The sequence below is a fragment of the Haliotis cracherodii genome, unplaced genomic scaffold (genome assembly GCF_022045235.1).
Source record: "Haliotis cracherodii isolate W230 unplaced genomic scaffold, xgHalCrac1.p SCAF_3, whole genome shotgun sequence".
Classification (NCBI taxonomy): domain Eukaryota; kingdom Metazoa; phylum Mollusca; class Gastropoda; order Lepetellida; family Haliotidae; genus Haliotis; species Haliotis cracherodii.
Window position 1 is genome coordinate 9,292,108 of NW_027266286.1, and position 72,089 is coordinate 9,364,196.

General features: G+C 42.2%; 1 protein-coding gene across 1 annotated transcript; it reads left to right on the forward strand.

Annotated features, from left to right (window-relative positions):
• The first annotated feature begins 4,689 nt into the window (after positions 1–4,689).
• LOC139473746 (ornithine transcarbamylase, mitochondrial-like) lies at positions 4,690–31,374 on the forward strand. Its single transcript, XM_071256479.1, has 9 exons — positions 4,690–4,811; positions 9,409–9,529; positions 12,585–12,666; positions 13,161–13,402; positions 24,151–24,273; positions 25,505–25,558; positions 26,340–26,489; positions 27,291–27,428; positions 29,697–31,374. Exons 1-9 carry the CDS (start codon positions 4,690–4,692, stop codon positions 29,766–29,768), a joined length of 1,104 nt encoding a protein of 367 aa, XP_071112580.1. The 3' UTR covers positions 29,769–31,374.
• Positions 31,375–72,089: the final 40,715 nt, after the last annotated feature.

A 72,089-nucleotide genomic window follows, 5' to 3' on the forward strand; every position in this document is an offset into this window, starting at 1 on the left:
TCATGAGAAACAATTTTATTATAGAATATAACAAGGTGATGGATAATAGATCTACCAGAGTATTTGATATGTTCATTAACTATGCCATCGGGACCAGGCGATTTTCCACTTTTTAGACGTTTTATAGTTGCCAATAACTCATCAGATGTGAAAGGACAAATCAACGTGGAACTAACGTCACTGTTCCCTTGGTCATTATACGAATCATTTTCAATCTGTTCCATGCGAATATTCACATAATCAGTAAAATCTGAGTCAAAATTGATATCATGATTTGGCATTGATAAATCCTTGAAATATTTGGAAAACAGATTACAAATTCCTTCCTGTGTATTACAGGATTCTTCATTATACACAAGCGTCTGGGTTTGTTCCTTCTTTCTTTTATATTTCTTGGTTACTCTAAAGTACTCTGTTACATCGACCTCAGCTGCTTCATATATTTCCTGAAACTTTTCGTCTTTCAGTTTTTGTTTGGAACGGCGATGCTGCTTCCTAAAGATACGTTTTGCTCTTTTATACTCAATATAATTTGCATCCTCTTTATCATGAGATTTACCATTATAGATCCATTCACTACGGCGTTGTCGCATTGTACGATGCAACATATTTAAATTATCCTTTTTCCAGTATGGTTTTAAATGAGATTGGAATTTTGAAGATGGTATACTTAGTTTAGCTGCAGCCTGTAACGCTTGTAGGATATAGTCGTGATAACATTCAATGTATTCATGAGGAGATGCGTACTGAGTTTCGTCAAACTGAGCACATCTAAAATAGTTTTCAGTTTCATATCGGTATAACATAAAGTCTACGTCATTAGCTTTACGCCAGTTAAGATGTTCACCGCCATAGTGGCGTGGCTGGGAATCAGTACTCAGACACAGGAATATCGGACTATGGTCTGATACTGAGTATTGAACACCAGTATCTAGAGTATAACCAACAACGTTACTAACATGTTGGAGATTCATGAACACATAATCTATCATACTTCTTATAGTTTTACATTTACTTGTGAAGGTAAAAAAGGCATTATCGTCAAGGGGTACGACAGAGATTAGATTCCGTTCAGTGAGCACTCTTTGCAGATATTTCGCTCTGCGTTTCAACATAATTCCATGCCGCAGGTCTGCATTAAAATCGCCCACAAGAATTGTCTCCCCTTGATGAGAACATCTATCATAGATCTCCAGTACATTATTAAGTTCTTCTATGTATACACTATCTAATACGTTAGATGAGGGAAGGCGAGCACCAATTATATACATAGGGCATTTACTAATGAGGAGTTTAGCCCCAATGATATGCTCGCTTGAAGGTATACTAATTGCTGACGACCTCCGACATGTACTCTTACGAATAAATATGGCTATACCCCCTGCGCCTCTTTGAGATAAGTGGTCATGCTGACATTTAACATAGACGTTAAAGTCATCATCCAAGTCATAGAGTAGATATTCACGTGTGTCGTCCAGCCAGTGTTCGGTAATAACCAAAATGTCACAGCTCATTAGTTTTGAGCGAATTTCATCTAAGCAATTCAGTGCCCCACGCACATTCCACGTAATCATGCGAAGGATTGCCATTAGAACAAGTATATATGTCGCAAGTCTAAAATTGTTCATCAACATTATTAATGTTCAGCCTTATCGTCATTGTACCACACATTATTCGGTAGCCACTCACGACAGTTAACGTTTTCGGGCCAGAAGCAGTCATCATCCAAGATGATATCTGCACATTGCTGTGGGACAGTTATTCGAATGGTGAAGGTAGGATTGCGTCGCCCTTCCCAGTGTTTCATGAGTCTCACATTTGTGATAGTTACATCTCGATTCTTAGCATAGTCACATATAGCATCTTTTACAACGTCAAATGGTTCGTCAGCTCTGACATAGCTTAGGACCAGTCTTTTGTTTCTATTTCTATAGACACCGGCAAAAGACTGTTCCCACTGATTGTTGAATGTAACATTTCTTGACTCCTTTACATTGTTTACAGGTTTAGTTTGCTTTTGTCTGACGACGCCATCATGCTTGACAATGAGCGGCTCGGGGGAAGTGTCTTCAGAGCTTGGGTCTTTACTGCCTGCATTGTCATGAGTCTGAGGTCTGAATGGTAGGCTTGGGAATTGACGAGAGTCTATACTCGTGTAATCGGTCCTTTGAATGGGTGGGGAAAGAGGTCTGTTGGAATTTGGGCTTCCCTTCGTAACAGTCTCCGAATATAAAAGTTTGTTTCTCGTGTTCATGCAATCTATTTTTCCATCGACAACGCGCACATTCTTGTCAATAGATATAATTGTTTCTTTAACATTTCCTCTCAGTTCAAGTAACTCAGTCTCTTTCTGTTTGAGTTGATTACGTAATTGAATTGAATTGACACATATGCAGTCGTCTTGCCATGCCTGCATCTCTGGGAAACACCTCACTGATAAAGTATAAGATGCCATTTAACACCCTTTTTGTTTGACGTTTAACGCCGCACTCAGCAATATTCCAGCTTTATGACGGCGGTTTGTAAATAATCGAGTCTGGACCAGAAAATCCAGTGATTGACATTACAAGCATCGGTCCACGCAATTTGGAAACGATGCCATGTATCAACCGAGTCAGGGAGACCGCAGGATCACGTTAGTCGCTGAACAATGTGTTTGCCTTGGTTTTTTGATAATTGCTTACAGCACATCCTGAAATACTTTTGTTGTGGGTTAAAAAATAGTGACAGAGCACCCAAGTCCAATACACTCCGAGTCATTGGTACCAGTGTAATTGGATGCATGCTCTTAGTTTGTTTTGTTTGTTGTTTAACGCCGCACTTAGCAATATTCCAGCTATATATATGACGACAGGCTGTAAATAATCGAGTCTGGACCAGACAGTCCAGTGATTGACATCGTGAGCCAAATCAGCGAGTCTGACCACCCGATCCCGTTAGTCTTACGACAAGCATAGTCGCTTTTCACGGCAAACATGGGTTGCTGAAGGCCTATCCTAACCCGGATCTTCACAGGTCTCAAAGTTCTGGGAGACAGACTGGGAAACAGACCACCGTGATTACCCTGACTTTCGGGCCACTGTGACATTCAGCTGGAGTATCACATGAGTGCGGCGCCAAACAACATTCACTCACTGACATATTCTCTATACACCACAGAAAAGCGGCAAATATCTTAAATGTGTGGGTTTCTTTGATAATAAATAACACGTAAAGATTCTTTTTTATTATTTCGGGACTGACATTGCATAAGGAACTACATTAATTTTGGTATGAAATATCCAATGTTTCCTGGCATGAAAAATACCAGTGTTAATGATACATTTCAAATATAATGTGCACCAACCATTAATTAGATTTGGATATCAGTCAAATATTTTTTTAATTTGAAGTTTACACGATATATGGCTTTTCCATTGGACGAGAGGGCGGTCACATGACCGCGAAATTGACGTAAGTGTATGAACGACACAATCACTCTCCTACCCAGTGTTATGCTGAGTCACCACTGCGACGGAGTGTGCGACACAATTTGACGTTCATACGTTTTTTCACGAGACCGTGTTCTTGAAATGACGTAAACACTGACGGACTACATCCACATTCCTGGGGAAACCCCTGGGAATTCCCTAGCACGCAAACATGCATAAACGTTCTTTCTGATTATTTAGAACCTTTATTCTTGGTCTCAGCCTGTCAGTATACATTGAGAAATGTCAGAGAGCGTGACTGCATGATTGTTCACGAATACCCTTGCTACGGCCCATCCTAATTAATGAACAAACGAAGAAATGCACATCTAAACTATCGTAGTATCGACTCGATCCTTGGGTAGGCTGACATTGACCGTCTCCAGCAATCTATGAATTTACCTTTGTGTCTGTTTGACGCATCTTTATTCACCTTTCAATGATCGGCCAGTTGATCAATGATGACTAATACAAAGTCATGTAACCGCCACAGGGTCATTAACAACTTCGGAAATCTCTCCCGTCACGTGTATCGTGTCGGCCATTTTGACGTCTTGTACTTGATGTAAATGTATTACTACGCGCTGTCATTGTGACTGATTTACTGAGGTAGTTCTTTACAGACCTTTCTCATCTAATAAGGATACAATTTTAACACATGTGCTGCGTAAGATGTTTCTGAAGAGCAAGTTGTGCATCCATACGCCCATGTCACCTCTCTTTTTGAGGAACTATTTTACTCCGCGATATAGCTGGTTGTTGTATGGCTGTCAGTGTAAACATGAAGTCACACGTACTAAATAGAATTGTGTTTAGATCTTGGCCTACATCTTTTGAGGTAAGAAATTGTGATAAAAAAATTATAAGAATTGACTTTCACTTTGTGTTAGTTCATTGGAGTATGAACCTTCATAGAGTGAGGGTCAAACATTGCAAGCTCCGACGTTCATACAGTTTGGCCCTCTCTCATACTCCAATGAACTCACACAAAGTGAAGGTCAATTCTTAATTATGATTATGTGTTTAATATTCTTGGAATGTCACCATCGTTTGTTTGTTGCATTCTTCTTACCAGCTGTCTCTTCACTTCACGAAACAAGCAAATGTCAATAAAATAATTAATTCTATAATTTCAAGACGATTGTCGTTTTTTGTGTGTGAGACGGACGAAATCCATGTGTGAACTACACACCCAGAGTTGTCTCCCTTCAGCCATTGGATGAGTTGTTCCATCAGGATGGCAAGTGTGTATTGTCGACTCGCGGCTCGACTCCCATGTAGGTCTCTCTTACCTGCAAGCTCGACTCAGATCAACCCCAGTTCCAGGAAGTATAGTTCAGAGTGAGTTGTCAGTGTCAATATTGTCATAGATCTAGGGACAGTGCACGCATACTTCTAAATTCTAATCCCTTGGCAGTGTGACTTGACTTTACCGCTACAGTAGGCGAGCATTGCTTGGATTCCCAGCTGATGCGACCGGCTAACCACGCACCCACCTCACTTTATATACCCTGTCATTGCATTAACATGGCATGACCCACATCCGTTTGAATCAGAATATACCATGTGCGGTTTGTTTTTTCTTCAAAGTTATCTTATTTTGACATTCTCGATCAGTAAATGCTGTGGTCATCGTCTTGACTATTGTCCGTCGCCCGGCCGCCGCCCATTTATTAATGGTCTAAGCAATATTGTGTGATACATACTTATGAAACAGTGATATTGGGCAGTTACAATTCAACAAAACAGAGCAATTCTTTCTGGCCTTCAAGTCTCATAACATGTATATATATTCTTCAGAAATCTTTTTTCACTTTGAAATTTTTCGAGACGAAATTTACTGCAACAAGGCATATTGCAACTGTGATATAATATCCCATTTCAGTCATTTAGAAAATCACTTGAGCTATCCATGTTAAATTGCAGAAAAAAATCTTTTTAACCCCTTGAACCCTACCAGGACTTTGCATTGGACGTGACTTGTTCGCCCTAGACTCCAGCAACTTAAATCTTACTGAATGCTTACAAACTTAATGGCCCAGTCACACTACAACGTACCGCAGTAACATATGGCGTAACGTAGAGAATGTTTGCCAAAACGTGGGTAACGCTGAAACACTGGTATATGTTGTAGTTTGCCGAGGCTTAAAAACCTTTTTGTGCATGCACAAATTTTTTCGGCATATGGTAACGTATGAATTATGATTGAACATAATTGAAACTTTGTTGTTACTCAATTCACTTTTGAACACTACAAATTTTACCGAAATATTAGTTCCTGAAACAGCCAGGATTTTCTACCCCTTTGCAGGCAATTATATGAAATGAAAAAAAAAATGAAAAAAAAGAGCAAAATTACAGTTTCATTTCCCACCTTTTACATATCTAGATTGCTCTCCCTTTTCCTGGTAATTGATGAATGGGTGTGTACACTACTAGTTATACTACCGCGGGGCCTGTTTTAGGTATCTTTCCCCTACGCTGAGCGCGCTAGTCATACATTACTCATATGCTGGGCATACAGTGGCCATATGTTGAACATGCCAGGCACCGGCTGGCAATAAGCTTTCATACGCTGTCATAAGTTACCGTATTCAACGTAATAAGCGCCCCGCTCTAATAAGCACCCGCGGCGATATTTGCTTATTATATTGGGTAGTGAACAATCTCAATTAGCACCCCTTCCAATTGATCAATGTAAGACTTATTTATTCGTGTATAAAACACACCCGTGTGTTATATGCATCCTTAATTATGGGCAATTAAACACTGGAAAAATATATCTGTCGTATATAAACATTTCAGGTTGTCAGCATAAACCACGAAATTTACGATCTTTCAACTCTATTCACCAAAATATAATTTTAATAAGAGCCCCTATTTCTAATTTTGAGAGCGCCCTGGGCACTTATTACGTCGAATACGGTATGTATAAGTCAGTGATACGCTACTAAGACGTTAAGACATGTGTTACATATACGGTAAACTCTCGTTATGTATATGCTAGGGATACGCCAAAATCATGGTTTTTGGATGAAAGCTCGACGTATGACAGCATGCTAACTGTCTTTTACACACTAGGTGCAAGTTGCTCTAAAACGTTGTAGTGTGATAGGGTCATAACCATGACTTCAAGCCTATTCAACAACTGAACAATGTTAAACTTTTGAATTATAGATCAACAATAACCCAGTAATGAAAGTTCTAATTTGTGTCACTGGGGGGGATTTCAGTAAATCTTTCCCCCCCAATCAACCTGCCCAACCCCCCCCCAACTGTTTTCAGATTCTGTCATCACTATGGCAACAAGAGGTCGGGGTGTTCTCCAACTGCAAGGGGCCTCCCTATGTGATGACGGAGTGAGCTGTCACCCTGTACACAGACAGGCATGAAATGGATTTGCTGATGCAGTTGATTGTCTCATTAGCTTCCACTGATAGTGGCTGGTCCTATTTCAGGAGGGACGTCCCACATAACACTGTTACAGCCAACACTATTAACAGTGGAGCAGTGTCATAATTAGTTTTGGAAATTGCTTTAAATCGAGTGAATGATAATAGGTTTCACAAGGCAATCAATATTCAATTAACGATTGATAATGTATTAAAGGGCAAGTTCACACGGAAATGAACCTTTTTTTCTTGTACTTTTTCCACATTAAAAGTGTTAACATAGAAGTGTCATAGACAAAAATATAAAAACATCATATTTAATTAACATATTTTTTGCACTAAAACGATTTATATTTTTCACATTTACCAAGTGTTCTATTTCCATAACAAAAACACCATGGCTTATGTCCCTTGCAATATGACGTCATTGGTGCCAATTGATAAACATTATGACGTCATCATGCTTTGTTAGAGCCGCTTCACGTGGTGTAGGTACAGTTTTGTGATTCTAGCATCTCAGATGCCAGCCAGAATTGTGTTATGCTGAGTCACCACTGCGCCGCAGTGTGTCGTAGACCATGTTGTTTTACCGCAAACTGGTCCTTGATATCTTTTGCGTTGAGAATAGACAGGGACCTAGTTGAATTGGCACCAATTACGTCATAATCTAAGGGGGATAACTCAGGCCTATTTCGCTCGTAAAACGAAGGCCTCATAACGGCATATCACTTTCACACTATTGTGAGCTTCCTACTTTCACTGTGAAAAAAAATGAGTGTATATTTTCAAATACAGATACTAACTAATTCTAAAATTGCGTTTTGTTTAGAAAAAGAAAGAAAGTGATTTTTGCGTGTACACTTCCCCTTTAAATTAGAAAGCGGTCAAATGTAACAAATGTAATATTTGGGATAACACTTTCTTAGTAAAGTACAGATTCTCGTACTTTTTGGGGTGAGTCCCATCTGGCCTTCAAACCCATATTGCCAGTGTGAGGCACCTAATCTCCAACACACAAAGTCAGCGATCTAACCTACTCAGCCACAAAAATGAAAGTCCGACAACTGGTAGTCTAGATCACATACTTTGAGTACCCCTCTGACAAGTGTAAATTGGCACGGCTCCCATGGCCGAAAGCTATGAATACACAATACAATTTTTTGTGGAAGCCTCGGTGTTTGAGTGATTATAGTGTATCTGAGATTAGCTAAAGTAAGGGCTTCAGGGAAATTAAATGGTCTATATGGTGTTGGACAGAATCTCTTCATGTCTGTATGGCCTGGAACAGAATCTCCTCATGTCAATATTGCCTGGGAGAGAATCTCCTCATGTCTGTATGGCCTGAGACAGAATCTCCTCATGTCTATATTGCCTGGGAGAGAATCTCCTCATGTCTGTATGGCCTATGACAGAATCTCCTCATGTCTATATGGCCTATGACAGAATCTCCTCATGTCTGTATGGCCTATGACAGAATCTCCTCATGTCTGTATGGCCTATGACAGAATCTCCTCATGTCTATATTGCCTGGGAGAGAATCTCCTCATGTCTATATGGCCTGGGACGGCATCTCCTCATGTCTAAATGGCCTGGGACAGAATCTCCTCATGTCTATATGGCCTGGGACAGAATCTCCTCATGTCTGTATGGCCTGAGACAGAATCTCCTCATGTCTATATGGCCTGGGACAGAATCTCCTCATGTCTGTATGGCCTGGGACAGAATCTCCTCATGTCTAAATGGCCTGGGACAGAATCTCCTCATGTCTGTATGGCCTGGGACAGAATCTCCTCATGTCTGTATGGCCTGAGACAGAATCTCCTCATGTCTATATGGCCTGGGACAGAATCTCCTCATGTCTGTATGGCCTGAGACAGAATCTCCTCATGTCTATATGGCCTGGGACAGAATCTCCTGATGTCTGTATGGCCTGGGACAGAATCTCCTGATGTCTATATGGCCTGGGACAGAATCTCCTCATGTCAATATGGCTTTGGACAGAATCTCCTCATGTCTATATGGTCTGGGACAGAATCTCCTCATGTCTGTATGGCCTGGGACAGAATCTCCTCATGTCTATATGGCCTGGAACAGAATCTCCTGATGTCTGTATGGCCTTGGACAGAATCTCCTCATGTCCGTATGGCCTGGGAAAGAATCTCCTCATGTCTATATGGCCAGGGACAGAATCTCCTCATGTCTATATGGCCTGGGACAGAATCTCCTCATGTCTATATGGCCTGGGACAGAATCTCCTCATGTCTATATGGCCTGGGACAGAATCTCCTCATGTCTGTATGGCCTGGGACAGAACCTCCTCATGTCTATATGCTCCAGAATAGAATGGCCTCATGTTGTTGCTTTGTTTGTTTCCGGTGAGATGGTATTATTTGGGTTACTCATTACATGTTCAAAGCTGAGTGGATGTTTCTCCAGCAACCATCTCTAGCTTCTTGGCTGGGAGTGCTAGTATACCATTATACCCCTGTCGCATCTCACTGTCTGATCATCATCTGATGTCACACCGGATGATCTGTTTGTTTCAGAGGACCCAAGTCTTTAGTTGGCCGCGACTTCCTGACACTCAAGGACTTCCAGGCCGAGGAGATCAGACAGTTGCTATGGACGGCCAAAGATCTGAAGAAGCGAATGAAAGAGGACAAAGAGGTACATAGACTGTCAGCAGTCCATGTTTCAAGTGTAATTTAAAAAATGATAATGAACATTTGTGAATTTCCTTTTTCCTTTTCCCAGGTGTGCCTTTTTGGAAAAATATTTCAAATTTATGCTTTGTTGCATTTGAGACAATATTTTCCTCTTATCATATGTAATATATACACAGTTCCAATATCAACCTCTGTCTTACCGTATTCAATGTAATAAGCCCCCAGGGCGCTCTCAAAATTATTTAAAGGGGGTTCTTATCAGAATATTATTTATACATACAAAAAACACTATGTGCCAGGTCAGCACAAAGTGGTAGTGGTTGTTGTCTAGGTGCCCCGGAGCACCCAGCCTAACCCTAGCTAGGCTAAGGGTAAGACCTTTCTTTTCTCTCTTTTCTCCTCTCTCAATCTCTCTGGAACAAGGCTTATATAGCCAAGGTCACCTGACATTTATTAAGTAATAAATATAAATGTAAACAGTAAATCATCAGTGACATACTTGCACATCCTGTTCAGGATGGCAGACGGTCGATGTACACAAAAATGGGGATTAACAAATAGGATTAGCATCTAATAAATAACAGCAATTAAGTGTTTCAAGGCATATAGATGTCATGGCTCCAGGGTAATGAGCCTTTGCAATCAAATGTTCTTCAGACAATGGATGTCGTAAATCAGTTGCTATGACATTAAGTTCCTGGTGCCGACATTGCACACTTAGAATTCCTTTTTGTTTGATACCTTGTGTAATGAATAGAGATAAGTTTTGTTTAATATTTGTTTTCCAAGTAATTGATGATTACTAGTTGTGTGGAATACATGCACGAATATGACAGTGTCACTTGAGGACTCGGAAGTAAAGTGTTGTCTGAAACTGTGTTTGAAATGAGCATGACCCATGGCAGGTACATCTCGTGTCGGGAGCATGACCCATGGCAGGTACATCTCGTGTTGGGAGCATGACCCATGGCAGGTACATCTCGTGTCGGGAGCATGACCCATGGCAGGTACATCTCGTGTCGGGAGCATGACCGATGGCAGGTACATCTCGTGTCGGGAGCATGACCCATGGCAGGTACATCTCGTGTTGGGAGCATGACCCATGGCAGGTTCATCTCGTGTTGGGAGCATGACCCATGGCAGGTACATCTCGTGTCGGGAGCATGACCCATGGCAGGTACATCTCGTGTCGGGAGCATGAACGATGGCAGGTTCATCTCGTGTCGGGAGCATGACCCATGGCAGGTACATCTCGTGTTGGGAGCATGACCCATGGCAGGTACATCTCGTGTCGGGAGCATGACCGATGGCAGGTTCATCTCGTGTCGGGAGCATGACCCATGGCAGGTACATCTCGTGTTGGGAGCATGACCAATGGCAGGTACATCTCGTGTTGGAAGCATGACCCATGGCAGGTACATCTCGTGTCGGGAGCATGAACCATGGCAGGTACATCTCGTGTCGGGAGCATGAACCATGGCAGGTACATCTCATGTCAGGAGCATGACCCATGGCAGGTACATCTCGTGTTTGGAGCATGACCCATGGCAGGTACATCTCATGTTGGGAGCATGACCCATGGCAGGTACATCTCGTGTCAAGAGCATGACCCATGGCAGGTACATCTCGTGTCGGGAGCATGACCCATGGCAGGTACATCTCGTATCGGGAGATGGGTAACCCGGGTTGGGTGGGTTGGGTGGGTACTGAGTAGGACCCAGGTACCTACAGGACTACCCAGACCCATGGTTAGTCACGTGATAAATTGTTTAATGACAAAAAGTATCTAGAACTCTATGGTCACACTTTCTGACTATGCACCCATTCCTTCTGACTTTTCACATGGTTGAATATAGATATAACTTAAGTCAACTTCAGTGTATGCATGACCAGATTGTTTGATACATGTATCTAAATACGTTGTGCCAGTACTATGGTAAGTAAAATGCCCAATCAGACATTTTGTACCTATCTCTTGAAACAAATAGCGGGTACCTGGGTACAGTCGGCTAATAGGGAGGTGGGTACCCGGGTAGTAAATTCGGACTCGTCCCAGGCCTTGTCCACGTGACCTGCAGTAAATCTATGTGTTGATTTAATTGTCACAATTAGCTGCAGATTTGTAAAAGAGAGCCAGCAGCTTATATCTTAAACATTGGTCTGAAACAACTGTTTTTTTAAGTCGTCTCTGGTCATGGCACCTTGTTACAATATTTATTATGAACTGACAATGAACATGTGAACATAATGAACAATATAATCCTTGGAATTGAGGACTTGGAGAGGGTATTATCATTCTCAATGAAAAGGAAGGAGGCAAATTTTTCCGGCTCATGGTAAAATGGCATTCACTGAATTTCAAGGTATAGTCCAAGCTTATGGGTCCAGGGTGCGATTGTACAATGTGACCTCAGCGCTTAACTGCCATACCATAACATAGACTTACGACAATCATAGTGCTGAGATGATCGTAGCTCTCATACCATAACATAGACTTACGACAATCGTAGTGCTAAGATGATCGTAACTCTCATACCATAACATAGACTTATGACAATCGTAGTGCTAAGATGATCGTAACTCTCATACAATAACAGTAATTTCATAACAGCTGTCGATGGAAACTGTTATGTTTGACTGACTAATACTTAGGAAATAAACCTACATTCTTTTGAAGTTTGATTTTGTCTTATGATAGAATCGGCAAGAATATAAAACAAACATTTAAAGAAATTGGTTTGTGTAGTTTTTTGGTTGTTCTGTTTTCTATTCAATAGTATGTGTACCAGCATTCGTGTACAATTTGGTAGACTGTGTGTGACACAACAAATGTTTGGCACCATCTGCAATGAGGGGTTCCTGGGCTGTAGGCATGGATAACAGAACTGTAGCAGAAGGTCTGTAGCAGAAGATATGTAGCAGAGCCTATTGTTTTGTCCCAGCGAGTCCTCCACTACTCTTTCATCCATGTGTGTGTATTGATGACTTAGAAACTAGGACGTCTGATTAAACTGCTGTCAGTGAACGTCAGTGCCAGTGGAGTGTTCCTGTTGCAGGTGATCCGGCCACTTCTGGGCAAGTCTGTGTCCATGATCTTCCAGAAGAGGAGCACACGGACACGCCTCTCTACAGAAATGGGTAAACCCCCTTTGGGATGTAATTATTGTCATGTTCATGATTCGCATACAATGAGAAATTACTCCTGACAATACATACTCAATATTCCTACTCTTTTATCGATTCATGGTTTAATTCTGTAGATATTTCAAACAATAATATTTCCAAGTTTAGCTATAACCAGACCTGATAAATACTCGTGCTTGTGTCCCATCATGAAACAAGGCGCTAAATCTGACAGTGTGGTATTGTTAGAACAAGTCTACACTGATACATCATGTAAGATAAACATAAACTGTTTGACAGCACAATCTTATGTTTGCCACAAGGAAAATGAACATGCAAACATGTTGCAGTGTAAGGATTTGGATACCTATCATATTGGCACAAAAGTATCGCAATATTTATCGACAGTTGAGGTAGGCAAACTATGGCTACTATATTCTACAGAAGGAATTACAGCACCTTAGAGCTCCAGATCAGTGTGCCTTAATGATGGCGCCATCTTGTTGTAGGTATGGCCATGTTGGGAGGGCATGCAGCATTCCTTGGGCCTGACGACATCCATCTTGGCGTGAATGAGTCAATCAAGGACTCGGCTCGGGTGATGAGTGGAATGTCGGATCTGATTCTGGCCCGTGTATATGGACAGGAGGATTTGGACAACTTGGCAATGGAGGCCTCAGTTCCTGTCGTCAGTGGCCTATCTGATATGTTCCACCCCCTACAGACACTGGCAGACTTCCTCACTTTACATGTAAGTGTGTGTTCCATCCCTTACAGACACTGGCAGACGTCCTCACTTTACATGTAAGTGTGTGTTCCATCCCCTACAGACACTGGCAGACTTCCTCACTTTACATGTAAGTGTGTGTTCCATCCCTTACAGACACTGGCAGACGTCCTCACTTTACATGTAAGTGTGTGTTCCATCCCCTACAGACACTGTCAGACGTCCTCACTTTACATGTAAGTGTGTGTTCCATCCCCCTACAGACACTGTCAGACGTCCTCACTTTACATGTAAGTGTGTGTTTCATCCCCCTACAGACACTGTCAGACGTCCTCACTTTACATGTATGTGTGTGTTCCATCCCCTACAGACACTGTCAGACGTCCTCACTTTACATGTAAGTGTGTGTTCCATCCCCTACAGACACTGTCAGACGTCTTCACTTGACATGTAAGTGTGTGTTCCATCCCCTACAGACACTGTCAGACTTCCTCACTTTACATGTATGTGTGTGTTCCATCCCCTACAGACACTGGCAGACTTCCTCACTTTACATGTATGTGTGTGTTCCATCCCTTACAGACACTGTCAGACTTCTTCACTTTACATGTATGTGTGTGTTCCATCCCTTACAGACACTGTCAGACTTCTTCACTTTACATGTATGTGTGTGTTCCATCCCCTACAGACACTGTCAGACTTCTTCACTTTACATGTATGTGTGTGTTCCATCCCTTACAGACACTGGCAGACTTCCTCACTTTACATGTATGTGTGTGTTCCATCCCCTACAGACACTGGCAGACGTCCTCACTTTACATGTAATTGTGTGTTCCATCCCCTACAGACACTGGCAGACGTCCTCACTTTACATGTAAGTGTGTGTTCCATCCCCTACAGACACTGGCAGACTTCCTCACTTTACATGTAAGTGTGTGTTCCATCCCTTACAGACACTGGCAGACGTCCTCACTTTACATGTAAGTGTGTGTTCCATCCCCTACAGACACTGTCAGACGTCCTCACTTTACATGTAAGTGTGTGTTCCATCCCTTACAGACACTGGCAGACGTCCTCACTTTACATGTAAGTGTGTGTTCCATCCCTTACAGACACTGGCAGACGTCCTCACTTTACATGTAAGTGTGTGTTCCATCCCCTACAGACACTGGCAGACGTCTTCACTTTACATGTAAGTGTGTGTTTCACCCCTTACAGACACTGGCAGACGTCCTCACTTTACATGTATAAGTGTGTGTTCCATCCCTTACAGACACTGGCAGACGTCCTCACTTTACATGTAAGTGTGTGTTCCATCCCCTACAGTCACTGGCAGACGTCCTCACTTTACATGTAAGTGTGTGTTCCATCCCCTACAGACACTGGCAGACTTCCTCACTTTACATGTAAGTGTGTGTTCCATCCCCTACAGACACTGGCAGACGTCCTCACTTTACATGTAAGTGTGTGTTCCATCCCCTACAGACACTGTCAGACTTCCTCACTTTACATGTAAGTGTGTGTTCCATCCCCTACAGACACTGGCAGACTTCCTCACTTTACATGTAAGTATGTGTTCCATCCCCTACAGACACTGGCAAACGTCCTCACATTACATGTAATTGTGTGTTCCATCCCCTACAGTCACTGTCAGACGTCCTCACTTTACATGTAAGTGTGTGTTCCATCCCCTACAGACACTGGCAGACGTCCTCACTTTACATGTAAGTGTGTGTTCCACCCCCCTACAGACACTGTCAGACGTCCTCACTTTACATGTAAGTGTGTGTTCCACCCCCCTACAGTCACTGTCAGACGTCCTCACTTTACATGTAAGTGTGTGTTCCACCCCCCTACAGTCACTGTCAGACGTCCTCACTTTACATGTAAGTGTGTGTTCCACCCCCCTACAGTCACTGTCAGACGTCCTCACTTTACATGTAAGTGTGTGTTCCACCACCCTACAGACACTGTCAGACGTCCTCACTTTACATGTAAGTGTGTGTTCCACCCCCCTACAGACACTGGCAGACGTCCTCACTTTACATGTAAGTGTGTGTTCCACCCCCCTACAGACACTGTCAGACTTCCTCACTTTACATGTAAGTGTGTGTTCCATCCCCTACAGTCACTGGCAGACTTCCTCACTTTACATGTAAGTGTGTGTTCCATCCCCTACAGACACTGTCAGACGTCCTCACTTTACATGTAAGTGTGTGTTCCATCCCCTACAGACACTGTCAGACGTCCTCACTTGACATGTAAGTGTGTGTTCCATCCCCTACAGACACTGGCAGACTTCCTCACTTTACATGTAAGTGTGTGTTCCATCCCCTACAGACACTGGCAGACCTCTTCACTTTACATGTAAGTGTGTGTTCCATCCCCTACAGACACTGTCAGACTTCCTCACTTTACATGTAAGTGTGTGTTCCATCCCCTACAGACACTGTCAGACGTCCTCACTTTACATGTAAGTGTGTGTTCCATCCCCTGCAGTCACTGGCAGACGTCCTCGCTTTACATGTAAGTGTGTGTTCCACCCCCTACAGACACTGGCAGACTTCCTCACTTTACATGTAAGTGTGTGTTCCATTCCCCTACAGACACTGGCAGACGTCCTCACTTTACATGTAAGTGTGTGTTCCATCCCCTGCAGACACTGGCAGACGTCCTCACTTTACATGTAAGTGTGTGTTCCATCCCCTACAGACACTGGCAGACGTCCTCACTTTACATGTAAGTGTGTGTTCCATCCCCTACAGACACTGGCAGACTTCCTCACTTTACATGTAAGTGTGTGTTCCACCCCCTACAGACACTGGCAGACGTCCTCACTTTACATGTAAGTGTGTGTTCCATCCCCTACAGACACTGGCAGACGTCCTCACTTTACATGTAAGTGTGTGTTCCATCCCCTGCAGACACTGGCAGACGTCCTCACTTTACATGTAAGTGTGTGTTCCATCCCCTACAGACACTGGCAGACGTCCTCACTTTACATGTAAGTGTGTGTTCCATCCCCTACAGACACTGGCAGACTTCCTCACTTTACATGTAAGTGTGTGTTCCACCCCCTACAGACACTGGCAGACGTCCTCACTTTACATGTAAGTGTGTGTTCCATCCCCTACAGACACTGGCAGACGTCCTCACTTTACATGTAAGTGTGTGTTCCATCCCCTACAGACACTGGCAGACTTCCTCACTTTACATGTAAGTGTGTGTTCCATCCCCTACAGACACTGTCAGACTTCCTCACTTTACATGTAAGTGTGTGTTCCACCCCCTACAGACACTGGCAGACGTCCTCACTTTACATGTAAGTGTGTGTTCCATCCCCTACAGACACTGGCAGACGTCCTCACTTTACATGTAAGTGTGTGTTCCATCCCTTACAGACACTGGCAGACTTCCTCACTTTACATGTAAGTGTGTGTTCCATCCCCTACAGACACTGTCAGACTTCCTCACTTTACATGTAAGTGTTTGTTCCATCCCTTACAGACACTGGCAGACTTCCTCACTTTACATGTAAGTGTGTGTTCCATCCCCTACAGACACTGGCAGACGTCCTCACTTTACATATAGGTGTGTGTTCCATCCCTTACAGACACTGGCAGACGTCCTCACTTTACATGTAAGTGTGTGTTCCATCCCTTACAGACACTGGCAGACGTCCTCACTTTACATGTAAGTGTGTGTTCCATCCCCTACAGACACTGGCAGACTTCCTCACTTTACATGTAAGTGTGTGTTCCACCCTCCTACAGACACTGGCAGACTTCCTCACTTTACATGTAAGTGTGTGTTCCACCCTCCTACAGACACTGGCAGACGTCCTCACTTTACATGTAAGTGTGTGTTCCATCCCTTACAGACACTGGCAGACGTCCTCACTTTACATGTAAGTGTGTGTTCCATCCCTTACAGACACTGGCAGACGTCCTCACTTTACATGTAAGTGTGTGTTCCATCCCCTACAGACACTGGCAGACGTCCTCACTTTACATGTAAGTGTGTGTTCCATCCCCTACAGACACTGGCAGACGTCCTCACTTTACATGTAAGTGTGTGTTCCATCCCCTACAGACACTGGCAGACGTCCTCACTTTACATGTAAGTGTGTGTTCCATCCCCTACAGACACTGTCAGACGTCCTCACTTTACATGTAAGTGTGTGTTCCATCCCCTACAGACACTGTCAGACGTCCTCACTTTACATGTAAGTGTGTGTTCCATCCCCTACAGACACTGGCAGACGTCCTCACTTTACATGTAAGTGTGTGTTCCATCCCTTACAGACACTGGCAGACTTCCTCACTTTACATGTAAGTGTGTGTTCCATCCCCTACAGACACTGGCAGACGTCCTCACTTTACATATAGGTGTGTGTTCCATCCCTTACAGACACTGGCAGACGTCCTCACTTTACATGTAAGTGTGTGTTCCATCCCTTACAGACACTGGCAGACGTCCTCACTTTACATGTAAGTGTGTGTTTCACCCCTTACAGACACTGGCAGACTTCCTCACTTTACATGTAAGTGTGTGTTCCATCCCCTACAGACACTGGCAGACTTCCTCACTTTACATGTAAGTGTGTGTTCCACCCTCCTACAGACACTGGCAGACGTCCTCACTTTACATGTAAGTGTGTGTTCCATCCCTTACAGACACTGGCAGACGTCCTCACTTTACATGTAAGTGTGTGTTCCATCCCTTACAGACACTGTCAGACGTCCTCACTTTACATGTAAGTGTGTGTTCCATCCCCTACAGACACTGGCAGACGTCCTCACTTTACATGTAAGTGTGTGTTCCATCCCCTACAGACACTGTCAGACGTCCTCACTTTACATGTAAGTGTGTGTTCCATCCCCTACAGACACTGTCAGACGTCCTCACTTTACATGTATGTGTGTGTTCCATCCCCTACAGACACTGGCAGACTTCCTCACTTTACATGTAAGTGTGTGTTCCATCCCCTACAGACACTGGCAGACTTCCTCACTTTACATGTAAGTGTGTGTTCCACCCCCCTACAGACACTGTCAGACGTCCTCACTTTACATGTATGTGTGTGTTCCACCCTCCTACAGACACTGGCAGACGTCCTCACTTTACATGTAAGTGTGTGTTCCATCCCTTACAGACACTGGCAGACGTCCTCACTTTACATGTAAGTGTGTGTTCTATCCCTTACAGACACTGGCAGACGTCCTCACTTTACATGTAAGTGTGTGTTCCATCCCCTACAGACACTGGCAGACTTCCTCACTTTACATGTAAGTGTGTGTTCCACCCTCCTACAGACACTGGCAGACTTCCTCACTTTACATGTAAGTGTGTGTTCCACCCTCCTACAGACACTGGCAGACGTCCTCACTTTACATGTAAGTGTGTGTTCCATCCCTTACAGACACTGGCAGACGTCCTCACTTTACATGTAAGTGTGTGTTCCATCCCTTACAGACACTGGCAGACGTCCTCACTTTACATGTAAGTGTGTGTTCCATCCCCTACAGACACTGGCAGACTTCCTCACTTTACATGTAAGTGTGTGTTCCACCCTCCTACAGACACTGGCAGACTTCCTCACTTTACATGTAAGTGTGTGTTCCACCCTCCTACAGACACTGGCAGACGTCCTCACTTTACATGTAAGTGTGTGTTCCATCCCTTACAGACACTGGCAGACGTCCTCACTTTACATGTAAGTGTGTGTTCCATCCCTTACAGACACTGGCAGACGTCCTCACTTTACATGTAAGTGTGTGTTCCATCCCCTACAGACACTGGCAGACGTCCTCACTTTACATGTAAGTGTGTGTTCCATCCCCTACAGACACTGGCAGACGTCCTCACTTTACATGTAAGTGTGTGTTCCATCCCCTACAGACACTGGCAGACGTCCTCACTTTACATGTAAGTGTGTGTTCCATCCCCTACAGACACTGTCAGACGTCCTCACTTTACATGTAAGTGTGTGTTCCATCCCCTACAGACACTGTCAGACGTCCTCACTTTACATGTAAGTGTGTGTTCCATCCCCTACAGACACTGTCAGACGTCCTCACTTTACATGTAAGTGTGTGTTCCATCCCTTACAGACACTGGCAGACTTCCTCACTTTACATGTAAGTGTGTGTTCCATCCCCTACAGACACTGGCAGACGTCCTCACTTTACATATAGGTGTGTGTTCCATCCCTTACAGACACTGGCAGACGTCCTCACTTTACATGTAAGTGTGTGTTCCATCCCTTACAGACACTGGCAGACGTCCTCACTTTACATGTAAGTGTGTGTTTCACCCCTTACAGACACTGGCAGACTTCCTCACTTTACATGTAAGTGTGTGTTCCATCCCCTACAGACACTGGCAGACTTCCTCACTTTACATGTAAGTGTGTGTTCCACCCTCCTACAGACACTGGCAGACGTCCTCACTTTACATGTAAGTGTGTGTTCCATCCCTTACAGACACTGGCAGACGTCCTCACTTTACATGTAAGTGTGTGTTCCATCCCTTACAGACACTGTCAGACGTCCTCACTTTACATGTAAGTGTGTGTTCCATCCCCTACAGACACTGGCAGACGTCCTCACTTTACATGTAAGTGTGTGTTCCATCCCCTACAGACACTGTCAGACGTCCTCACTTTACATGTAAGTGTGTGTTCCATCCCCTACAGACACTGTCAGACGTCCTCACTTTACATGTATGTGTGTGTTCCATCCCCTACAGACACTGGCAGACTTCCTCACTTTACATGTAAGTGTGTGTTCCATCCCCTACAGACACTGGCAGACTTCCTCACTTTACATGTAAGTGTGTGTTCCACCCCCCTACAGACACTGTCAGACGTCCTCACTTTACATGTATGTGTGTGTTCCACCCTCCTACAGACACTGGCAGACGTCCTCACTTTACATGTAAGTGTGTGTTCCATCCCTTACAGACACTGGCAGACGTCCTCACTTTACATGTAAGTGTGTGTTCTATCCCTTACAGACACTGGCAGACGTCCTCACTTTACATGTAAGTGTGTGTTCCATCCCCTACAGACACTGGCAGACTTCCTCACTTTACATGTAAGTGTGTGTTCCATCCCCTACAGACACTGGCAGACGTCCTCACTTTACATGTAAGTGTGTGTTCCATCCCTTACAGACACTGGCAGACTTCCTCACTTTACATGTAAGTGTGTGTTCCATCCCCTACAGACACTGGCAGACGTCCTCACTTTACATATAGGTGTGTGTTCCATCCCTTACAGACACTGGCAGACGTCCTCACTTTACATGTAAGTGTGTGTTCCATCCCTTACAGACACTGGCAGACGTCCTCACTTTACATGTAAGTGTGTGTTTCACCCCTTACAGACACTGGCAGACTTCCTCACTTTACATGTAAGTGTGTGTTCCATCCCCTACAGACACTGGCAGACTTCCTCACTTTACATGTAAGTGTGTGTTCCACCCTCCTACAGACACTGGCAGACGTCCTCACTTTACATGTAAGTGTGTGTTCCATCCCTTACAGACACTGGCAGACGTCCTCACTTTACATGTAAGTGTGTGTTCCATCCCTTACAGACACTGTCAGACGTCCTCACTTTACATGTAAGTGTGTGTTCCATCCCCTACAGACACTGGCAGACGTCCTCACTTTACATGTAAGTGTGTGTTCCATCCCCTACAGACACTGTCAGACGTCCTCACTTTACATGTAAGTGTGTGTTCCATCCCCTACAGACACTGTCAGACGTCCTCACTTTACATGTATGTGTGTGTTCCATCCCCTACAGACACTGGCAGACTTCCTCACTTTACATGTAAGTGTGTGTTCCATCCCCTACAGACACTGGCAGACTTCCTCACTTTACATGTAAGTGTGTGTTCCACCCCCCTACAGACACTGTCAGACGTCCTCACTTTACATGTATGTGTGTGTTCCACCCTCCTACAGACACTGGCAGACGTCCTCACTTTACATGTAAGTGTGTGTTCCATCCCTTACAGACACTGGCAGACGTCCTCACTTTACATGTAAGTGTGTGTTCTATCCCTTACAGACACTGGCAGACGTCCTCACTTTACATGTAAGTGTGTGTTCCATCCCCTACAGACACTGGCAGACTTCCTCACTTTACATGTAAGTGTGTGTTCCACCCTCCTACAGACACTGGCAGACTTCCTCACTTTACATGTAAGTGTGTGTTCCACCCTCCTACAGACACTGGCAGACGTCCTCACTTTACATGTAAGTGTGTGTTCCATCCCTTACAGACACTGGCAGACGTCCTCACTTTACATGTAAGTGTGTGTTCCATCCCTTACAGACACTGGCAGACGTCCTCACTTTACATGTAAGTGTGTGTTCCATCCCCTACAGACACTGGCAGACTTCCTCACTTTACATGTAAGTGTGTGTTCCACCCTCCTACAGACACTGGCAGACTTCCTCACTTTACATGTAAGTGTGTGTTCCACCCTCCTACAGACACTGGCAGACGTCCTCACTTTACATGTAAGTGTGTGTTCCATCCCTTACAGACACTGGCAGACGTCCTCACTTTACATGTAAGTGTGTGTTCCATCCCTTACAGACACTGGCAGACGTCCTCACTTTACATGTAAGTGTGTGTTCCATCCCCTACAGACACTGGCAGACGTCCTCACTTTACATGTAAGTGTGTGTTCCATCCCCTACAGACACTGGCAGACGTCCTCACTTTACATGTAAGTGTGTGTTCCATCCCCTACAGACACTGGCAGACGTCCTCACTTTACATGTAAGTGTGTGTTCCATCCCCTACAGACACTGTCAGACGTCCTCACTTTACATGTAAGTGTGTGTTCCATCCCCTACAGACACTGTCAGACGTCCTCACTTTACATGTAAGTGTGTGTTCCATCCCCTACAGACACTGTCAGACGTCCTCACTTTACATGTAAGTGTGTGTTCCATCCCTTACAGACACTGGCAGACTTCCTCACTTTACATGTAAGTGTGTGTTCCATCCCCTACAGACACTGGCAGACGTCCTCACTTTACATATAGGTGTGTGTTCCATCCCTTACAGACACTGGCAGACGTCCTCACTTTACATGTAAGTGTGTGTTCCATCCCTTACAGACACTGGCAGACGTCCTCACTTTACATGTAAGTGTGTGTTTCACCCCTTACAGACACTGGCAGACTTCCTCACTTTACATGTAAGTGTGTGTTCCATCCCCTACAGACACTGGCAGACTTCCTCACTTTACATGTAAGTGTGTGTTCCACCCTCCTACAGACACTGGCAGACGTCCTCACTTTACATGTAAGTGTGTGTTCCATCCCTTACAGACACTGGCAGACGTCCTCACTTTACATGTAAGTGTGTGTTCCATCCCTTACAGACACTGTCAGACGTCCTCACTTTACATGTAAGTGTGTGTTCCATCCCCTACAGACACTGGCAGACGTCCTCACTTTACATGTAAGTGTGTGTTCCATCCCCTACAGACACTGTCAGACGTCCTCACTTTACATGTAAGTGTGTGTTCCATCCCCTACAGACACTGTCAGACGTCCTCACTTTACATGTATGTGTGTGTTCCATCCCCTACAGACACTGGCAGACTTCCTCACTTTACATGTAAGTGTGTGTTCCATCCCCTACAGACACTGGCAGACTTCCTCACTTTACATGTAAGTGTGTGTTCCACCCCCCTACAGACACTGTCAGACGTCCTCACTTTACATGTATGTGTGTGTTCCACCCTCCTACAGACACTGGCAGACGTCCTCACTTTACATGTAAGTGTGTGTTCCATCCCTTACAGACACTGGCAGACGTCCTCACTTTACATGTAAGTGTGTGTTCTATCCCTTACAGACACTGGCAGACGTCCTCACTTTACATGTAAGTGTGTGTTCCATCCCCTACAGACACTGGCAGACTTCCTCACTTTACATGTAAGTGTGTGTTCCACCCTCCTACAGACACTGGCAGACTTCCTCACTTTACATGTAAGTGTGTGTTCCACCCTCCTACAGACACTGGCAGACGTCCTCACTTTACATGTAAGTGTGTGTTCCATCCCTTACAGACACTGGCAGACGTCCTCACTTTACATGTAAGTGTGTGTTCCATCCCTTACAGACACTGGCAGACGTCCTCACTTTACATGTAAGTGTGTGTTCTATCCCCTACAGACACTGTCAGACGTCCTCACTTTACATGTAAGTGTGTGTTCCATCCCCCTACAGACACTGTCAGACGTCCTCACTTTACATGTAAGTGTGTGTTCCATCCCCTACAGACACTGTCAGACGTCCTCACTTTACATGTAAGTGTGTGTTCCATCCCCTACAGACACTGGCAGACTTCCTCACTTTACATGTAAGTGTGTGTTCCATCCCCTACAGACACTGGCAGACTTCCTCACTTTACATGTAAGTGTGTGTTCCATCCCCTACAGACACTGGCAGACGTCCTCACTTTACATGTAAGTGTGTGTTCCATCCCCTACAGACACTGGCAGATGTCCTCACTTTACATGTAAGTGTGTGTTCCACCCCCTACAGACACTGGCAGACGTCCTCACTTTACATGTAAGTGTGTGTCCACCCCCTACAGACACTGGCAGACGTCCTCACTTTACATGTAAGTGTGTGTTCCATCCCCTACAGACGCTAGCAGACGTCCTCACTTTACATATGTGTTACCATCTGCCAGTCAGCCTGATATTACCTGACTGTGCTTTCTCCACCCACAGGAACACTTCGGTTATTTGCGAGGAATGAAGATTGCGTGGGTGGGTGACGGCAACAACATCACCCACTCCCTCATGATCGGGTGCAGCAAGCTTGGCATCGACCTCAGTATAGCTACACCAAAGGTAGTATAACAGCTTCATATTTTCCAGTTGTTTGCCATTTAATGGCTCTTGTTATGACACTTACACAATGTTGGCTAACCTGTTGTATCAATCATTCTGTCGCATCTTTATGTCAGAATGCATAAAAGACTCCATAAATCATGAATTATACTACCATAATAATAATGATAATAATAAGTGCATTTATAATGCACCAGATTCCATTCACCAAGTGGATGCTCATAGCGCTACACTATTATTACCCCTGTCAATGGATCAGTGAGCACTCGATTTTAATTCTCATCTCCTTGGGGAGTATACAACCCAAGCTGCCTGTGAGGCGCTAGAAGGTTAACAGACACAGTACCATCTCATCCTACCGGGTACCCACTCACTGCTGGGTGAACAGAGGCACATTTCGAACAAAGTCACTTGCCTAAGGAGACACCACATGAGTTACATGTACTTCAGTGTGAGGCAGGACCGAAGCCCTAGAAACTCTCAGGAGTCAAGCTGTGGAACGTGGTCACCCATCCAACAACTCTCTGAGACCGAGGGTCGGTCGGGTAGCCTAGTGGTTAAAGCGTTCGCTCGTCACACCGAAGACCCGGGTTCAATTTCCGACATGGGTACAATGTGTGAAGCCCATTTCTGGTGACCCCCACCGCGATATTGCTGGAATATTGCTAAAAGCGGCGTAAAACCATACTCACTCACTCTGAGACCGACGTTGCTTAACTTCACCTGATTTGTGATCTGTGCGCTGTGCACAGGACCATGTGCCACCACCCACTGATCTCCAGGAATCTCAGAAATGCCATAAGGAACTTGAGATATGGAGTATTAAATTATGGATAACAACTTCTGTTTTATACATTGACAGTGTTTCCTGGGTACGTCACGCCTCTTCGCCAGTGTCATTATTATCTCCAACTTCTAAATGCACTCTCCTGAGGACCTTGACCTCATAAACATTCTTGTAACATATATCGTAACATCTGAACCCTTTACTTGCTATGTTGGACTTAAGGCACTTACTGAATAATCAAACTTTATTTCTACTGGTTTTTTTTGAGTCCACTGGCAAGAACATTTTGATATGATTTTCAGAAAGTTTAAGTTCATTGAGTATTATTCACCAGGCCCACCAGACAAAAGAAAATTCTAGTGGATTTTTTAAATGGGCTACATGGAAAAGCAGTCATTCAGTGAATTAGATCAACCATATGTTCCTGTTCTTTGTTTGTTCCAGGGCTATGAACCAGACCCCAAAATAACGGAGTATGTCATCAAGTTGTGTGGTAAGGTATGTAACAGACATGTGATAGAAGGTAGAGAGTGATTGCATTGGGGGTATTGGATGGCTGAGCTTACAAGTCTGCAGCTTCCTGGTCAGTAAATATATCCCTCGGTACACACAATCTCATTAAAATCAGATCTTAGTACTCGCTATCGCTAAACAAAGATCTGAGGACACTCCATTACGGGTCACATCAGAACGACCTTCCATTCAACCAATCAGAGCGTCGCTTACCAGATCATGAAAGTGTCAGTCTGAATGTGTTTTCTAATCATGCAACGGGGTATTCCGAATGACAGTTATGGGTTTTATAAATATATCCATACAATCTAGGCCATATATAAGCCATTCCAGAATGTTCTTATCAGTTTTAACATTTTTAATTGAGAATACGTCAAAATATGTTTCAAAAGTAGTCGCCAGTTTGAAACCAGTGTCGTAAAGCTCGAGAAAGCCGCCTTCTGATTGGCTAATGTTGATTTCTTGTCAGTCATTTCATTTGTCGGTCAAAATTAACGAAAGTTTGTTCTGACGTGACCCGTAATCTTTGTTTAGCGGCAGAGAAAACTAAGATTTGATTTTAATGAGATTGGATATACACATGACCATATCTTAGGTGTCATGGCATTCTAGGTGAATAAAATAGCTAGCAGAGCTAACTTGGGGGCCTAACTACTAAAATTTGTAATCTCAATGCAATAGATCTCTTACTACGTTTCATATTGTCCTGACAATCAATTTGACGAAGCATGTCACGTCATGTGACCCATTACCTCGCATCCTGCAGCGCAAGAGTGACTTCAACATGACCACAGACCCCCTGGAAGCTGTGTACCGTGCTGACGTCATCGTCACGGATACCTGGGTCAGCATGGGACAGGAGGAGGAGAAGCAGAAACGTCTGAAGGACTTCGCCGGCTACCAGATCACTCGCAAGGTCAGTGGGACGAGGCTCTCCAGAAGAGCCTGGAACAAATTTGATTCCAGTCTAACAATACTTGTGTCTACTGACATGTTTGTATATATCGGTTTTCAGACGCTTAAAACAGTTGTTTTCTCTCTAAACAACTGTAAAACATCTCTTTCACTCATAAAAGACAACTTTCTCTTAAAAACAAGCCCTCATCTGAGAATTTACAATTTCTGTTTAATGCTACACCGCCCGTTATAGCATGAGTAATCGCGGTAAACATGGCTGTCCGAAAACTTGGATCCAACAGTATTACAGTCTGATTAAACAAATTACAAAAAATCGCAAGAATCCAACTTATACTCCTAATTATTATTTTCTATGTGCAGGTATCAGACAAAACACAAGCGTGTTCTATATATACTAAGTTGATCTAAGTCATTGTATCCCAACTGTGTAGAGCAATGCTCATGATGTCAGTCACTGGATTGTCTGGTCCAGACTTGATTATTTACAGCCTGAGGTCATATATCTGGAATTTTGCTAAGTGTGGCGTTAAACAACAAACAAACAAAACAAACTAAGAGCATGCAGCCAATCACACTGGGACCAATGAATGAAATTTATTGGACTTGGGTGCTCTGTCACTTCTCCAAGACATACTAATTATCTTTTTTACCCACAACTATTTCAGGATGTCCTGTGAGCAATTAAAACCAAGGCAAACACTTTTCAGTATTTTCGTCAACTATATATTTTTCCTAAGTAGACCCTGGCCACCCCATGCCCCTATTGACCTGTCGATGATGTTGCGATGTCCTGCTCCAGATGCTGAAGGAGGCGGGGGCCAACTGGGTGTTCCTCCACTGCCTCCCACGCAAACAGGAGGAAGTCGATGATGACGTCTTCTATGACCCCAACTCCCTGGTGTGGCAGGCGGCAGAAAACAGGAAGTGGACAGTGATGGTGAGCTGCATGATGGGATATGGCTTTGAAGTGATGAAGGAGTTTACTTGTTGAGTTTGTAGCAGGTTAAGAATAGTTGTAAGATTGATAAAATATTGTTGATCTTTCGACAATTGAGTGTAGCTATTCTAACATGTGTTAGACCAAGGACATTCTTTCAACAATACTCCTCAAAAGAAGTTAAGGCTAAAAAACAAAAATATTCTTGGTTCTCAGGCACCACCGCATCATCGTAAAGTCCGCCGCATGTTTCCTTTTTTATTTCCATTTTCAAAACCAAAAAAAATACTTAACTGTTCCACGTCTCGAGCACACGATCTCAACTGTGAAATGCTACAAAACTTAGAAAAAATGTGATCCAATATAACGTGCAGTTACTTCCCTTTTCATGCACATTGCTTTACTGCGCATCTCGTGTGTTATGGTCATGGCGGCCATGTGCGCTTGTGCGAGTTGTTGTGCTTGCTTTGCCATTTGCAAATTTGGTCAATGAAAACATTAAATTTGCAATACAACATCAATAGACATGATGATGGTATTCAAATACAAATTCAATGGTAATTGAGTGAGTCAGTGAGTGAGTTGGGTTTAATGCCGCTTTTAACAGTATTCCAGTTATATCGCGGCGTGTCAGCTTAATGTGGGAGGAAAGCCCGAAGTGATGCAGGTCTCAGACGTTTACCACTTCGGTGAAACCCACGAGCACGGGTATGGTGCTGACATGACAAACCTAGAAACATAATCGGGGCGAACCGGGATTCGAAACCACAATCATAGGTTTCTGGCGTGCCCAAGGGACGCAACTCTGCACAGTGAATCGCGGCGCCTTAGACGACTGGGCCACCCGTGCCCCTCAAATGGTAATTGTGTACTATATGAGGGACAATGTTTCATACGTGTCTCGTAAAATAAGAAGGAAATTAATGCTAATTTATATACCCCGGCTATAAAGCGAATCTGAATGAAGCACCTCACTAGTGCATGCAAAATCCCTACATTTGCAATAAAAATGTGTTTGTCTTCCGCAGAAAAAAAATTACATCTTAGCCCTTCAGCTACATATTACAACAATTAAACTTGGCCAATACAAATTTGAAATTTGAGATAAAACATCACTGAACAATATGATTAACCGATTAAATTGTATTTCCTGTTCTGATTGGCACTGTTTTATATGCAGGGATTTAGATTACCATGTGTCTTGTCTCGTAAACTAAGCCGGAAGTAGCAATCAGCTGTACACACGTGTCTCGGAATCTACTGGTGATTCGGTAAAAACTTACCCAATAATATAACTTTGAAGAATTTTGATACAATGAGCGGAAGAATTGTATCTGAAACTATAATTTTATCAGGAATAACTTATTCCAATATCATGTTAGTTGCATCTTTACTATATATATGTGAAATAAATTAATAAGCGTAACACTATAGTTTAGCTGATCGCCATTGCCAGAAATGTTTTCAAGTGGAAGAATTTGACCAATCACCATCCATGCTCCCGCTTGCGAAACCTTTATGTTGACATATAATAGTCAAACTACAACAAATATGAATTTCAGCGATTCAATGTAAGTCCAGATATATTATGAACTCTTTTTACAACCAGATAGTGTAATTACATGATTAATTTGAGTATTTCAGTACAGATATGTTGCCATGGTATTTCCGGTGTTCCGTGCCCACAGTTATGTCTTTGTGTTGTGGAAAGAAATGTAAAATACTCAACCCTGTGTATAAGTTGACCCAGAACTGATTATTTACGAGCCACCTTCATACACCAGGGCCCCGTTCCACAAAGCGATCGTAGCGCTAAGGTGATCGTTGTAGTGGTTTGTAACAATAACTGAAGAAAGGTACTTCATGTTAAAAAGCCCTTATTCAGACCATGTGGTCAGCATGGTGGCCAACTTGTTACAACTCAAGGGAGAGCACTCTCGTTGGCTTAGCTGCTAGATACTGCTTAGGTATGACTACTTAATATAGATTAATGGACTTCTGTGGACGTTAACACTTATCATTACAATCGTAACTCCCATACTTTAACATAAGCTTACAACAGTCGTAGCGCTACGTTCGCTTTGTGGAACGGGGCCCTGGAATAATGCTGACTGCAGCTTTAAAACACTTTCACACACTGACTGAAAAAGAACATGACGTGAAGGCATTTTGTTTGCTATTAGTTGTATCAAGTCCTTGGACCTCTGTGACTTTCGTGTTTAGTTTCAGATGTTTAAAGTGTCCGAATAAATTTTTATGTGATTCCAGGCAGTCATGCTACATCTACTACAGGACTACAACCCTTCCACACCCAGACCCAAGTTCATAAGAGGAGAGTGACACCAGGATACAACACTACATCTAATACAGGTCTACAACTCTACATCTATTACAGGACTACAACACTACATCTACTACAGGACTACAACCCTATATCTACTACAGGACTACAACCCTATATCTACTACAGGACTACAACGCTACATCTACTACAGGACTACAACCCTACATCTACTACAGGACTACAACACTACATCTACTACAGGACTACAACACTACATCTAGTACACGACTACAACACTACATCTACTACAGGACTACAACGCTACATCTACTACAGGACTACAACACTACATCTACTACAGGACTACAACACTACATCTACTACAGGACTACAACACTACATCTACTACAGGACTACAACGCTACATCTACTACAGGACTACAACACTACATCTACTACAGGACTACAACACTACATCTACTACAGGACTACAACCCTTTCACACCCAGGCCCAAGTTCTACTTTTGTGGACAACTTACGAAATCTAAAATTCTAAATACTTGTGATAATTATATTTTGAGATGCCATTCCATGAATTCATAAAGGATAAGTAAGAGTTTACAAATTTGTACTAAGATTCATACAGGGTATTCTATATTTTTCTTAATTTGTTTTTTTTTAAATTAAAGCTCAAGCAAACATGTAAACAGGACATCAATATTTAACAGTTCTGAATGATATTGTATGCGTTTGATAAACAAGTTTATTGGCCTTTGGTTGTCACGTCATATGAAAACAGACAAATTTGCTGTAGAGGTTTTTCACGGTTTTCCTAGGTGCCAGCAGTTTGTCCACATTGTCAAGATGGCCTAATTGTGTTTGTGTGCTGTTTGTTGTTTGTTTGTTGATGCATCAGGTCTTGAGTCTGCTACAAGGGAGGAGCAGACGACAGACTTCACTTCCAGTATGCCATTGTGTAAAATTTCGACAACTGCATGTTTTCATTGGGCTTAAGAGAACACTAAATGCATAGGTAAGGCTAAAATTGTCAGAAAGACGGAGGTTTTCAGGAAGTGTGTTTCTCCTTTTGGAACAAGAATAAGCCTTTGACTCCAGAGGACGTTCTCAGGACATGTAGGGACAAACAACAGACATATAGTAAAAACCTCACCTTGGGTCGCAGATGTGCTCCTAGTTACATTTTGTCCTGGAGGCTAAGGTATTAGCCAATCTCATTAAAATCAGACCTTAGTTCTTGCTACCGCCAAACAAAGATCTGAAGACATCCCATTAGGGGTCACGTCAGAACGACCTTTCATCCGAACAATGAGAGCGTCGCTTACCAGATCATGAAAGTGACAGTTGGAATGTGATTTCTAATCATACAACCTCAAAAACTTTAACACAGGGTATTCTGGACGATAGTTACAGGTTTAACGACTGAATCCATACAATCTAAACCATCTATTAGCCATTCTAGAATGTTCTTTTGTTTAGGTTTCAAATTTGTAATCAAGAATTTGTCCAAATATGTTTCGAAGCGTAGTCGCCAATTTGAAATTAGTGCCGTAAAGCACCAGAAAGCTGCCTTCTGATTGGTCATTCTATTGGTCAGTCAAAGTTTGCGCAAGGTCGGTCTGTATTCACTGTATTTTGTCTGTTGTTACATGTGAAATTCACTGTATTTTGTCTGTTACATGTAAAATTCACTGTATTTTTTGTCTGTTACATGTGAAATTCACTTTATTTTTGTCTGTTGTTACATGTGAAATTCACTGTATTTTGTCTGTTGTTACATGTGAAATTCACTGTATTTTGTCTGTTGTAACTTGTCAGATACATTGTTTTTGTCTGTTCTATGTGTAACCCAGTATCAATATATATTTTTGCTATGCATAATATACAGAAGTATTCCTGCATCTGTGCCAAACCTCTGCGTAGTAACAGTAAGTCCAGAACCATTTCATATTTTTTTAACTGATTTTCATGGGGCAGAATACCAAACGAACAGCAAAAGGCAAAACCATAATGAAAGAAATGTGGACAGATTTTCTTGAGGCAAATTTCCCCCAAAAAACTTGTGATTAAGTATTTAAGAAGCATATTTTCAATCAGACACTGCAGTTTGAGGTTTTTGGGGTTTTCGTTTATTAATAAAACTGTCAGACTTGGTCTGTTTAAAAAATAAAAATAATTTTATCTGGTTTCGATCTTTCAGTAAAACTCCTATTGTTGCAATTTAGAGAACTGTACATAACTGTAATGTGTGTAATTTTAACTGAATCTAGAAAAAAAATTCAGAGAGAGATGTAAGTTTTTGTTAAAACATTGACATGGGCATTATGTCTTCCACTTGGGGCTTGATTTAAATTACATTATCAATGTTTTTCACTTATTGTCACAATATTTGTTTATGAATTTGATAATATCAAGTCACATTAGTTATAAGATGCAGTGCACCTCTCCACCTCAGTCACAGGATGAGAACATGCATGATTCTGGTTAAATGGAAGCAGTTACAGATGTACATGTTGAGTCCTAGCATCACCGAAACCCCACCTTGGAGTGTATGCTACATTATCTGAGCTGTGATGCCTGGCATGTATGAGGGTTGTGATGGGTTTTAATGCTTAACGTAAAACACCTTTCAAACACTATCGTAAACGTAAAATTCATCTTTTTTTATCGTAAATGCTTATCGTAAAATACCAAAAAATAACTGTGTAACATAAATATATAATTTACTTCTTATCGTAAAATGATTAAGATGGTCAAAAACAGTCTGTCTTCAGGACCCAAATGCTTCGCCACAGAAAGCAGGCTGTGCAACTGACGCAGGGGACCAGTCTAGAATGTTTAGCGATTTGAGATTTTACACGGTATTAAAAATATGAATTGTCAGGATGAAACAAAAGCAGAATTAAAAGTCCCATGTCCCGCCATGGCCTATTTAGGAATTTTCGCGACGATTTTATTGAAAAAGAAGAAAAAATACTGCTTAATGAAAAAGTACCCTAAATTTTACTGCTAACTGCTTATTGGACCCACCCATCAGGGCCCTCATGTATACATGTCTGGGCATCTGGCATGCATCCGGTGCTGCATCTTCCTTAGGCAAGGGCGTTAACTGACTATAAAAGTCCAGTTTTCACCCTTGACGAACTAGGCTTGAATTAAAGGGGCACTGATCTAACGCAATTCCCCGGGACTGGTTGTTGCCTTTGTTATTGTTTTTCCCCAGCGAGTACCCGGATGTAGAGCAGAAATCTAGACTAGCTCGCGACCTCTGTTGCGCCATTCGTAAGCGCATTAGTCACTTATATGGATACCGGTAGTAATAAGAGCGTATGGTCACATTGATCAACAAAATAAATTCAGTTTTCGAGATAATAAGGAAATGTAGGCATCTTTGTGGGTAGCATCGGTAATGGTGACGAAGTTTTGATAAATCACTGGCTTGGTAATTTTGCGATTTTCGTTTACACTATTTTGACTAGCAACACAAAGTAAATATTTCACCTGAGCATTGCTTTTTTTATAGTGTGTATATTTTTTTACTGTCAAAATGTGTAACATAGTTATTAAACGTCTAAATATTCAGTTATTTTACAAAGTGACTGAAAAACATTTCCATCTGTATTATTATGATAACGAATTCCAAACATTTTGATGCTTAATGTCATCACCCAGAGACTGAAAATGTTACGTTGAAAAGTACATTTCTATGTTGTTTGGCTTCTAATCCTACATAATAATCTGTTGTGATGTTTGTAGGCCCTTTTGATCGTCTTAATCAATCTGGACAGATTTTTTAGTCAAAATGACTGAAATATTTACACATTTTAAAAATTGCCTGAGAGAATCACATTTTACAAATTGACGGTAATCTATACACGCTTACAAAGGAAATGACCTGTGAAAACAACGTCTATCGCGCATTGAAGAATTTCCCAACCAAGACGTAGAAAAACAAGAACGAATCGGTTCAAATGAAGGAAAACAAAATGCAAATACCATAATTACAACTTACCAAATTTATGTGTATAAATAGGCAGCTTCCTTATTCGAGGAATGTATCCGTGAATATCCACACAAAGGAATAATATCCCACTCGTCTGCAGCTATACAAAATAACTTATTCGATGTCACGTGTCTCTGTAACTATCAAATATTCTAAAAGATATATATCGTTTCGGGTGTCAAGTCTCAAGGGTCGGCTGAGAAAGGCCACGTGACAACTATTTTCATTACGTCGACGGTTCCTAAAAAATCCATTGAGTTTGATAACAATGAGCAACCAATCAACGTATTATCAGTTAACCCTTTGAACAAATTGTATGTTGTTTTTACATCGGCACTTCACGCCATGATATGAGTGTATTCCCTTTGTTTTAGTAAACCTAGACATGTAAACACTCACTTTTGACATATCCACTGTGCAAGATAACAGTGGTTAATCAATCAACGTATTTTCTGTTAATCCTTTGATGACTAGGAACGATCCGTTGATTTACAAAAAAAAGTAAATCAACTGATCATTCATCTCTTGCTTGGCTGCCACGTGCATATTACATAACCTCACTTCAAACCTGGATTTAGATTGAATAATTACCCCAGACACAATAAATGCCAAATGAGAACCTTTGTCAGGTAATCTAAGTGGTGCTACCACTAATTGTACCTGTAATAAATTCATTAACTGAGCATCAAGTGAATGACGACAAATACACAAGTGTAGGGTTATACGAGAAAACGTGTATGACAACAAGGGAGTAGTAATCGTATTACACAATCCGAAATCCGAAAATGCTTTCACTGCATGGATACTTTTTTTAGTATTAAACTATAACCATCTGGGGTATTTCCAAATGACGACTTCCGATGAGCTCCGCCGTTCTTTTTGTCTGTTTGTTTAGGCTGAAGAAATTATTTAACATGCGCCCTTTGTCGATTCTTTATAGATCACAGTTAACCAATCAGTGTTTATAGAAAAATTCGTAAAACAAATATTGCCTCCAGCCTCCAAGTTTATTTAGCTGTCCTTGCAGACGGTAGCCCAGTCTCTGGTCACGCTCAGTTGCCTTGCGTATCATCCGGGTACTCACGGGGGAAAAAACAATAACAAAGGCAACAACCAGTCCGGGGAATGGCGTTAGATCAGTGCCCCTTTAAGGACTTATATTATACTTCAATCAAAATTGCATAGTAAAATCAACATCTGGTTGGTAAACTGCCGTGCAGATTTCTGTTGATTGCAGGATTTGCAAAGCATACCTACCGTCAACTTAGTGTCAACAGATAATTTTAAAATCTGTTCATGTTTTTAATCAAGGTGCCAATGTGATTTGATGTACATCGATATATAGCAAATATCCCTGTGATATCAGGATGATGTCACTGGAGGTTTAGACGAGAATGAAGTGTCCGTCACTGTGTGCACACATCGTGGTGCTTTCACTGATGTGCATCATCTTCCCGAGGCAAGGGAGTTAACTGACTACAAAAATCCAGTTTTGCCGAACTAGGCTGGAATTCCTGGGCCAGATCGTAGCGCCACCAGTGGATATTACGACTTATGTCCCTTCTATGCCTCTTCTATGGTCCAATCAGATTCTACCTCTCGTATCACTTGCAAAATGGCCGCACCCAGTCAGGACGATCTGATCTAAAATCAGTATCTATATTTTGATCAAACGGGTCTTACATCGCGAAGTGCATCAAATCATGTGAGCACCTACAAGAAAAGATTAGGAAAATATCTGTTGACAACGAGTTGGCGGTGCACATTCTTTGCAAATCCTGCAATCGACCGAAATCTGCATGACAGTTTACGAACCGGATTTCGTTTTCGTTGCGCGATTTTGATTGGACTATGCATAGACTCATTAGTCAAAATGTAACTCCATAATACCAGCCTATTAGGGCAAGGGTGGAAACTGGACGTTTATAGTCAGTTAACTCTCTGTCCTCGGGAAGATGATGTGCATTGTCAGCTTGTTATTGATAGACAGGTCTTTTGTTGTTACATTCTGTTTGCCTCCAGGGGGCACGGGTGGCCCAGTCGTCTAAGGCGCCGCGATTCGCTGTGCAGAGTTGCGTCCCTTGGGCACGCCAGAAACCTATGATTGTCACCGGGGTTCGAACCCCGGTTCGCCCCGATTATGTTTCTAGGTTTGTCAGCACCATACCCGAGCTCGTGGGTTTCACCGAAGTGGTAAACGTCTGAGACCTGCATCACTTTGGGCTTTCCTCCCACATGAAACTGACACGCTGTGATATAACTGGAATATTGTTAAAAGCATCGTTAAACCCAGCTCACTCACTCACTGTTTGCCTCCAAGAATAAGAGTATTAGATCTAATTGTGCATGGTCAGCTTGTTATTGATAGACAGGTCTTTTGTTGTTACATTCTGTTTGCCTCCAAGAATAAGAGTATTAGATCTGATACCATGTGACTCAATGAACAAGTCACTATATGAATTACAAAAATACAAAAAGATAACGTTTCTTGTTTTGCTTTCAACACACCACTGATGTGGTACATCAGACTTCCCATATGAAACCCAGTTTAATACTTGACTCATTTCTGATATTGATATTGTTTAAGAAGTCACAATGTCCTGTGCAGAGTTGCATCTCTTAGGCTTCCCAGGAACCTATGATCATGGTTTGAATCCCATATTGGCCCTAAATATTTCTAGGTTTGTCAGCACCATAATAAACTAACACTCTAAGACCTGTACACTTTGGGCTTCCCTCCCACGTCAACCTGACAGCTATGCAGTGATTTAACTAAAATTATGTTCAAACCCTCCCACTCAAGTGTCATATTTGTATGTGTATTCTTCAAGACCACATATGATCTGAATGTGATTTTTTTTAAATACCCCTGCGTTTCAAATCTCATACCCTTCTACTGAAACCATCGTTGATACGTCATGGGTTTTGTGTTCACTACAATACCTGTATACACTGAAATCGATGACATTAACAATGCGGCTAAAATGCACTTTATTCAAAACGTGATTAACCGTTGGCACTGTCAGGTAGTGTAAGGATTCGATAAAAAGGCTATCAAAATGTCTGTAAAAATTAGGGGCGGTCGGGTAACCTAGTGGTTAAAACGTTCGCTCGTCACGCCGAATACCCGGGATCGATTCCCGACATGGGTACAATGTGTGAAGCCCATTTCTGGTGTCCCCACCGTGATATTGCTGGAATATTGCTAAAAGCGGCGTAAAACCTCACTCACTCACTCTGTAGAAATTATCTCATTGACGTCACAAGTCGAGATAATGCATTGCAAACATCGATATTGGTAAATAGTGTACCAAATTATTCGTTGATAGGTTAGCATAATGGCAGGTGACAAACATCCATCCTCCATACACGCCTAAGATTATTTTTTAAAGTCCCTTCGTCAACACAGTTTGAAAGTTCCAGAGTTTGTTTTTGGCTTCATTAACCTTATTAACAACATGTACGATCTCTATTGCCTGGTCTTGCTAAAAAAAATTGTTTGTTGTTTAACGCCGCACTCAGCAGTATTCTAGTCACATAACCGCACGTAAATAATCAAGTCTGAACCAAACAATCCAGTGACTGACATCATGAGCATCTCTCTACACAGTTGGGATACAGTCTGTGTCTGTGTCTGTCTGTGTATCTGTGTGTCCAAACTTCAGCAGGTGTTATGGTGCTGGCCGGGGATTGAACCTTGAACCACCGACCTTCCTCTCGCGGGGCACAAGACAACGGGACGCATCTCATTTTGCACTGTATTTGGTTGGATAATACGCTGACCTGCATGTATGTTACCTCCAAAAACGAGGCGTTTTTTGGATTTTTGGTAATTCCATCATACACTTATACCCTGTGCACATGCACAACATGTGAGTAAATGTTCGCATGTGTAACTATACATACGTGTGTATATGTAAATTTACTATGCGTTCACATGAAAAGCATCTTAGGTGTGTAAATAAAGTATGTAAATTGTGTCACGGAAGGCACATATATTCGTCAGTTTTTTCGCGACTTTCAACACAAAACAGGTTGTTTTCCAATCAAAGTTGAATGAGAAGAGAGTTACTTTACCGAAAATTTTCGCGTGAAGAAACATGCGTGAATTAATTTGTACACAACGTTTTGACTCCTTGAAACCAGAAGAAAACACCGTTCGCCCAGCTCAGTGCATTCTAGTCCGGACTAAAAGCAGCCACACACACACATGTGCATGCACGTCGCTATATAAGTACAATAATCTGGGACGCGACGTTAAGCCCAACTTCACCTCACCTCACCTTGTTCCAAGCTTTGCTTTCACCCGTCGGAACACAGGACAGAGAGGAGGAAAATGACACTTTGGTCGCAATGGAAGATTTTTTGAAGAAATGTGAAGGAAAAGGTTGGTGGCCTGATAAACGGTGCGAACGCAGCCATTGTCGATATGCAATGTCTTAAACGGCATTGTTTTCAAACATGTTAAAAAATATCATGGAGAAAAACATTTAAGCAAACTGCACGTGTAACTTATGGCATTCGTAATTCGTTGTAGTGGCTATAAAAATGCAAGAATATGCCAATAATTTGTCATTCAATTGTCAACATTTTTCAAATTCGAAAATGCCGAGACGTATCTAAAGAGGGGAATCGCAGTCTTCTGTTTGCACGTCCACCACAGCACCATTTGCCGCCTTTGGGATCGATACACACAGTTCAATTCAACTGCAGACCGTCCGAGAACCGGCCGATCAAGAGTTACCACCCCTGCACAGGATCGCTACTGTTCCACCTACGTGATCGCAATGCAGGGCTGCAGGACGCATCCCTTGTTTCAGGAGGATATCAGACCAGACTGTCAGGAACCATCTTCGCGAGGCTGGAATCCTACCCAGAAGACCAGTTATCGTCCCTGTTTTGCAACAGATCCATCGACAGCGACGTTTGCGTTGGTGCCATACCCTACAGTCTTGGAATTTGAGAAACTGGAGACGAGTGTGGTTTACCGATGAATCACGATTTCTTCTTCACCAGCGAGATGGAAGACAACGTGTTTATCATAGTTGAAATGAGCGTTTTCCCCCACATTGTGTACGTGAATTGGACTTTGGTTCAGGGAAATTTGACAGCAAATCGTTACATGAATCAAATTCTTCAACCTCACCTTCTTCCAATCATTGACCGCCAGAGGGAGGACAACGCTCCACCGCACACAGCTCGTGTCACGGTAGACTACCTTCATAATGCCAACATCAACGTTTGCCCTGGCCCTCGAGATCTCAACCCAATCGAACACCTCTTGGGTGAACTCCATCGACGTGTACATCATCGTCAGAACACGCCGCAGGCACTCCCACAACTGGCCAACGCTCATTTCACTTACTTTTATGGTAACCTTTTGCAAATTAACTCAATTTGTCATACAAATATGTGATAAATCATATATAAAAACAACCGAAAACATGGAAAATGTACTTTGTAGCTATAGAATCGCTGAAACTAAAATGAAAATGTCAAAAACAAATGTAAATGTCAAAAACAAAAGCAAAAATGTCACATATTTGTATGACAAATCGTGTTAATTTGGAAAAGGTCATAACAGGAAGTGAAATATCACACTTGCGCAAACATGTATATAATGAAGCGACCTTCACCCAAACTTGTGATACACATTGACAGCTTGTGTGTTGCTAAGAGCCAAGCACTTCCTTTCCATGAATATACAGTTATATGATCATATGGGTATGACAATCTTTCAACACAATGCTTTCTCATAAAAGTGGGCGAGCCTCGCCACCCGATCCCGTTTGTCGCCTCTTACGACAAGCATGGTCGCCTTGTACGGCAAGCACGGGTTGCTACAGGACTATTCTACCCCGGATCTTCACTGGTTTTGCTGTAGTTGAATATATTTAATCAAACTTGCTTCGACTGCCACACGGAACGAGCCTTGCGTCTCTTATTGAAGAGGCTTGTGAGATGATTTATAAAATGACTCATCTCCTAATTGGTAGCCATGGTCGGCCAAAAGATAAATACAAACATTTTTAATTAACATAAGCCGATATATGAATCTATGTTCGTCAAATTCGGGCGGATGAATCAGGAGTGACAGAATTTTTGCCAATTTCAAAATGAGTGACCGACCCTATTCAAATCAATACAAGCGCCCAACCCCTTTCAATGATCATAATCATAAGAATAAAAATAATTTTCAACACAAAGTCTTTTCTTGTGAATTAGTCATGGTGTCACACAAGAGTAGAAGAGGAATTGAAAATTTCTAATTAGAACAAATACAAAAGAGATTTTACATTGGATTTGAAACACACAATATCAAAAATACTATGTGCGCATATTATGTATTAGTGTTTTTATTCCTATACTTCCTTCTCTTTTTCTATTGGATAAAGTATTGACATTGTCTCTCAGAGGTGAGAAAAGGCGTGATAATCCTGAATGACGTAGTTTGGTTACATCAATGTCAGCCAACAGCATTTTGTTGAAACCGTTTCCTGGACTTATATAGTTTAACTTTCATGTATTCTTCTTAGATCAGTTTGATTTTATTTCTCTCTTCACTCATCCTTGCCCAGAATATCTAACCAAACCAACATGACACAGATGAATGATACGTTCACTGTGGTGGTCATTAACCTGTTCCCTTGCAAACTCTCCTCAGGGATAAGGGATGACATGAGGACACAGTTCCAGATGTTGTACCAGGCCAGAATACAGGAGACACTGCAGGGTCGAGGCATCTACAGCACGGGGGCCGTAGGCGTCTCAGTGGACTACAAGATAGTCACATATAATCCTTCGGACAGCGATGGAACAACCCGACGGGGGATCATCGAAGACGGGGATGCCTTTATCATACTCTGTGACTTGGCAGCGATTGATACAGCAACACAACTATACCAGGAGATAAAGAGTGAAGACCGCCGCAAATTCATACCCGTCGTTCTGAAAACTGTCAAAACAGAGCCCACTGTGATGTGTACGCTTCCTGACTGTTATGAATCTCATCCGGGTCCCACTTCATCCCAGCTGCTGGATGCCTTCGCGAACCTTTCCAGTGTTGTGGAATCTGAGGTAGGTTTTATTGTTCCTCCAAAGAGAGCAACAACTTACACAAGGCTGTCGAGGTTTCAGAGACTACGAAAAAACATAAGTCGACGACTCTCTTTGTTGTGAAGGATGAACTGCTGTCTCACAAGGGTGGGATTTGAGATGAAATTGGGTTTAACGTCGTGTCCAAGAGTGTTGCACCTATATTGTATGCATGCATGTGTGTGTGTGCCTGCTTGTACCCGTTCGGACTGATGCCGATTTTACAGTGTCAGCCCACTGAGATACCATGCCGCAGTTTTACATGAATACCCCACTCAGACAAAGAGCCGACTCCGAGCCGACCAGTCCTTGTTTTAACCCCTTAATGCCGAGCGCCAGGCAGGGTAACAACAAGTACCACCTTTTAACATATTTTGGTATGACGCGACCGGGGATCGAAGCCCCGACCTTCCGCCCTTCCGGCGGACGCTTTACCACTAGACCACGGAGGCGGTCCACTCGGATGGGAACTGATATTCGACACCGTCGTCGCCTGATACCATGACTGAAGTTAACGAGGCTACGTCAGGACACTGAGGACGCCGACTAGTTCACACAACGTCACAACGACTGCTTGATTTGTTTGTGTCAACAAGAGAAAGTGACTTATTACATCTGGCGCCATAAACAGACTGATATGAATTGTATGTTGACCCTTCCTCACCTGGACATGTGTGAATATGTATCAACAAACGTTCTAGTTCCGTGTAATTTAGCGCAATATATATATAATAAATGTCTTATGTCATGCCTTGTGACACTTTCCTCTGTTATTATAAGTACTATTTAATATGTAGCGGCCATAAAAGTTCCGAGGCCCGTGATGGGATTCGAACCACGGACCTTCTGAGCAGAGGTCGAACGCCTTGTCCACATGACCAAAGAGGTTAACCCCGTCAGCAAACTGACAAGGTAAGGATGTCATCTGTGGGATGACTCCACGCCCTGCTACAAACTCCCCCGTCGTCAGAAGGTGCGTCCCGGGCCGCATAGTAGGATACTGAGGCTTATTTTGCTCAAATTTTATATGAACGTGCTCAGCCCCACGTTGGGCGCCAATAAGCCACAGTATCCTACTATGCGGAATATTTTTACTTTTTCTTGTATTTTCCCTTATAAGTATAATTCATGTACATAATTAAATGCAGTTGTAGTCATTTTATCTTATTGCTCAGCCTACTTTAAACACTAAACCAACAGTCACAGCACTCTTACTAAGCATGCTTACTGCATGGTTTGTTTGTGAATGTCACACCCTGTGAACTAACACAATAGCCCCAGCCCTCTCCAGGACCCTGCACCGGAATCACCTCTTGCCAATAGGATCCATCCCTATTTTCACCATGGCATCTACTACCCAAAAAGAAAAAGTGCACAGCAAACAATGAATACAGTAAATGTACAGTAGGCATTTATTCAAAAGCAGTGGTACTGCATGGAGCAAAACGTGACTCGTCAGTGAACATCACAAGTCTCCACCAGGACCGAGGCTGCCTGACATGTTGTCTGGGCCATTGTAGACGTGCCTGGTGATGACGTAATGTCACATTTGGACGAATAGCAGGGCCCCGTTCCTCAAAGCGATCTTGGCGCTACGACGATCGTAAATCTATGTTAAAGTATGGGACTTACGATCACCTTAGTGCTAAGATCGCTTTGTGGAACGGGGCCCTGGTCTCCTAGCACATAGGCCGTAACCCTCGGTTTCCCTAAACGTTGATGGTCACTGACCACTCTCCTACCCAGAGTTCCTTGCGGCCGGCAGCCAGCCAGCATAGTACCTCTGCCACAGACCAGCGCCATGTGACGATTCGTCACATCTTTGACAGTCCATTCAAGATATTGCATATGCTTTTCATCCGTTTCATGTTTGACAAGTCTACACATTTTGATAAACAAGTGCCAAAGAATGGTTACAGTTCATAAAGAAAGTATCCCAAAACGTGAAAATCAACTTCCATTTGCGTAGTTATCCGTTGTTTACATTGGTTGTACGACTCCACGTGCTGTCATCTGCGCCGGAGTGTGGGTCACTGACGTCATATTGTCGTGCATGACGACGGACTAATACGGATTTGGTAGTTACGATGACAACTGAAATGTTGGGGAACCCCCGTAGGGTGGTACCAGACCATAGCATACCCAGGGCAATATGACGTTCAGCTGTTGTCAGTCTTGGCATGGCGTTAAGGCGGACTGCATCCAATCTAATTAAAATCAGATCTCAGTTCTCGCCGCCGCTAATCAAAGATCTGAGGACAACACATAAAGGGTCACGTCAGACCGACCTTTCGCTTACTCTGACCGACCAATGGAATTACTGACAAGAAGTCGACATTAGCCAATCAGAAGGCAGCTTTCTCGTGCTTTACGGCACTAATTTCAAATTGGCGACTACGCTTCGATACATATTTGGACAAATTCCCGCTTAAAAATTTGAAACCTAACCAAAAGAAACGTTCTCGAATGGCTAATATATGGTCTAGATTCAGTGGTTAAGCCCGTAACTATCGTTCGGAATACCCCATTTTAAAGTTTTTGATGTTGCATGATTAGAAATCACATTCCGACTGTCACTTTCATGATCTGGTAAGCGACGCTCTGATTGGTCGGATGAAAGGTCATTCCGACGTGACCCCGAATGGGATGTCCTCAGATCTTTGTTTGGCGGTAGCGAGAACGAAGATCTGATTTTAATGATATTGGACTGCATCGACATCTTCAGTTGAAAATGTGAACGTTTGGAATGTGTGCTTGTAAGTAGGCATCTCACTCTCAGTATTGCATGCATTGCACGATTTTTCACATGCAAAACATGCTTGTTATCTCATGCGCATCATGCCTCCTAACGTCAAAAGCATTTTCATTGGCACGCTTATCTCACTTTTCAATATCACTCATGCACATTTTGGTTTACTCTCATATTCCTGTCTTTTATACTTTCTGTATTGTATTAATTATTCCAATGCACATTTTCTTTTTGGGGTAAGTAATTGTCAAATGGAAAATATGAGAATCAAAATTGGACTTCTGAAGGTGAAACAACATTGCGAGTGAGAGTTGTGATATTGTTTAATGGCATAATACAGATACAGTATGTTTTTCGCACATTGGGATTCCAGGGTAGAATTGGTTCCCAGTAACCTATACTTGTCATGAGAGGTGACTACACTCAATCGGGCGGACAGGCTCTGTGATTTGGTCGATGTCATGCCATTGTACCTTGACTGTGTTAGGCATTGTTCATAATATCAAACACTGGCTTGTCTAAGATCTGGGCCAGATTCGATTTTGGTAGAAACCAATCCAAGCTCATATCCGATAGTAACCTTCCAAACAACAACCATGGGCTGCTGTTGGCCTATTCTGTTTGTTTGTTGTTTAACGCCGCACTCAGCAATATTCCAGCTATATGACGGCGGTCTGTAAAGAGTCAAGTCTGGACCAGATAATCCAGTGATTGAAATCATGAGCATCGATCCACGCAATTGGGATACGATGACATGCATCAACCAAGTCATAGAGCCAGACCACCCGATCCCGTTAGTCTTGTACAACACACAGTGGCCTTTTACGACAAGCATGGGTTGCTGAAGACCTATTCTCTACCTGAGAACCATCCGGAAGAAACCCGTACACAGGGTCATATAAAGATAACTAGTGTCTGGCACCATTTCCTTCGATTCAATATCTCATGATCGCAGTGCTGCATGAATAAATAACACAATGGTCATGGGTGACGTCAGTCGGCTTATACCTACTCATACCTAGTTTGACCCCCAACAAACATATTTCATCCATATCTGTGAATTATCAAGGCAGTGGTAAGATCAAAGAACATTTATTAAACACTCTAAACCCACACTCTAAACGACACATGCGTAGATGAATTCGACTGAAGCACGAGAAATTTATCAATGAATTATAACCAAAATCTAATTTAAATAAGATTTAGATCTCACACATAAAATGTGTTTGAATCCAATTATCTCAGTCTCATGGCCACCAGGGTAAAAGAGGCTTATTTTTTAATTTTCGTTCCCACTTTTTCATTTTCTGTAACAAATCTTGCTTCACTAAGAGCTGACACTCAAACGACTTGGACCTGCATGGGGAAATCCCCACCCACACAAGATACAATATAAGGACAGAACATCTACTCAGATGTTAGCACCAGTTTTTCATGTTTTTAATCAAGGTTTTCAAGTACATTTATGCACTTCGCTATCCAATATAGACGCTACAGAAGGTCTTAGTCTGCAATGATGGGGTGGCCCCTTCCTGGACCCCCCTGACAGTCATGGGCTCGTGCGTAGGCCCCTCCTGATCCCTTTGACCATGCACAACCCCATCTAGACTGAAAACTCTCATTCACTCTCTCTCCCAATTCAGCAAAAATGGGCGGCTTCCTTGGCGTGTCAAAATATTGGGTGGGCAGGTGAGCTTCACAGCTAGACAGTTTATTTGAGAATTTTACAAAGGTGTAAGATATCAGGTGCAATGTCAAAGCTGAATCAGCCATTGTTTTGGCTATGTAGACAAGAGTAAGTGTCCTTTCGCAAATCAAACTGCAGTCTCTTTCTTATGACGGGATACTTAAAAGGTACATGACCCTTTGACCCCCAGTAACCCTATAGTTGACCTTTGCAGTGGAAAGAACCTTGCCATGAAAGGCCTCAGCCCACAGCTGCTGTCTCCTCTTTTACGTTTTGACCGATGAGGCTGAAATTTGGCATGTGTGTTCCTCATAAGACCTCTTACTTTGTTCAAATCATTGTTATTTTGTTTCAAGTTTGTCTGTTAACAGTTTAAAAAAAAAATCAAATCATGCAAAAAAAGGTTTAAATTGTTTTGCTCATGAACAAATATAAAGAAAGCTGAAACTATTTTTATAAATTTTAAGGGCCATTATTTGACAAGTGTTTCAATGCATCCCAGTCAGAGGTCAACTTCACTGCCATAAACAATGATGCAAACGAATTTCTGAAACTCAACATTGATGCATAGAAGCATAAAAAATCAACAAAATTAATAATTTATATCAAATATGTGTTTAGAAAAAAACAGGTGACATGTCATCCATGGATGACTCCAGTTTTCAGATGCAGAAGATCTGAATATGGTGATGTTTGTAACCTTCATGCTGATAGTCAGAAACGATAGTCTTGAAACTGATAAAACAATTAACATGTCTTTGCCACATGTCAGTATGGGACATATACATGCTTGGCTCACTGATGTCGTGCCCTTAAACCTACAATGGTCTTAAGTCTACAATATTCACGAGTGGGCGAAGATTATGTGACTACGTCACACTTGTTTCGTACGCACTGCTTCTCACCTGAACACGGACGTCAATCGGACTCCTGCCGAGTTGTGACAGCATTCAGCATATGCCGGCACTCCATTGTTTCCGGTACAATCACTATAACCTAAACAACCTGCAGTTTCTTTGTTAAATAAGCAAACGATCATATCCGTGAATCCCCCTGAAATGAACAAAGGGAACTGTATATTACAAAGCGGTGTTGAAAGATTTTGTATATTTTAGGCAAAAATGTTATGGTAGGACATGTATTAAGACCATTGTAGGTTTATGGGCACGACATCAGTGAGCCAAGCATGTATATATCTCATACTGACATGTGGAAACGACATGTTAATTGTTTTAACGGTTTTAAGACTATCGTTTCTGACTATCAGTATGAAGACATTATGCAGTCTTCGGAAACGAAGGAACAAACACATTCCATATCTCTGGCCACTTCAGTGCCACTTAGACCAATCTCATTAAAATCAGATCTTAGTTCTCGCTACTGCTAAAGGCGCGACTGAAGCATGTACATTACAAAACAAACATGTCCGGCTATTCTGTCATGCTTCATTCTGCAAGGAAATGGATATTTCAATTAAAACATAAGATTTACTAAAGAAAGTGGATATACCTCTTCCATTATTATAAACAGAAATATATCAAATATAACAGAACTTGCATGATACAATCAAGAGATATATCAAAGGGGTATATTAACTTAAATGATACACCATCCCGGACAAAGCATCAATCAGCAGTGGAAATGGATATTATTTTTATATATATATATATATATATAAAAGCTTTTATTCCTCCAAAGGAGAGTACAATGTGCAGGGGGAAATATTGAAAAAATATTTAGGGGACTAGATACATGTTATTTTAAAGTGAAACTGGACTGCAGCTGTTCTTGTAGCAGAAGAGGCGGGTTATGAAGACACTGTGGGATATATTAGTGTGCTTTGTATGACAAAGCTTTCCAAAGAACAACAGCTTCTTTTTATCAATTGCTGCTCCTGCAGGTAAGGTTCCCAAAAGAGAGTTACATAGGTCAGTTCTGATATGTTTGGGAAGTCCTTGTGCCATCTTTATTGCTAGTCTTTGTGAGCGTTTAATTGCTAGTAGCTCCCTCTTTGTCAAATCTGACCACAACTCACAGCCATACAATGCTTTAGGTATGCATATTGTCTGGAACAGCTTGAGACTGGTGAGGGGACTCAGTGCATTAGAGTGATAGCCTGATTTGATTAATGCGAATGCTGTAGACCTCATTTTCGAGCAAGCTGCTATTGTCCTGTTCCACGAATTAAATGATTCATGAAGCTCTATACCAAGATGTTTTAGCTCAGACACATTTATGTAGACGAGGTAGAGTTTTGCAGCAAGAACGCTGCCCTGTCTAACCCCTCTTTTTAGTTCAAACCAGTAAGATGTAACATTGTTCACCAGGATACAGCTCTTCATGCCATCATAACAGTGGGACAACTATCTCCATATTGGACCTGGGATATCCAATTCATGCAATTTCCATAGCAGGCCGTCATGCCAGACTGTGTCAAAAGCTTTTGCACTATCAAGCATCACAGCTTTCAGGGTGTCGCCTCTTTCAATATAATGCCGGGCAGATTCTTGGATGGTGAAGGAAGCATGAGATGACGATAGTCTTTTCTGGAATCCACACTGGTGTCCATCAGGGAAAGATGTGTCCTCCTGGAATTGGCTGATTCTCTTGTCAATAACTGCTTCAAAGACTTTGTAAAGGACAGGCAACAAGGCCACACCTCTGTAGGAGTCTGGAGAGGATTTGGGTTTCTCACCACCTTTGTATATTGGAATGATGATGCCGCACTTCCATGCACTTGGTACAAAACCAGAATCAATGATGCTGTTGAAGAGCCCTGCGACACAGTGATATAGGTAGCGACCACCAAGTTTCAGGTGTTCATAGGTGATGCCATCTATCCCTGGAGCCTTCCTATTCTTCATTCTTTTACAGATGCATTCTAATTCTGACTCAGATATATGAAGGTCCGGGTTATTGGAGATATCTTGATTATTTCCTTTTCAGGTCCTGAACAAGAGATTGAATCTTGCTTTTGAATTCGGGGTCATAATGTTCCTCTTCATTGTCATTGAAGATTTGCTTCATGTGATCAGCCATAGCATCACAGATCTCTTTTGAGTCTCTGATGTCCCTTTCATTGATTGTTAGAGAATTAATCTGTCGTTTCCTGTCACCCTTTCTCAGGAGGGACCAAAATAACTTTTGGTCAATGTCATACATTTTATCTATGTCACTGAAATATTCTGCTTCGTAAGCAGCTGCAGCATCCCGCAGTGAGTTTCTAAATATGTCCTTTGCCCTTTTGTAGTCACGAAAGGTTTATATTCCATTCCCCTTGGCGAGTCATTGTCCTTCCACTGCTGCCGTGCACTAATCATCAGTCTGTGATTTGAAGCTACCACTGAAGTCCAGAAGGGTTTGAGGTAAGGTTTGTAAACTGTTTTGGGGAGGCATTCATCAGCAGCTTTAGTTAGAGAGTTAACTAGTGATGTGTAGTAGCTTTCAATTTCGGCCTCTAACGGATGTTCAGGTAGACTTGGGATGCTCCAAAGGATATGTGAAACAGCAAAAGTGTAGTCATTGATTGCACCAGATCTGCCTGCCTTTTCCCAAGCAGGTTTCGAACGATTAGCACTGTCTGCAGGCAAATCATACCCATTGATGCAAATGGAGCAGATTACTGGGTGGTGATCAGACACGTTATATGGATGATCATCCTTTACTTCTGCTTGACAGATGGATATTGCCCAATCCTTTGGGATAAGAATGAAGTCAAATGTTGACTGTAAGCCTCCATCATAAGCCTGAAAAGTGTGCACATTTCAAGCATATTGACTGCAATAAGGCAGTGTTTTTCCAAGAGGTTTTTGAGAATAACATCTCTGTGATCCAAGGGGAACTGGGCTCTGGGACCAGAGATTCTTGCATTAAAATCACCAAGTACACAAACATGTCCCTTGAGTGAATAGGCAGACAATAGGTCATCAAGTAAAGTAACATTTTCCCTGAACAATTCGTTTGATCTGTTGGAGGGTGGCATGTACACTGCAAGGACATAGAGTTTTGTGTCTTGAGACAGAATTACCTCAATGCCACAAACACGATCCAAGTCTACCTCAAGGTCTGTAATAACCGAGAGAAAACGTGTGTGGCATAGGATGGTTATGCCTCCAGATGCAGCATAGTTGCACGAATCCTTACATTCTGGAGCAGGTTGTGCAAAGGCTACGTAGTCCCTGTTGACTGAATTGAGGAATGCCAAGTTGTAACTTCTCAGCTGATGATCTGAAATTACACAGATGTCGACATTATCCTGTATCAGACACTGATTCAGGTAGACCGCGCCTGTCATTATCCCTCTGGTGTTCCAACACATCATGGTTAGTCCATATTTATTTAGTATACCTGGCTGGTTCATGATTAGTATGTGGAGTCCTGGTGTTCTCTTTCTCTTGCTTGGATATTCTGCCAGAATTCGCGTCTGCTCAGCCACGGCTTCACGACAATATCATTCGGCCAGAAGTCTTGGTTTTCCAGTTTCTGTTTGTTCTCCAGAAGGACATTGATTTGAGCAGAGGCAAGGTATTTCTCCGGTCTGCTGAAGAGCCTCAGGTACGTAATGGTTATACCTCTGTCAGTCATATAGTTTCTTATTGACTCTTCTGTACAATCTTTATTTATTCTTCCGATGTAATATCATGCAGTTCGTGCTCTTGGAGGTGCAGCCTTGAACTCTCCGTTGCTTTTATTTGTTGCAGCACATGTGTCATTTTGAATGCACACAGGTATGCGTTTATTCTGGTCACAATGTGCTGGCGGGATACTTAAAAGGTACATGACCCTTTGACCCCCAGTAACCCTATAGTTGACCTTTGCAGTGGAAAGACGCTTGCCATGAAAGGCCTCAGCCCACAGCTGCTGTCTCCTCTTTTACGTTTTGACCGATGAGGCTGAAATTTGGCATGTATGTTCCTCAAAAGACCTCTTACTTTGTTCAAATCATTGGTATTTTGGCAAAGTTTGTCTGTTAACAGTTTTTAAAAAAAATCAAATAATGCAAAAAAAAAGGTTTAAATTGTTTTGCTCATGAACAAATATAAAGAAAGCTGAAACTATTTTTATAAATTTTAAGGGCCATTATTTGACAAGTGTTTCAATGCATCCCAGTCAGAGGCCAACTTCAGTGCCATAAACAATGATGCAAAAGAATTTCTGAAACTCAACATTGATGCATAGAAGCATAAAAAATCAACAAAATTAATCATTTATATCAAATATGTGTTTAGAAAAAAACAGGTGACATGTCATCCACAGATGACTCCAGTTTTCAGATGCAGCAGACCTGAATATTCTGGTGCTTTATGGTGATGTTTGTAACCTTCATGCTGATAGTCAGAAACGATAGTCTTGAAACCGTTAAAACAATTAACATGTCTTTGCCACATGTCAGTATGGGACATATACATGCTTGGCTCACTGATGTCGTGCCCTTAAACCTACAATGGTCTTAAGTCTACAATATTCACGAGTGGGCGAAGATTATGTGACTACGTGACACTTGTTTCGTACGCACTGCTTCTCACCTGAACACGGACGTCAATCGGACTCCTGCCGAGTTGTGACAGCATTCAGCATATGCCGGCACTCCATTGTTTCCGGTACTATCACTATAACCTAAACAACCTGCAATTTCTTTGTTAAATAAGCAAACGATCATATCCATGAATCCCCCTGAAATGAACAAAGGGAACTGTATATTACAAAGTGGTGTTGAAAGATTGTGTATATTTTAGGCAAGAATGTTACGGTAGGACATGTATTAAGACCATTGTAGGTTTATGGGCACGACATCAGTGAGCCAAGCATGTATATATCTCATACTGACATGTGGAAACGACATGTTAATTGTTTTAAGGGTTTCAAGACTATCGTTTCTGACTATCAGTATGAAGACATTATGCAGTCTTCGGAAACGAAGGAACAAACACATTCCATATCTCTGGCCACTTCAGTGCCACTTAGACCAATCTCATTAAAATCAGATCTTAGTTCTCGCTACTGCTAAAGGCGCGACTGAAGCATGTACATTACAAAAAAAACATGTCCGGCTATTCTGTCATGCTTCATTCGGCAAGGAAATGGATATTTCAATTAAAACATAAGATTTACTAAAGAAAGTGGATATACCTCTTCCATTATTATAAACAGTAATATATCAAATGTAACAGAACTTGCATGATACAATCAAGAGATATATCAAAGGGAGTATATCAACTTAAATGATACACCATCCCGGACAAAGCATCAATCAGCAGTGGAAATGGATATTATTTATATAATGATATATAAGTCTGTGATCTGTAGTATTAAATAGTATCCTTTTCAACCTAATCGTTTGGTTATGCTACAACCAAACTCATTTTTTCCGTAAATTCATTTCTGTAGGACCATAGAGGGCACCAGCTTCCCATGACAAGGGGGATAGCTGATTATGAATGTCCCGTTATACCCCGATGTCGATGAAAGTCACATGACATAGCGCAAGTTAACCTCAGCTCGATCGAACAGCTGTTTTCTATCAATTTTGAATTTGTTTGAATTATTTTACAATGTCATATTAAAACATGTCGGTAAGTTAAATCACAGGAGTCCGTATCTAAAAATAGACGCCCTCATGCATATTCATGACCATCTCCATACGCGAGCCCGTCTATTTTTAGATACGGACTCCTGTGGTTAAATTCGTTGTAGCAGGATCACTCGGGGTATTTGTGGTTTTATGCGCCCAACGTTAGGTGCAAACATCGATATTGGTGAATGTAAAAAGTGTACCAAATTATTCGTTGATAGGTTAGCATAATGGCAGGTGACAAACATCCATCCTCCTCCATACACGCCTAAGATTATTTTTTAAAGTCCCTTTGTCAACACAGTTGGAAAGTTCCAGAGTTTGTTTTTGGCTTCATTAACCTTATTAAACAACATGTACGTTCTCTATTGCATAGTCTTGCTAAAAAAAATTGTTTGTTGTTTAACGCCGCACTCAGCAGTATTCTAGTCACATAACCGCACGTAAATAATCAAGTCTGAACAATCCAGTGACTGACATCATGAGCATCGCTCTACACAGTTGGGATACAGTCTGTGTCTGTGTCTGTCTGTGTATCTGTGTGTCCAAACTTCAGCAGGTGTTTTGGTGCTAGCCGGGGATTGAACCTTGAACCACCGACCTTCCTCTCGCGGGGCACAAGACAACGGGACGCATCTCATTTTGCACTGTATTTGGTTGGATAATACACTGACCTGCATGTATGTTACCTCCAAAAACGAGGCGTTTTTTTTTTTTTTTAGGTAATTCCATCATACACTTATACCCTGTTCAAATGCACAACATGTGAGTAAATGTTCGCATGTGTAACTATACATACGTGTGTATATGTAAATTTACTATGCGTTCACATGAAAAGCATCTTAGGTGTGTAAATAAAGTATGTAAATTGTGTCACGGAAGGCACATATATTCGTCAGTTTTTTCGCGACTTTCAACACAAAACAGGTTGTTTTCCAATCAAAGTTGAATGAGAAGAGAGTTACTTTACCGAAAATTTTCGCGTGAAGAAACATGCGTGAATTAATTTGTACACAACGTTTTGACTCCTTGAAACCAGAAGAAACACCGTTCGCCCAGCTCAGTGCATTCTAGTCCGGACTAAAAGCAGCCACACACACACATGTGCATGCACGTCGCTATATAAGTGCAATAATCTGGGACGCGACGTTAAGCCCAACTTCACCTCACCTCACCTTGTTCCAAGCTTTGCTTTCGATATTCGATAAACGGTGCGAACGCAGCCATTGTCGATATGCAATGTCTTAAACGGCATTGTTTTCAAACATGTTAAAAAATATAATGGAGAAAAATATTTAATCAAACTGCACGTGTAACCTATGGCATTCGTAATTCGTTGTAGTGGCTATAAAAATGCAAGAATATGCCAATAATTTGTCACTCAATTGTCAACATTTTTCAAATTCGAAAATGCCGAGACTCAGCGCTATAGGACGTATCTAAAGAGGGGAATCGCAGTCTTCTGTTGCACGTCCACCACAGCACCATTTGCCGCCTTTGGGATCGATACACACAGTTCAATTCAACTGCAGACCGTCCGAGAACCGGCCGACCAAGAGTTACCACCCCTGCACAGGATCGCTACTGTTCCACCTACGTGATCGCAATGCCATAGCTACGGAGACTGCAGGACGCATCCCTTGTTTCAGGAGGATATCAGACCAGACTGTCAGGAACCATCTTCGCGAGGCTGGAATCCTACCCGGAAGACCCGTTATCGTCCCTGTTTTGCAACAGATCCATCGACAGCGACGTTTGCGTTGGTGCCATACCTTACAGTCTTGGAATTGGAGAAACTGGAGACGAGTGTGGTTTACCGATGAATCACGATTTCTTCTTCACCAGCGAGATGGAAGACAACGTGTTTATCATCGTTGGAATGAGCGTTTTCCCCAATATTGTGTACGTGATTTGGACTTTGGTTCAGGGAAATTTGACAGCAAATCGTTACATGAATCAAATTCTTCAACCTCACCTTCTTCCAATCATTGACCGCCAGAGGGAGGACAACGCTCCACCGCACACAGCTCGTGCCACGATAGATTACCTTCATAATGCCAACATCAACGTCTTGCCCTGGCCGTCGAGATCTCAACCCAATCGAACACCTCTTGGGTGAACTCGATCGTCAGAACACGCCGCAGGCACTCCCACAACTGGCCAACGCTCATTTCACTTACTTTTATGGTAACCTTTTGCAAATTAACACAATTTACATGATATGTAACTGCCCGCTGTTGTTTGTTTGTTTGTTTGTTGTTTATCGCCACATTCAGCAATATCCCAGCTATACGACGACGGTCTGTAAATAATCGAGTCTGGACCAGATAATCCAGTGATTGATATCACGAGTATCGATCCACGCAATTGGGATACGATGACATGCATCTACCAATTTTTTTTTAAAGTGGGCGAGCCTCACCACCCGATCCCGTTTGTCGCCTCTTACGACAAGCATGGTCGCCTTGTACGGCAAGCACGGGTTGCTACAGGACTATTCTACCCCGGATCTTCACTGGTTTCGCTGTAGTTGAATATATTTAATCAAACTTGCTTCGACTGCCACACGGAACGAGCCTTGCGTCTCTTATTGAAGAGGGTTGTGAGATGATTTATAAAATGACTCATCTCCTAATTGGTAGCCATGGTCGGCCAAAAGATAAATACAAACATTTCTAATTAACATAAGCCGATATATGAATCTATGTTCGTCAAATTCGGGCGGATGAATCAGGAGTGACAGAATTTTTGCCAATTTCAAAATGAGTGACCGACCCTATTTAAATCAATACAAGCGCCCAACCCCTTTCAATGATCATAATCATAAGAATAAAAATAATTTTCAACACAAAGTCTTTTCTTGTGAATTAGTCATGGTGTCACACAAGAGTAGAAGAGGAATAGAAAATTTCTAATTAGAACAAATACAAAAGAGATTTTACAATGGATTTGAAACACACAATATCAAAAATACTATGTGCGCATATTATGTATTAGTGTTTTTATTCCTATACTTCCTTCTCTTTTTCTATTGGATAAAGTATTGACATTGTCTCTCAGAGGTGAGAAAAGGCGTGATAATCCTGAATGACGTAGTTTGGTTACATCAATGTCAGCCAACAGCATTTTGTTGAAACCGTTTCCTGGACTTATATAGTTTAACTTTCATGTATTCTTCTTAGATCAGTTTGATTTTATTTCTCTCTTCACTCATCCTTGCCCAGAATATCTAACCAAACCAACATGACACAGATGAATGATACGTTCACTGTGGTGGTCATTAACCTGTTCCGATGCAAACTCTCCTCAGGGATAAGGGATGACATGAGGACACAGTTCCAGATGTTGTACCAGGCCAGAATACAGGAGACACTGCAGGGTCGAGGCATCTACAGCACGGGGACCATAGGCGTCTTAGTGGACTTCAAGATAGTCACATATAATCCTTCGGACAGCGATGGAACAACCCGACGGGGGATCATCGAAGACGGGGATGCCTTTATCATACTCTGTGACATGGCAGCGATTGATACAGCAACACAACTATACCAGGAGATAAAGAGTGAAGACCGCCGCAAATTCATACCCGTCGTTCTGAAAACTGTCAAAACAGAGCCCATTGTGATGTGTACGCTTCCTGACTGTTATGAATCTCATCCGGGTCCCACTTCATCCCAGCTGCTGGATGCCTTCGCGAACCTTTCCAGTGTTGTGGAATCTGAGGTAGGTTTTATTGTTCCTCCAAAGAGAGCAACAACTTACACAAGGCTGTCGAGATTTCAGAGACTACGAAAAAACATAAGTCGACGACTCTCTTTGTTGTGAAGGATGAACTGCTGTCTCACAAGGATGGGATTTGAGATGAAATTGGGTTTAACGTCGTGTCCAAGAGTGTTGCACCTATATTGTATGCATGCATGTGTGTGTGTGCCTGCTTGTACCCGTTCGGACTGATGCCGATTTTACAGTGTCAGCCCACTGAGATACCATGCTGCAGTTTTACATGAATACCCCACTCAGACAAAGAGCCGACTCCGAGCCGACCAGTCCTTGTTTTAACCCCTTAATGCCGAGCGCCAGGCAGGGTAACAACAAGTACCACCTTTTAACATATTTTGGTATGACGCGACCGGGGATCGAAGCCCCGACCTTCCGCCCTTCCGGCGGACGCTTTACCACTAGACCACGGAGGCGGTCCACTCGGATGGGAACTGATATTCGACACCGTCGTCGCCTGATACCATGACTGAAGTTAACGAGGCTACGTCAGGACACTGAGGACGCCGACTAGTTCACACAACGTCACAACGACTGCTTGATTTGTTTGTGTCAACAAGAGAAAGTGACTTATTACATCTGGCGCCATAAACAGACTGATATGAATTGTATGTTGACCCTTCCTCACCTGGACATGTGTGAATATGTATCAACAAACGTTCTAGTTCCGTGTAATTTAGCGCAATATATATATAAAATAAATGTCTTATGTCATGCCTTGTGACACTTTCCTCTGTTATTATAAGTACTATTTAATATGTAGCGGCCATAAAAGTTCCGAGGCCCGTGATGGGATTCGAACCACGGACCTTCTGAGCAGAGGTCGAACGCCTTGTCCACATGACCAAAGAGGTTAACCCCGTCAGCAAACTGACAAGGTAAGGATGTCATCTGTGGGATGACTCCACGCCCTGCTACAAACTCCCCCGTCGTCAGAAGGTGCGTCCCGGGCCGCATAGTAGGATACTGAGGCTTATTTTGCTCAAATTTTATATGAACGTGCTCAGCCCCACGTTGGGCGCCAATAAGCCACAGTATCCTACTATGCGGAATATTTTTACTTTTTCTTGTATTTTCCCTTATAAGTATAATTCATGTACATAATTAAATGCAGTTGTAGTCATTTTATCTTATTGCTCAGCCTACTTTAAACACTAAACCAACAGTCACAGCACTCTTACTAAGCATGCTTACTGCATGGTTTGTTTGTGAATGTCACACCCTGTGAACTAACACAATAGCCCCAGCCCTCTCCAGGACCCTGCACCGGAATCACCTCTTGCCAATAGGATCCATCCCTATTTTCACCATGGCATCTACTACCCAAAAAGAAAAAGTGCACAGCAAACAATGAATACAGTAAATGTACAGTAGGCATTTATTCAAAAGCAGTGGTACTGCATGGAGCAAAACGTGACTCGTCAGTGAACATCACAAGTCTCCACCAGGACCGAGGCTGCCTGACATGTTGTCTGGGCCATTGTAGACGTGCCTGGTGATGACGTAATGTCACATTGGGACGAATAGCAGGGCCCCGTTCCTCAAAGCGATCTTGGCGCTACGACGATCGTAAACCTATGTTAAAGTATGGGACTTACGATCACCTTAGTGCTAAGATCGCTTTGTGGAACGGGGCCCTGGTCTCCTAGCACATAGGCCGTAACCCTCGGTTTCCCTAAACGTTGATGGTCACTGACCACTCTCCTACCCAGAGTTCCTTGCGGCCGGCAGCCAGCCAGCATAGTACCTCTGCCACAGACCAGCGCCATGTGACGATTCGTCACATCTTTGACAGTCCATTCAAGATATTGCATATGCTTTTCATCCGTTTCATGTTTGACAAGTCTACACATTTTGATAAACAAGTGCCAAAGAATGGTTACAGTTCATAAAGAAAGTATCCCAAAACGTGAAAATCAACTTCCATTTGCGTAGTTATCCGTTGTTTACATTGGTTGTACGACTCCACGTGCTGTCATCTGCGCCGGAGTGTGGGTCACTGACGTCATATTGTCGTGCATGACGACGGACTAATACGGATTTGGTAGTTACGATGACAATTGAAATGTTGGGGAACCCCCGTAGGGTGGTACCAGACCATAGCATACCCAGGGCAATATGACGTTCAGCTGTTGTCAGTCTTGGCATGGCGTTAAGGCGGACTGCATCCAATCTAATTAAAATCAGATCTCAGTTCTCGCCGCCGCTAATCAAAGATCTGAGGACAACACATAAAGGGTCACGTCAGACCGACCTTTCGCTTACTCTGACCGACCAATGGAATTACTGACAAGAAGTCGACATTAGCCAATCAGAAGGCAGCTTTCTCGTGCTTTACGGCACTAATTTCAAATTGGCGACTACGCTTCGATACATATTTGGACAAATTCCCGCTTAAAAATTTGAAACCTAACCAAAAGAAACGTTCTCGAATGGCTAATATATGGTCTAGATTCAGTGGTTAAGCCCGTAACTATCGTTCGGAATACCCCATTTTAAAGTTTTTGATGTTGCATGATTAGAAATCACATTCCGACTGTCACTTTCATGATCTGGTAAGCGACGCTCTGATTGGTCGGATGAAAGGTCATTCCGACGTGACCCCGAATGGGATGTCCTCAGATCTTTGTTTGGCGGTAGCGAGAACGAAGATCTGATTTTAATGATATTGGACTGCATCGAGATCTTCAGTTGAAAATGTGAACGTTTGGAATGTGTGCTTGTAAGTAGGCATCTCACTCTCAGTATTGCATGCATTGCACGATTTTTCACATGCAAAACATGCTTGTTATCTCATGCGCATCATGCCTCCTAACGTCAAAAGCATTTTCATTGGCACGCTTATCTCACTTTTCAATATCACTCATGCACATTTTGGTTTACTCTCATATTCCTGTCATTTATACTTTCTGTATTGTATTAATTATTCCAATGAAAATTTTCTTTTTGGGGTAAGTAATTGTCAAATGGAAAATATGAGAATCAAAATTGCACTTCTGAAGGTGAAACAACATTGCGAGTGAGAGTTGTGATATTGTTTAATGGCATAATACAGATACAGTATGTTTTTCGCACATTGGGATTCCAGGGTACAGTTGGTTCCCAGTAACCTATACTTGTCATGAGAGGTGACTACACTCAATCGGGCGGACAGGCTCTGTGATTTGGTCGATGTCATGCCATTGTACCTCGACTGTGTTAGGCATTGTTCATAATATCAAACACTGGCTTGTCTAAGATTTGGGCCAGATTCGATTTTGGTAGAAACCAATCCAAGCTCATATCCGATAGTTACCTTCCAAACGACAACCGTGGGTTACTGTTGGCCTATTCTGTTTGTGTGTTGTTTAACGCCGCACTCAGCAATATTCCAGCTATATGACGGCGGTCTGTAAAGAGTCAAGTCTGGACCAGATAATCCAGTGATTGAAATCATGAGCATCGATCCTCGCAATTTGGATACGATGGCATGCATCAACCAAGTCATCAAACCAGACCACCCGATCCCGTTAGTCTTGTACAACACACAGTGGCCTTTTACGACAAGCATGGGTTGCTGAAGACCTATTCTCTACCTGAGAACCCACCGGAAGAAACCCGTACACAGGGTCATATAAAGATAACTAGTGTCTGTCAGATACCATTTCCCTCGATAGAATATCTCATGATCGCAGTGCTGCATGAATAAATAACACAATGGTCATGGGTGACGTCAGTCGGCTTATACCTACTCATACCTAGTTTGACCCCCAACAATCATATTTCAGCCATATGTGTGAATTATCAAGGCAGTGGTAAGATCAAAGAACATTTATTAAACACTCTAAACCCACACTCTAAACGACACATGCGTAAATGAATTCGACTGAAGCACGAGAAACTTATCAATGAATTATAACCAAAATCTAATTTAAATAAGATTTAGATCTCACACATAAAATGTGTTTGAATCCAATTACCTCAGTCGCATGGCCACCAGGGTAAAAAAGGCTTATTTTTTAATTTTCGTTCCCACTTTTTCATTTTCTGTAACAAACCTTACTTCACTAAGAGCTGACACTCAAACGACTTGGACCTGCATGGGGAAATCCCCACCCACATAAGATACAATATAAGGACAGAACATCTTCTCAGATGTTAGCACCAGTTTTTCATGTTTTTAATCAAGGTTTTCAAGTACATTTATGCACTTCGCTATCCAATATAGACGCTACAGAAGGTCTTAGTCTGCAATGATGGGGTGGCCCCTTCCTGGACCCCCCTGACAGTCATGGGCTCGTGCGTAGGCCCCTCCTGATCCCTTTGACCATGCACAACCCCATCTAGACTGAAAACTCTCATTCACTCTCTCTCCCAATTCAGCAAAAATGGGCGGCTTCCTTGGCGTGTCAAAACATTGGGTGGGCAGGTGAGCTTCATAGCTAGACAGTTTATTTGAGAATTTTACAAAGGTGTAAGATATCAGGTGCAATGTCAAAGCTGAATCAGCCATTGTTTTGGCTATGTAGACAAGAGTAAGTGTCCTTTCGCAAATCAAACTGCAGTCTCTTTCTTATGACGGGATACTTAAAAGGTACATGACCCTTTGACCCCCAGTAACCCTATAGTTGACCTTTGCAGTGGAAAGAACCTTGCCATGAAAGGCCTCAGCCCACAGCTGCTGTCTCCTCTTTTACGTTTTGACCGATGAGGCTGAAATTTGGCATGTGTGTTCCTCATAAGACCTCTTACTTTGTTCAAATCATTGTTATTTTGTTTCAAGTTTGTCTGTTAACAGTTTAAAAAAAAATTCAAATCATGCAAAAAAAGGTTTAAATTGTTTTACTCATGAACAAATATAAAGAAAGCTGAAACTATTTTTATAAATTTTAAGGGCCATTATTTGACAAGTGTTTCAATGCATCCCAGTCAGAGGTCAACTTCACTGCCATAAACAATGATGCAAACGAATTTCTGAAACTCAACATTGATGCATAGAAGCATAAAAAATCAACAAAATTAATCATTTATATCAAATATGTGTTTAGAAAAAAACAGGTGACATGTCATCCATGGATGACTCCAGTTTTCAGATGCAGAAGACCTGAATATTCTGGTGCTTTATGGTGATGTTTGTAACCTTCATGCTGATAGTCAGAAACGATAGTCTTGAAACTGATAAAACAATTAACATGTCTTTGCCACATGTCAGTATGGGACATATACATGCTTGGCTCACTGATGTCGTGCCCTTAAACCTACAATGGTCTTAAGTCTACAATATTCACGAGTGGGCGAAGATTATGTGACTACGTGACACTTGTTTCGTACGCACTGCTTCTCACCTGAACACGGACGTCAATCGGACTCCTGCCGAGTTGTGACAGCATTCAGCATATGCCGGCACTCCATTGTTTCCGGTACAATCACTATAACCTAAACAACCTGCAGTTTCTTTGTTAAATAAGCAAACGATCATATCCGTGAATCCCCCTGAAATGAACAAAGGGAACTGTATATTACAAAGCGGTGTTGAAAGATTTTGTATATTTTAGGCAAAAATGTTATGGTAGGACATGTATTAAGACCATTGTAGGTTTATGGGCACGACATCAGTGAGCCAAGCATGTATATATCTCATACTGACATGTGGAAACGACATGTTAATTGTTTTAACGGTTTTAAGACTATCGTTTCTGACTATCAGTATGAAGACATTATGCAGTCTTCGGAAACGAAGGAACAAACACATTCCATATCTCTGGCCACTTCAGTGCCACTTAGACCAATCTCATTAAAATCAGATCTTAGTTCTCGCTACGGCTAAAGGCGCGACTGAAGCATGTACATTACAAAACAAACATGTCCGGCTATTCTGTCATGCTTCATTTGGCAAGGAAATGGATATTTCAATTAAAACATAAGATTTACTAAAGAAAGTGGATATACCTCTTCCATTATTATAAACAGAAATATATCAAATATAACAGAACTTGCATGATACAATCAAGAGATATATCAAAGGGAGTATATTAACTTAAATGATACACCATCCCGGACAAAGCATCAATCAGCAGTGGAAATGGATATTATTTATATATATATATATATATATATATATATATATATATATATATATATATATATATATATAAAAGCTTTTATTCCTCCAAAGGAGAGTACAATGTGCAGGGGGAAATATTGAAAAAATATTTAGGGGACTAGATACATGTTATTTTAAAGTGAAACTGGACTGCAGCTGTTCTTGTAGCAGAAGAGGCGGGTTATGAAGACACTGTGGGATATATTAGTGTGCTTTGTATGACAAAGCTTTCCAAAGAACAACAGCTTCTTTTTATCAATTGCTGCTCCTGCAGGTAAGGTTCCCAAAAGAGAGTTACATAGGTCAGTTCTGATATGTTTGGGAAGTCCTTGTGCCATCTTTATTGCTAGTCTTTGTGAGCGTTCAATTGCTAGTAGCTCCCTCTTTGTCAAATCTGACCACAACTCACAGCCATACAATGCTTTAGGTATGCATATTGTCTGGAACAGCTTGAGACTGGTGAGGGGACTCAGTGCATTAGAGTGATAGCCTGATTTGATTAATGCGAATGCTGTAGACCTCATTTTCGAGCAAGCTGCTATTGTCCTGTTCCACGAATTGAATGATTCATGAAGCTCTATACCAAGATGTTTTAGCTCAGACACATTTATGTAGACGAGGTAGAGTTGTGCAGCAAGAACGCTGCCCTGTCTAACCCCTCTTTTTAGTTCAAACCAGTAAGATGTAACATTGTTCACCAGGATACAGCTCTTCATGCCATCATAACAGTGGGACAACTATCTCCATATTGGACCTGGGATATCCAATTCATGCAATTTCCATAGCAGGCCGTCATGCCAGACTGTGTCAAAAGCTTTTGCACTATCAAGCATCACAGCTTTCAGGGTGTCGCCCCTTTCAATATAATGCCGGGCAGATTCTTGGATGGTGAAGGAAGCATGAGATGACGATAGTCTTTTCTGGAATCCACACTGGTGTCCATCAGGGAAAGATGTGTCCTCCTGGAATTGGCTGATTCTCTTGTCAATAACTGCTTCAAAGACTTTGTAAAGGACAGGCAACAAGGCCACACCTCTGTAGGAGTCTGGAGAGGATTTGGGTTTCTCACCACCTTTGTATATTGGAATGATGATGCCGCACTTCCATGCACTTGGTACAAAACCAGAATCAATGATGCTGTTGAAGAGCCCTGCGACACAGTGATATAGGTAGCGACCACCAAGTTTCAGGTGTTCATAGGTGATGCCATCTATCCCTGGAGCCTTCCTATTCTTCATTCTTTTACAGATGCATTCTAATTCTGACTCAGATATATGAAGGTCCGGGTTATTGGAGATATCTTGATTATTTCCTTTTCAGGTCCTGAACAAGAGATTGAATCTTGCTTTTGAATTCGGGGTCATAATGTTCCTCTTCATTGTCATTGAAGATTTGCTTCATGTGATCAGCCATAGCATCACAGATCTCTTTTGAGTCTCTGATGTCCCTTTCATTGATTGTTAGAGAATTAATCTGTCGTTTCCTGTCACCCTTTCTCAGGAGGGACCAAAATAACTTTTGGTCAATGTCATACATTTTATCTATGTCACTGAAATATTCTGCTTCGTAAGCAGCTGCAGCGTCCCGCAGTGAGTTTCTAAATATGTCCTTTGCCCTTTTGTAGTCACGAAAGGTTTATATTCCATTCCCCTTGGCGAGTCATTGTCCTTCCACTGCTGCCGTGCACTAATCATCAGTCTGTGATTTGAAGCTACCACTGAAGTCCAGAAGGATTTGAGGTAAGGTTTGTAAACTGTTTTGGGGAGGCATTCATCAGCAGCTTTAGTTAGAGAGTTAACTAGTGATGTGTAGTAGCTTTCAATTTCGGCCTCTAACGGATGTTCAGGTAGACTTGGGATGCTCCAAAGGATATGTGAAACAGCAAAAGTGTAGTCATTGATTGCACCAGATCTGCCTGCCTTTTCCCAAGCAGGTTTCGAACGATTAGCACTGTCTGCAGGCAAATCATACCCATTGATGCAAATGGAGCAGATTACTGGGTGGTGATCAGACACGTTATATGGATGATCATCCTTTACTTCTGCTTGACAGATGGATATTGCCCAATCCTTTGGGATAAGAATGAAGTCAAATGTTGACTGTAGGCCTCCATCATAAGCCTGAAAAGTGTGAACTGGTCCAGTGCACATTTCAAGCATATTGACTGCAATAAGGCAGTGTTTTTCCAAGAGGTTTTTGAGAATAACATCTCTGTGATCCAAGGGGAACTGGGCTCTGGGACCAGAGATTCTTGCATTAAAATCACCAAGTACACAAACATGTCCCTTGAGTGAATAGGCAGACAATAGGTCATCAAGTAAAGTAACATTTTCCCTGAACAATTCGTTTGATCTGTTGGAGGGTGGCATGTACACTGCAAGGACATAGAGTTTTGTGTCTTGAGACAGAATTACCTCAATGCCACAAACACGATCCAAGTCTACCTCAAGGTCTGTAATAACCGAGAGAAAACGTGTGTGGCATAGGATGGTTATGCCTCCAGATGCAGCATAGTTGCACGAATCCTTACATTCTGGAGCAGGTTGTGCAAAGGCTACGTAGTCCCTGTTGACTGAATTGAGGAATGCCAAGTTGTAACTTCTCAGCTGATGATCTGAAATTACACAGATGTCGACATTATCCTGTATCAGACACTGATTCAGGTAGACCGCGCCTGTCATTATCCCTCTGGTGTTCCAACACATCATGGTTAGTCCATATTTATTTAGTATACCTGGCTGGTTCATGATTAGTATGTGGAGTCCTGGTGTTTGCCCTTTTCTCTTGCTTGGATATTCTGCCAGAATTCGCGTCTGCTCAGCCACGGCTTCACGACAATATCATTCGGCCAGAAGTCTTGGTTTTCCAGTTTCTGTTTGTTCTCCAGAAGGACATTGATTTGAGCAGAGGCAAGGTATTTCTCCGGTCTGCTGAAGAGCCTCAGGTACGTAATGGTTATACCTCTGTCAGTCATATAGTTTCTTATTGACTCTTCTGTACAATCTTTATTTATTCTTCCGATGTAATATCATGCAGTTCGTGCTCTTGGAGGTGCAGCCTTGAACTCTCCGTTGCTTTTATTTGTTGCAGCACATGTGTCATTTTGAATGCACACAGGTATGCGTTTATTCTGGTCACAATGTGCTGGCGGGATACTTAAAAGGTACATGACCCTGTCACCCCCAGTAACCCTATAGTTGACCTTTGCAGTGGAAAGACCCTTGCCATGAAAGGCCTCAGCCCACAGCTGCTGTCTCCTCTTTTACGTTTTGACCGATGAGGCTGAAATTTGGCATGTGTGTTCCTCAAAAGACCTCTTACTTTGTTCAAATCATTGGTATTTTGGCAAAGTTTGTCTGTTAACAGTTTTTAAAAAAAATCAAATAATGCAAAAAAAAAAGGTTTAAATTGTTTTGCTCATGAACAAATATAAAGAAAGCTGAAACTATTTTTATAAATTTTAAGGGCCATTATTTGACAAGTGTTTCAATGCATCCCAGTCAGAGGTCAACTTCACTGCCATAAACAATGATGCAAACGAATTTCTGAAACTCAACATTGATGCATAGAAGCATAAAAAATCAACAAAATTAATCATTTATATCAAATATGTGTTTAGAAAAAAACAGGTGACATGTCATCCATGGATGACTCCAGTTTTCAGATGCAGCAGACCTGAATATTCTGGTGCTTTATGGTGATGTTTGTAACCTTCATGCTGATAGTCAGAAACGATAGTCTTGAAACCGTTAAAACAATTAACATGTCTTTGCCACATGTCAGTATGGGACATATACATGCTTGGCTCACTGATGTCGTGCCCTTAAACCTACAATGGTCTTAAGTCTACAATATTCACGAGTGGGCGAAGAATATGTGACTACGTGACACTTGTTTCGTACGCACTGCTTCTCACCTGAACACGGACGTCAATCGGACTCCTGCCGAGTTGTGACAGCATTCAGCATATGCCGGCACTCCATTGTTTCCGGTACTATCACTATAACCTAAACAACCTGCAATTTCTTTGTTAAATAAGCAAACGATCATATCCATGAATCCCCCTGAAATGAACAAAGGGAACTGTATATTACAAAGTGGTGTTGAAAGATAATGTATATTTTAGGCAAGAATGTTACGGTAGGACATGTATTAAGACCATTGTAGGTTTAAGGGCACGACATCAGTGAGCCAAGCATGTATATATCTCATACTGACATGTGGAAACGACATGTTAATTGTTTTAACGGTTTCAAGACTATCGTTTCTGACTATCAGTATGAAGACATTATGCAGTCTTCGGAAGGAACAAACACATTCCATATCTCTGGCCACTTCAGTGCCAATCTCATTAAAATCAGATCTTAGTTCTCGCTACTGCTAAAGGCGCGACTGAAGCATGTACATTACAAAAAAAACATGTCCGGCTATTCTGTCATGCTTCATTCTGCAAGGAAATGGATATTTCAATTAAAACATAAGATTTACTAAAGAAAGTGGATATACCTCTTCCATTATTATAAACAGTCATATATCAAATATAACAGAACTTGCATGATACAATCAAGAGATATATCAAAGGGTGTATATCAACTTAAATGATACACCATCCCGGACAAAGCATCAATCAGCAGTGGAAATGGATATTATTTATATAATGATATATAAGTCTGTGATCTGTAGTATTAAATAGTATCCTTTTCAACCTAATCGTTTTGTTATGCTACAACCAAACTCATTTTTTCCGTAAATTCATTTCTGTAGGACCATAGAGGGCACCAGCTTCCCATGACAAGGGGGATAGCTGATTATAAATGTCCCGTTATACCCCTCTTCGAGGCAGAAAGCCTCACGCTTTTTCCGAGTCGATGAAAGTCACATGACATAGCGCAAGTTAACCTCAGCTCAATCGAACAGCTGTTTTCTATCAATTTTGAATTTGTTTGAATTATTTTACAATGTCATATTAAAACATGTCGGTAAGTTAAATCACAGGAGTCCGTATCTAAAAATAGACGCCCTCATGCATATTCATGACCATCCCCATACGCGAGCCTGTCAATTTTTAGATAGGGACTCCTGTGGTTAAATTCGTTGTAGCAGGATCACTCGGGGTACTTGTGGTTTTATGCGCCCAACGTTAGGTGCAAACATCGATATTGGTGAATGTAAATAGTGTACTAAATTATTCGTTGATAGGTTAGCATAATGGCAGGTGACAAACATCCATCCTCCTCCATACACGCCTAAGATCCCTTTGTCAACACAGTTTGAAAGTTCCAGAGTTTGTTTTTGGCTTCATTAACCTTATTAAACAACATGTACGATCTCTATTGCATAGTTGCATAAAAATTGTTTGTTGTTTAACGCCGCACTCAGCAGTATTCTAGTCACATAACCGCGGTATGTAAATAATCAAGTCTGAACCAAACAATCCAGTGACTGACATCATGAGCATCGCTCTACACAGTTGGGATACAGTCTGTGTCTGTGTCTGTCTGTGTATCTGTATGTCCAAACTTCAGCAGATGTTATGGTGCTAGCCGGGGATTGAACCTTGAACCACCGACCTTCCTCTCGCGGGGCACAAGACAACGGGACGCATCTCATTTTGCACTGTATTTGGTTGGATAATACACTGACCTGCATGTATGTTACCTCCAAAAACGAGGCGTTTTTGTTTTTTTTTAGGTAATTCCATCATACACTTATACCCTGTTCAAATGCACAACATGTGAGTAAATGTTCGCATGTGTAACTATACATACGTGTGTATATGTAAATTTACTATGCTTTCACATGAAAAGCATCTTAGGTGTGTAAATAAAGTATGTAAATTGTGTCACGGAAGGCACATATATTCGTCAGTTTTTTTCGCGACTTTCAACACAAAACAGGTTGTTTTCCAATCAAAGTTGAATGAGAAGAGAGTTACTTTACCGAAAATTTTCGCGTGAAGAAACATGCGTGAAATAATTTGTACACAACGTTTTGATTCCTTGAAACCAGAAGAAACACCGTTCGCCCAGCTCAGTGCATTCTAGTCCGGACTAAAAGCAGCCACACACACACATATGCATGCACGTCGCTATATAAGTGCAATAATCTGGGACGCGACGTTAAACCCAACTTCACCTCACCTCACCTTGTTCCAAGCTTTTCTTTCACCCGTCGGAACACAGGACAGAGAGGAGGAAAATGACACTTTGGTCGCAATGGAAGATTTTTTGAAGAAATGTGAAGGAAAAGGTTGGTGGCCTGATATTCGATAAACGGTGCGAACGCAGCCATTGTCGATATGCAATGTCTTAAACGGCATTGTTTTCAAACTTGTTAAAAAATATCATGGAGAAAAACATTTAATCAAACTGCACGTGTAACCTATGGCATTCGTAATTCGTTGTAGTGGCTATAAAAATGCAAGAATATGCCAATAATTTGTCATTCAATTGTCAACATTTTTCAAATTCGAAAATGCCGAGACTCAGCGCTATAGGACGTTTCTAAAGAGGGGAATCGCAGTCTTCTGTTGCACGTCCACCACAGCACCATTTGCCGCCTTTGGGATCGATACACACAGTTCAATTCAACTGCAGACCGTCCGAGAACCGGCCGACCAAGAGTTACCATTGGGGTAACTGAGATGATTTATAAAATGACTCATCTCCTAATTGGTAGCCATGTTCGGCCAAAAGATAAATACAAACATTTCTAATTAACATAAGCCGATATATGAATCTATGTTCGTCAAATTCGGGCGGATGAATCAGGAGTGACTGAATTTTTGCCAATTTCAAAATGAGTGACCGACCCTATTTAAATCAATACAAGCGCCCAACCCCTTTCAATGATCATAATCATAAGAATAAAAATAATTTTCAACACAAAGTCTTTTCTTGTGAATTAGTCATGGTGTCACACAAGAGTAGAAGAGGAATAGAAAATTTCTAATTAGAACAAATACAAAAGAGATTTTACATTGGATTTGAAACACACAATATCAAAAATACTATGTGCGCATATTATGTATTAGTGTTTTTATTCCTATACTTCCTTCTCTTTTTCTATTGGATAAAGTATTGACATTGTCTCTCAGAGGTGAGAAAAGGCGTGATAATCCTGAATGACGTAGTTTGGTTACATCAATGTCAGCCAACAGCATTTTGTTGACACCGTTTCCTGGGCTTATATAGTTTAACTTTCAAGTATTCTTCTTAGATCAGTTTGATTTTATTTCTCTCTTCACTCATCCTTGCCCAGAATATCTAACCAAACCAACATGACACAGATGAATGATACGTTCACTGTGGTGGTCATTAACCTGTTCCCTTGCAAACTCTCCTCAGGGATAAGGGATGACATGAGGACACAGTTCCAGATGTTGTACCAGGCCAGAATACAGGAGACACTGCAGGGTCGAGGCATCTACAGCACGGGGACCATAGGCGTCTCAGTGGACTTCAAGATAGTCACATATAATCCTTCGGACAGCGATGGAACAACCCGACGGGGGATCATCGAAGACGGGGATGCCTTTATCATACTCTGTGACATGGCAGCGATTGATACAGCAACACAACTATACCAGGAGATAAAGAGTGAAGACCGCCGCAAATTCATACCCGTCGTTCTGAAAACTGTCAAAACAGAGCCCACTGTGATGTGTACGCTTCCTGACTGTTATGAATCTCATCCGGGTCCCACTTCATCCCTGCTGCTGGATGCCTTCGCGAACCTTTCCAGTGTTGTGGAATCTGAGGTAGGTTTTATTGTTCCTCCAAAGAGAGCAACAACTTACACAAGGCTGTCGAGGTTTCAGAGACTACGAAAAAACATAAGTCGACGACTCTCTTTGTTGTGAAGGATGAACTGCTGTCTCACAAGGATGGGATTTGAGATGAAATTGGGTTTAACGTCGTGTCCAAGAGTGTTGCACCTATATTGTATGCATGCACGTGTGTGTGTGCCTGCTTGTACTAGTTCGGACTGATGCCGATTTTACAGTGAGATACCATGCCGCAGTTTAACATGAATACCCCACTCAGACAAAGGATACTGACTCCGAGCCGACCAGTCCTTGTTTTAACCCCTTAATGCCGAGCGCCAGGCAGGGTAACAACAAGTACCATCTTTTAACATATTTTGGTATGACGCGGCCGGGGATCGAAGCCCCGACCTTCCGCCCTCCCGGCGGACGCTTTACCACTAGACCACGGAGGCGGTCCACTCGGATGGGAACTCTGACTGATATTCGACACCGTCGTCGCCTGATACCATGACTGAAGTTAACGAGGCTACGTCAGGACACTGAGAACGCCGACTAGTTCACACAACGTCACAACGACTGCTTGATTTGTTTGTGTCAACAAGAGAAAGTGACTTATTACATCTGGCGCCATAAACAGACTGATATGAATTGTATGTTGACGCTTCCTCACCTGGACATGTGTGAATATCTATCAACAAACGTTCTAGTTCCGTGTAATTAAGCGCAATATATATATAATAAATGTCTTATGTCATGCCTTGTGACTCTCTTCCTCTGTTATAATTAGTACTATTTAATATGCTAACCCCAAAACGAAAAAGTGCACAGCAAACAATGAATACAGTAAATGTACAGTAGGCATTTGTTCAAAAGCAGTGGTACTGTATGGAGCAAAACGTGACTCGTCAGTGAACATCACAAGTCTCCACCAGGACCGAGACTGCCTGACATGTTGTCTGCGCCACTGAAGACATGCCCGGCGATGACGTAATGTCACATTTGGACGAATAGCAGGGCCCCGTTCCTCAAAGCGACCTTAGCGCTACGACGATCGTAAACCTATGTTAAAGTATGGGACTTACGATCACCTTAGTGCTAAGATTGCTTTGTGGAACGGGGCCCTGGTCTCCTAGCACATAGGCCGGTCTCCCTAAACGTTGATGGTCACTGACCACCCTCCTCCCCAGAGTTCCTTGCGGCCGGCAGTCAGCCAGCATAGTACACTCTCCTACCCAGAGCTCCTTGCGGCCGGCAGCCAGCCAGCATAGAACACTCTCCTACCCAGAGCTCCTTGCGGCCGGCAGCCAGCCAGCATAGTACCTCTGCCACAGGCCAGCGCCATGTGACGGTTCGTCACATCTTTGACAGTCCATTCAAGATATTGCATATGATTTTCATCCGTTTCATGTTTGACAAGTCTACACATTTTGATAAACAAGTGCCAAAGAATGGTTACAGTTCGTAAAGAAAGTATCCCAAAACGTGAAAATCAACTTCCATTTGCGTAGTTATCCGTTGTTTACATTGGTTGTACGACTCCACGTGCTGTCATCTAAGCCCCACAGGGAGCTGGCTATGCGGTCACTTTGATACATTGTCGTGCACCTCGCTGTCGCAGTTGTAGTAGCATATCTATATGATTACGCAAAACAATATGTTAAGCGCACCGAAAGGCTTACATTGGGCCAGTCTGCTGTGTTTTCAGAATAAGCGTGCATGTTTACAAACAAGAGAAAAGTCTGGTCGTGATATGATAATTAGCCTGTAGCAGGGGTGTTATGCTAAGTCACCACTGCGCCGGAGTGTGGGTCACTGACGTCATATTGTTGTGCATGACGACGGACTAATGCGGATTTGGTGTTACGATGACAATTGAAATGTTGGGGAACCCCCGTTGGGTGGTACCAGACCGTAGCATACCCAGGGCAATATGACGTTCAGTTGTTGTCAGTCTTGGCATGGCGTTAAGGCGGACTGCATCCAATCTCATTAAAATCAGATCTCAGTTCTCGCTGCCCCTAAACAAAGATCTGAGGACAACACGGGTCACGTCAGACCGACCTTTCGCTTACTCTGACCTACCAATGGAATTACTGACAAGAAGTCGACATTAGCCAATCAGAAGGCAGCTTTCTCGTGCTTTAATTTCAAATTGGCGACTACGCTTCGAAACATATTTGGACAAAGTCCCGCTTAAAAATTTGAAACCTAACCAAAAGAAACGTTCTCGAATGGCTAATATATGGCCTAGATTCAGTCGTTAAGCCCGTAACTATCGTTCGGAATACCCCATTTTAAAGTTTTTGATGTTGCATGATTAGAAATCACATTCCCACTGTCACTTTCATGATCTGGTAAGCGACGCTCTGATTGGTCGGATGAAAGGTCATTCCGACGTGACCCCGATTGGGATGTCCTCAGATCTTTGTTTAGCGGTAGCGAGAACGAAGATCTGATTTTAATGATATTGGACTGCATCGAGATCTTCAGTTGAAAATGTGAACGTTTGGAATGTGTGCTTGTAAGTAGGCATCTCACTCTCAGTATTGCATGCATTGCACGATTTTTCATATGCAAAACATGCTTGTTATCTCATGCGCATCATGCCTCCTAACGTCAAAAGCATT

Excerpts from the sequence above, each read along its gene's own strand:
- LOC139473746 (XM_071256479.1), top strand. The coding sequence starts at position 4,690 with ATGAGTTGTTCCATCAGGATGGCAAGTGTGTATTGTCGACTCGCGGCT. Across the intron at positions 9,530-12,584 it reads GAATGAAAGAGGACAAAGAG|GTGATCCGGCCACTTCTGGG; the intron begins GTACATAGACTG and ends TTCCTGTTGCAG. Across the intron at positions 12,667-13,160 it reads ACGCCTCTCTACAGAAATGG|GTATGGCCATGTTGGGAGGG; the intron begins GTAAACCCCCTT and ends ATCTTGTTGTAG.